At 38.0% G+C, this 72,089-nt stretch overlaps 2 protein-coding genes and 1 long non-coding RNA gene across 8 annotated transcripts; all 3 read right to left on the reverse strand.

The window, feature by feature from the left end:
- Nucleotides 1-33,962: 33,962 nt before the first annotated feature.
- Nucleotides 33,963-34,571, reverse strand: LOC145789862 (uncharacterized). Its single transcript, XR_014328288.1, has 2 exons — nucleotides 34,444-34,571; nucleotides 33,963-34,349 (listed from the first exon to the last, which is right to left on the reverse strand). It is a non-coding gene; the product is annotated as an uncharacterized LOC145789862 (long non-coding RNA).
- A 2,858-nt stretch (nucleotides 34,572-37,429) lies between these two features.
- Nucleotides 37,430-40,351, reverse strand: LOC114261400 (uncharacterized). The gene is made up of 4 exons (XM_028201672.2): nucleotides 39,920-40,351; nucleotides 38,720-38,993; nucleotides 38,424-38,623; nucleotides 37,430-37,792 (listed from the first exon to the last, which is right to left on the reverse strand). The coding sequence occupies exons 1-4, from the start codon at nucleotides 40,279-40,281 to the stop codon at nucleotides 37,468-37,470; spliced, it is 1,161 nt and encodes a 386-aa protein (XP_028057473.2). The 5' UTR covers nucleotides 40,282-40,351; the 3' UTR covers nucleotides 37,430-37,467.
- A 4,056-nt stretch (nucleotides 40,352-44,407) lies between these two features.
- On the reverse strand, nucleotides 44,408-58,119 carry LOC114261401 (zinc transporter). Of its 6 annotated transcripts, none has more exons than XR_014328294.1 (11): nucleotides 57,793-58,091; nucleotides 56,099-56,291; nucleotides 55,905-55,990; nucleotides 54,275-54,359; nucleotides 53,847-53,925; nucleotides 53,560-53,690; nucleotides 53,214-53,300; nucleotides 52,982-53,094; nucleotides 50,111-50,241; nucleotides 48,403-49,274; nucleotides 44,408-45,158 (listed from the first exon to the last, which is right to left on the reverse strand). XR_014328294.1 is itself a non-coding variant. In XM_082867406.1 (11 exons), exons 1-10 carry the CDS (start codon nucleotides 57,849-57,851, stop codon nucleotides 49,162-49,164), a joined length of 1,077 nt encoding a protein of 358 aa, XP_082723532.1. In that variant the 5' UTR covers nucleotides 57,852-58,119; the 3' UTR covers nucleotides 44,408-44,911; nucleotides 49,157-49,161. The 6 variants fall into 6 exon arrangements, 2 of the variants coding, with proteins under 2 accessions (XP_082723532.1, XP_082723533.1); XR_014328296.1 differs by having other exon boundaries at nucleotides 44,408-44,908; nucleotides 49,157-49,274; nucleotides 49,975-50,241; XR_014328295.1 differs by having other exon boundaries at nucleotides 44,408-44,911; nucleotides 49,157-49,274; nucleotides 49,975-50,241.
- Nucleotides 58,120-72,089: the final 13,970 nt, after the last annotated feature.

Consider the following 72,089-nt stretch of genomic DNA (forward strand, 5'->3'; position numbering starts at 1 on the left):
CAAGAGCCTGTTACAGGTGTGGCAAGGTGGGCCACATGGTTAAAGACTGTCCCTCTGCGCCACAAGCTAGTAGTAAAGCTACACCAAGCGTAGCGGCATCAACTGTTACACCAAAACCGAATCCCAAAGCTACCGGGAAAGAGCCTATGAGGCAGGGCCGAGTGTTCGCCCTAGTACCGGGAGACGTCCAGAATACCGAGACCGTTGTATCAGGTATTCTCTCTATTTGTACTTAGAATGCTTATGTACTGATTGATTCAGGGTCTACGCATTCTTATGTATCGCATGCCTTTTCTCAAAAATTGAATAGACCCTTAGAACCCATGAACTATCTGTTAGCTGTATCATCACCCGTTGGGGGATCTATGACTTGTGCATATACGTGTCATGCTTGTGAAATTATTGTTGGAGATGCACATCTGTTTATTGATTTACTGCCATTGAACATTGATCATTTTGATGTGATATTGGGGATGGATTGGTTAACGAAATATCATGCCACCATAGACTGTGTAACGAAACAAGTAGTTTTTCGTCCACCTGGTTTGCTGAATTTGTGTTTAATGAGGTTGGAGTAGTACCTCTCCCATATCTGATTTCATCTGTGAAAGCTGTTAAATTGATTAGGAAGGGATGTAAAGGGTATCTGTGTTCTGTACTGACTGTATCTACTGATGATAATGCTAATGTGAACTGTATTCCTATAGTTAGAGAATTCCCAGATGTTTTTCCAGATAATTTGCCAGGGGATTTGATTGACAGGGAGATTGAATTTACCGTTGATGTGATTCCCGGAACACAGCCAGTTTCTAAAGCTCCTTACCGAATGGCTTCAACTGGACTGAAAGAACTGAAAGTGCAACTGCAAGAACTGTTGGACAAGAAGTTCATCAGACCTAGTACCTCACCGTGGGGCGCACCTGTTTTGTTTGTAAAGAAGAAAGACGGCTCACTGAGACTATGCATTGACTATCGTGAACTGAATAAGGTAACTGTCAAGAATAAATACCCATTACCGCGTATTGATGACCTGTTTGATCAGTTACAGGGTGCTAAAGTATTTTCGAAGATCGATCTCAGATCCGGATACCATCAGTTGAAAGTTAAATCAGATGACATTGATAAAACTGCTTTTAGAACGAGGTATGGACATTACGAATTTTTAGTTATTCCTTTTGGAGTCACGAATGCACCAGCTGCATTTATGGACCTCATGAACAGAATTTTTAAACCGTACCTTGACAATTTTATTGTTGTATTTATTGATGACATATTGATTTACTCCAAGAGTATAGAAGAACATGAACATCATCTGAGACTTGCCCTACAAACCTTAAGAGAACAGAAACTGTATGCTAAACTGTCTAAATGTGAATTTTGGCTTGACCATGTTATGTTTTTGGGGCATGTTATTAGCAAAGATGGAATTTCTGTTGATCCGCAGAAAATTGAAGCTGTAGTGAACTGGCCTAGACCAACAAACGTGACTGAAGTCCGAAGCTTTTTGGGTTTGGCTGGATATTACAGAAGATTTGTCAGAGATTTCTCCAAAATTGCCTTACCGTTGACTCAACTGACTCAGAAGGGGATATCATTTGACTGGACTGACCAAAGAGAATCTGCTTTCTAAGAGTTGAAAACTCGATTAGTGACTGCACTTGTTCTTACCTTACCTTCAGGTACGGATGGTTATACTGTCTTTAGTGATGCTTCTCATAAGGGTTTGGGATGTGTTTTAATGCAGAATGGGAGAGTAATTGCCTATGCTTCCCGACAACTGAGACCACATGAAAAGAACTACCCGACCCATGATCTGGAACTCGCTGCAGTAGTATTTGCACTAAAAATCTGGCGTCACTATCTGTATGGGGTGACATGTGAAGTATATACCGACCACAAGAGTTTAAAATATTTCTTCACACAGAAAGAACTGAACATGAGACAGCGGAGATGGCTAGAACTGATAAAGGACTATGACTTACAGATTTTGTACTATCCGGGAAAAGCCAATACCATTGCCGATGCATTGAGTCGGAAATCAATTGGAAACTTAGCCTGTTTACTCACTGGACAGAAAGAGTTGCTTTGTGACCTTGAAAAATCTGAAATTGAAATTGTTTTGCGAGAACAAGGTGGAACCTTAGCTGCTATTTCTGCTCAACTGGCACTGATTGAAGAGATTAAAGAGAAACAGCAACTGGATGACTTCTTGAAAAAGATCATCGAGGAAAGAGAATCTAAACCGAGACCGGGATTCAAATTTGAGAATAATGTACTGAAATTTCAAGAAAGACTGTGTGTACCAAATGATACTGAACTGAAAAGAAGAGTTCTGCAAGAGGGCCACAACTCAAGATTTTCTATCCATCCGGGGAATACGAAAATGTACCAAGACCTGAAACTGAATTTCTGGTGGCCGGGAATGAAGAAAGAAATCGCAGAATTTGTATCGAAATGTAATAGAGCTTACCCGTGTAATAGAGACTACCTCCGGGATCCTTTCCATGTAATAGAGCCTACCCGTGTAGTGCTGAGTGATAACTACACTTACGAGGAACGGCCTATACAGATTGTAAACAGACGGATCAAGAAACTGAGAAACAAAGAAATCCCGCTAGTAAAAGTTGACTGGCAGAACCATGGTGGTGTGTATGCCACTTGGGAAAGGGAAGAGGACATGGCTAAAAGATATCCTGAACTGTTTCCACTAAATCCTGTTTTCTTCTAGAACGAAGGTAACTCGAGAGCACCATTTGAAGGTAACTCCGTATGAGATGTCGGGTATAGATCCGTCCATTTCACAGCACCATTTGAATGTTGATCCTAGGTGCAAGCCGATCATTCAGAAAAGCCGGCGGTCAGCCGCAGAGCACACTGCCGCCGTCGTTGAGGAGGTTGACAGGCTGCTTGAAGCCGGGGAAATCAGAGAAGTGACCTACCCTACATGGCTCTCTAATATAGTGGTGGTGAAGAAGAAAAATGAGACTTGGCGAGTGTGCGTCGATTTCACGGATCTGAACAAAGCCTGCCCCAAGGATTGTTTTCCCCTACCCAGAATTGACCAACTTATAGATGGGATGGCACGCCATTAGCGTATGAGCTTCCTCGATGCTTATAGAGGCTACCATAAGATCGCCATGCATCCTGAGGACCAAGAAAAAACTACATTCCTCACCCCAAGAGGAACATACTGCTATAAGGTTATGCCTTTTGGGCTGAAGAATGTAGGGGCAACTTACCAAAGACTGGTCACGGCTATGCTCAAGGAGCAACTCGGCCACACTATGGAAGTGTACATTGATGACATGGTGGTCAAGTCCAGAGAAGAGCAAACCTATCTAGCCGATCTAGAAGAGACGTTTGACATCTTATGCAAATACAAAATGAAGCTGAATGCTTCTAAATGTGTGTTTGGGATCGGCTCTAGCAAATTCTTGGGGTATATTGTCAACCACCAAGGAATCGAAGCCAACCCAAGGAAAATCACAGTAATCCTAGAACTCGGCTCCCTTCGATCGGTTAAGGAAGTACAGAAGTTAATGGGGATGGTCGCCGCACTCAACTGGTTCATTAGTCGGTCCACAGATCGCTGTCGACAATTCTTTCATATACTATGGTAGGGCAAGGCTTTTGAATGGACCGCCGAATGTGAAGCCGCTTTCAACGGCCTTAAGACCTACCTCCACTCAGTACCACTCTTGACAACACTTACTACTGGTAACCCGCTCATTTTGTATCTGGCAGTTTCAGACCGGGCCGTCAGCGCCGTACTGATAAAGGAAGAGCCGGGGGAGCAGCGGCCAGTGTATTATGTGAGCAAGGCAATGGTGGACGTCGAAACACACTACCTTTCGCTGGAAAAACTCATCCTAGCCCTAGTCATGGCGGCAAGAAAACTGATGCATTATTTCTAGGGACATAGCATTGGGGTTCCAACAGATTATCCTCTCCGATCAGTACTACAAAGTGCAGAAGCATCAAAACTTGTTTCAAAGTGGGCACTTGAACTCGGCCAATACAACATTTAGTTTCTACCTAAAACCTCAATCAAGGGACAGGTTCTTGCCGACTTCGTTGTCGAATTCACTGGGGGTCTTGCCGATTTCAAGTCCGATGAGATTTGACTGAAGCCGAACTGGAGAATTTATGTTGGGGACATTTGGCAGTTGTACTGTGATTGATCATCTAATCAGCGGGGCAGCGGAGTCGGAGTTGTAATCATGGCTCCCGACGGCGCAACAATTGAGCAGGCCGTCAAGCTCGGTTTCGAAGCATCAAATAACGAGGCCGAATACAAAGCCCTTTTAGCCAGTTTACAGAATGCACATCTTCTGGGTGCGTTTGCTTGTATTTTGCGATTCAAAACTAGTAATCAATCAGCTCAAGGGGGAGTACACGGCAAGAAACGACCGTATGGAAGCTTACATGGAAACGGCCAACTCATTACTGGCAAAATTTGATCAGAACACACATGCAGATGCCCTTGCTTGCCTAGCCTTCGCCATTAATTCAGAAATTAAACGGACCATCGAAGTAGGTTTCATTCCGGAACCGAGTATCGGCCCTTCGGAGAAAGTTCAGGTCAATGTTATAGAATCTGGACCGAGTTGGATGGATCTTATTGCTGCATTTCTGTCTTCCGAACAGCTCCTAGAGGATAAAAAAGAAGCGCAAAGGCTGCGAAACAAAGCCCTGCGATACTACTTGGATCCACAAGGAAGCTTTATAAAAAATCCCTCTCTGGTCCATATTTGGAATGTGTGCACCCTGACAAAGTCGAAGAGTTTCTTGCTGAAATACATGAGGGCATTTGTGGTGCCTATTCTGGCGGGCGCTCTTTGGCCCATAGAGCTATAACACAGGGGTATTATTGGCCGACAATGAGATCTGATGCCGAATGCTATGTGAAGAAATGTGAACAGTGCCAGAAATTCTCCCCGTTAACCCATCTTCCTGCTGAAGAGTTGAGCTCTATCACCAGCCCCTGGCCGTTTGCCCAGTGGGGGCTTGATATCGTAGGACCGTTGCTGAGGGCCCCAGGGAACAAGCGATACTTGATCGTCGCCACAGACTACTTCACAAAATGGGCCAAAGCAAAGGCATTAACGCACATTCGAGATTCTGATGTCAAGTGCTTTATGGGGAGAAATATCATAACGCGATTCGGCATTCCAAGAGCCCTTATCTCAGACAATGGCACCCAGCTTGATTATGGCATCTACCAAGAGCTGTGCAGCAAATATGGTATCAGGCCTTACTTTTCTACGCTGGCTTACCCACAAAGCAATGGTCAAGCCGACGCCTCTAATAAATCCATCTTGGACGGCATCAAGAAGAGGCTGGAGAAAGCTAAAGGCAAATGGGTCGAAGAATTGCCAAGTGTATTATGGGCTCATCGAACTACGCCGAGGCGATCTACTGGAGAAATGCCGTTCACTCTGTGTTTTGGAACCCAGGCGATCATACCCTTAGAGATCGGCCACCTAACCCTGAAATCTCAAGTTTTTGATATGGGCCGAAACAACAAGATGCTGGCACTGGATTTGATTCTAATCGAAGAACGAAGAGACCGTGCACTTGCGTCGATGGCACGGTACCAGCAGCAGCTCGCCAAGTCATATAATCAATGTGTTCAACTGCGCCGGTACACACTAGGAGAGTTGGTCCTGAAGAAGGTACTTCCAGCTGACAAGAAACCGGCTGATAGAAAATTAGGTCCTAACTGGGACGGCCTCTATCAGATTGATTCGATCGCAGGAGTAGGGGCATATCGGCTCAAAGATATGTCAGGGAGGAGTTTTCCACGGCCTTGGAATTCCACACATTTATGCAAATTTTATCATTGACCCGACTTGTGGGGCATGACACTTGTTCTGAACGGTTTGCCATGTACATCTCATTTTCTGTAATACAAAGATCGCTACTTACTCACTTTAAAATTGAGTTCAAGGGTGTTCCAATAAAAGCCTCCGGATTCGAAGCGCCCTTCGTGGATATCACGATTGGCCAAAAAAGCCTTTGGATTCGGAGCCCCATCGGCGCACGATGTCCTTGGGCCGAAAAGCCTCCAGATTCGGAGCGCCCTTCGTGGATATCACGATTGGCCAAAAAAGCCTCCGGATTCGGAGCGCCCTTCGTGGATATCACGATTGGCCAAATAAGTCTCCAGATTTGGAGCCCCATCGGCGCACGACGTCCTTGGGCCGATTAAGCCTCCGAATTCGGAGCGCCCTTCGTGGATATCACGATTGGCCAAATAAGTCTCCGGATTCAGAGCCCCATCGGCGTACGACGTCCTTGGGCTGATTAAGTCTCCGGATTCCGAGCCCCATCGGCGCATGACGTCTTTGGGCCGATTAAGCCTCTGGATTCGGAGCGCCCTTCGTGGATATCACGATTGGCCAAAAAAGCCTCCGGATTCAGAGCCCCATCGGCGCACGACGTCCTTGGGCCGAAAAGCCTCCCGATTCGGAGCCCCATCGACGCACGACATCCTTGGGCCGATTAAGCCTCCGGATTCGGAGCGCCCTTCGTGGATATCACGATTGGCCAAATAAGTCTCTGGATTTGGAGCCCCATCGGCACATGACGTCCTTGGGCCAAAAATCCTCCCAATTCAGAGCCCCATTGGCGCATAACGTCTTTGGGCCGATTAAGCCTCCGGATTCGGAGCGCCCTTCATGGATATCATGATTGGCCAAAAAAGCCTCCGGATTCGAAGCGCCCTTCGTGGATATCACGATTGGCCAAATAAGTCTCCGAATTCGGAGCCCCATCGGCGCACGACGTCCTTGGGCCGAATAAGTCTCTGGAATCGGAGACCCACCGGCCAAATAAGCCGCCGGATTCGGAGCGCCCTTCGTGGATTTTCGGTTTGTGCGTAACATAATGATGCCGATTAAATGCTTAATGTTGAATGCTCTCATTTCGAGCTAGCTAAACCCATTTATACTTCGAAACATATAAACATTTGGAATGATGTTTGTACAATAAAACACGTGCAAACACGTGCGTGCCGAAGAAAAGCCATGAAAGTTACCATAAAACACGTGCAAACACATACAAACATTTTATTCAATCAGGCGATGATTACATAATTTTGAACGCGATCTACGTTTAGGCATTACAATGAGTATTTTTATACGGCGTCGCCCTCATCCTCACTCTACTCAACCTCAAAGGCGGAAAACAGGAAATGCTTTCGTCGGGAGAGTGGCGATGCCGAATCAATGCCCGACACTCGGAGAATTTCCGCGGCTTGAGATGCCTTGATCCAACCATGCTTAAAACCGTGATTTTCTCATCGGCAAACCTCTTCGGTGAGTTTCTCCTTGGTCTTTTGAACTCCGATCTTTCGGCCGTCATGAAAACCTTTTTCATAGGCCGCGTGTAACGCCCTCAAAATTAACCCATTATATATCATTGACATGCATTATTTAAAGAAGACAATTTATTAATTCATTCATCAGAGTATTACTAACTAAAGCATTACATGCAACATTGAATAAAATGCCTTACAGGCTTACATCTTTCCAAGCCAACACTTGGATACAAAAATATGAGTTCTAACTCAAAACAAGAAAAGCCCTAGGCTTGAATGTTTACATGTACTAATAAATAAAGACAATTAACTAAAGGTCGTCTTCTTCACACCAGAAGCCAAACCCTCCCAAGCTAAGTCCTTAGAGGTAGTTTATCGCCTGAACCTGAAAATGATGTTCCCATAAAGGGTGAGCCACAGCCCAGTAGAAATATACTAAACCACATATAAGCAATGAATAAAGCAATAGCATTCAACAGATGGTTAACCAAAATAATCAATTACTTCATTTTACAGTCTCATGACACTATTGCCAAAGATACGTTTTACTTTCCAATTTTATCAACATGGCTCAGAACCTGGCCAAACTTATAACAGTGAATCACATATATCATATTCACATCCTTCCAATATCAACAAACAAATGAGACTCAAGCTCAAATCAAACACTTCATACTTCCAGATTGATACACATTTTAGTGCTGTATCAATAAAACACTTCTATATAAATAAGCACACATAAAAGTGATGCTAATGGAGTCCATCCCCTATCTCCTCCCAAACAAAAATCCGGTTTAGAGGTCCATCCCCTATCTTCCCCTAAACCGTGGAGTACATCCCCTATCTCCTCCCACACACAAAACAATGTATGCAAATGCAACGCTCAATCAATACACGTATTTTCTGTATCAATGCCATAGTCAAAATTAATGACTTAACCAATGTGATTAGTTTCAGTTATTCCTAATTCACATGCAATGTCTACAACAATCACGACTATCCTCCACCGATAGCCCAAAACAGTTATTTCTAAACTGAAAATAACTATGTCAACAATTCAATAGACAAATGATTCCAATTACCCAATTATGCTATTTAACCGATGAATTCCCCAATTCCATGAATTTAACCATCTTTTCCCAATTCCATGAATTACTTATACAAATTAATTCAATAATACAACTGGGGTTTTTCCCAAAATTTACCAAAGTATCCCCAACATATCAAATCACCAAAGCTTAGAACAAAACCTATAAAATGGAGTAGGAAATCCCTACCTCAAAGAAAACAACACAAATGGTGAAGACAAAGATGAGTGCCCAACTACCAAAGTGCTCCAAATCGCCAAATGTTCAGATTAAATGAAAGCCCTCGACTCCCTCTATCTTTTTAATGAAGGATCTAGGGTAGAAACACACCCTAGGTAGATCAAATCTAAGAAAGAAGGTAAGTAGGGAGAGGGAGAAGACGGTTCTAGGGTTTTAAAATAAAAAAGGAGATGAAAAATGATCCTGAAAGTCGGATCTCGGATTTTTATACCAGTCGCCCCGCTCGAGCGTGGAAACCCCCGCTCGAGCGCCACTCACAGACTCCCGCTCGAGCGGCCAAACTCCCGCTCGAGCGGCGAATGCACTCTCCCAGAAGTTTTTGCAGACAGGTCCCCGCTCGAGAGCCCAACTCCCCGCTCGAGCGTCACTCACGACTTCACGCTCGAGCGTCCAATCCCCCGCTCGAGCGGCCAACACTACACAGGACATACTGGATGGGTGTATTCCCCGCTCGAGCGTCCAAACCCCCGCTCGAGCGGACAAGCCAAAATCTGGGCAACTAGACTTGGTTCCTAAGCTCAACCAACCTACTCCAAATCTTCCCAACACAACCCAAGACTCAAAATAAGAAAATAATGAATGACAACAACAATTATACAATGACGGAATCTACGGAACCTAAGTCCGGATACAAAAATCAAATGGGAAAAAACCGGGGTCGCTATACCGCGACCCTCGCAGTCCCAATTGCGAACATACTAGCCGTGCTTCGATCGGCAATAGCATCACTTATCAGCCTTTGAGTCACCTTCTCTTCCACAATCGGATTGGGTTGGCTGGCTGATTGAGACTCGGCAGACCTGATTTTCTTTAGCTCACGCTCGGCCTTCTCCGCATGAGCTTCTAACTTCCGAATGCGTTCATCTCTTTGCTCTATATTGCGCCGAGCGGCGCGGAGACGCATGTCGATTTCATAAGCTGTGTACAGCCCTTTCACCGCCCGGTGAATGCCTTCGTGAAACACTTCGAAGTCTTGCCGACCTATCATCGACTGCTGGACTTCGGGTGAAAAAATCTATCAGGCAAACTCGACTGCCACGTTTGGATCTCGAACGATCAAGTCCGTCTCTGTCATTGGTCTATTCCCCACGAAGACCGCAAAACTCAATGGGCACGGAGTCGCATCAGATTCCCTTCCAGAACTGGGTTGAGGAGCTTTACCCTGAGGCTGCTTATCCCTCCTGGGCGACTTACTTCGATGATGAGGAGATTGGTGTCTCTCCCGATCCCTCGAAGTCCTACTCCCCATGCGTGATGGATCACCACCTTGATTCATGGCTCCTCCTAGCTCAGCTAGCGTCTTCGCTTCGCCTCTGCTGTTGAAGAAAAGTCTTTGTGACATTCGCACTTGTTTAACCTTTCTCAAAGGGCTGGACTGAGTTGCTGACTGAGCATAAAAATAGGACCCTCGTTCGCAAAGTACACGCCCATTTATTCCCTACGCGGGCAGCGCCTCTGAGGCAATCTCATTAATATTGAAATGTCAACAGCTCGGCGCCGACTGGGTCATATGCCCCGATCGCCCCGTCAGCCGCTGTCATTCGGCATTTAAAGTTCATGAACCAGTTGGGGCAAGGGCAGATTCATCATTCTATTCGGCTTGAGTGCCCCAGCCGTTCCACGAATTGATTCATCAGTACAAAATTCATAAGCTCATGTTGTTCGGTGTTTAATGTTAGTGAACCAGCTGGGACAAGGGCAGATTCATCAATCTAGTCAGCTTGAGTGCCCAAGCCATTCCACGAATCGATTCATCAATACAAGATTCATACGTTTAATGTTCTTAAGTACAAGATTCATAACATGTTATTCAGCTTTTAATGTTCGTGAACCAGCTGGGGCAAGGGCAGATTCATCAATCTATTCGGCTTGAGTGCCCCAACCGTTCCACGAATCAATTCATCAGTACAAAATTCATAAGTTCGTGTTATTTGGCACCTCATGAATTCATTTTGTTGATTAAATCAGATCCATAAATTTAATCGGCTTCTATGTTTGCCGTCTCACGTAATCATGACATTTTGTTCTAATTGCTGATTCTTCTAATTACGTACTCATACAACAAACAATACAAGCAGTAACTTGAGTACAATATTAAATTTTTATTCATAAATTGGGCGCTAACAGCGGACATTTTACATATGAAAATCCAAAAATGATGAAAATCTACTAGACAAAAACATACATTGAAATTGAAAATATTTAATAAAACTAGTGTCTCTCAAATCAATCCTCCGGATCAGACTCAAGTGGCTTAATGTCCACTTGCTCGTATGGAATTGGCATGGCCAATGTAACTCCAGCTGCAGCAAGGGCTTTGAGTCACCCATGTTTGAATCCCCGATTCTCGAATTTGGGGACTTCTTCTACGTAGTCCTTAAGGGCGGCGCTCTTTCCAGCCTCGAGTGTCGCAGAAGCCTCAGAGTCGGCTTTTTCCTTGGCCTTCCTCAACTCTTCCAACTCGGCCTCCACCTTAGGAAATGCCTCCTTGGCTAACTTGAGCGATTCCTCGCTCACGTTCGCCCTCTCTTCGGCATCGGATCTAAGCCGGTCAGCAGTCTGAGCCCTCTCCTTCTCAGCTTCGGCTCGAGCACTTTCCATCACAGCTCCCATCGCCTCGAAGTCAGCCTTGCTCCTCTCACCTTTAGCTTCCGACTTCAGGCGGCCAATTCTTTCAATGGCTTCGTGCTGGCGGCGGCCTAGTTCGGCTATCCTTCCAACTGTCTGCAAAACAAGGAGTCAGGATCATCACATACCGAGAAATATTGTATACAAACCAAACCAAACAAGAAGTAAAAAAGATCAAGTCGCATACCAAAAGGGCCGACTGGAAAGCTAATGCTATAGCTACTAAATTTGGCTCTACTCGAAAGGTGGCCTTGTCAGCTGGCAACGAAGTTGAGGCGACCAAGCTCAACGCTACAGCTGGCTCCTTCAAGGCAGATGCGTCAGAGGAGATCAGTGTGCTTTTGATCTTCAGTTGAATAATGAAAGGAACAACCACATCCAATTCCTTTAGACGAGGCCGTTTGTCAGTAGGGCTCTCCTCTGAGCCGGCCTCTCCCTCGGCAGTCCGTTTTTCGCCCCGCTCTTCTTGAATTGGCCTTTCTTCTGGGATTTGCTGTTCGGCCACCTTATCCGACTCGGCCAAAACAATTTCAGCTGTCTCTTTCACCATTGCGGGTTGTGAAGTTTCAATTGGGACAGGCCCAAAATGGCTAGCCTCAGTTTTCCGTCGCGTAGCCATGCGTTCGGCATTTCTCTTTCGTGCCATCTGCGTTAGAGATGGGCGGCTCTCCCTTGCTTTTGTACGTTTGGACGGCCAAAATACTTGAGTGCAGTCTTAATCTCAGCAAGGACTGCGTCGTCAGCCGAAGTTTGAATCTTCTTCAACTTATTACCTGCAAAAACAAAGGATTAGACTTGAAGAGAAAGCCGAGTAAAAGAAAGATCAACAAACATAAGGAGTTAATCGGCCACCTGGTTCACCCCTCTTTCTGGGAACGGGGTCTAAGCGATCTTCGCCCTCGCTGAATTCCTAGTTGTCGTGGACATTGACCATGACATCGTCAACTCGCTTGCCGGAACTGGCAAGCATGGTTACCAAGTGATGGTCGGTGTCCTTGGCCCTGAGAAAGTAGCGCCCGAGCCGACCAAGGGATTTGGCCAGAGCGTAGCAATGTCGAATCGCCGGAACGCCGAGGTTGATCCTAAGGCGCCGGTTCAATTCTACGATTCCCATTATGATTCGAAAGAAATTCACATTGGGTTGAGAAGGAATCAGACCCCAATGGCGGAGGACGGCCCTAAGAAATGGGTGCAAGGGAAAGCGAACCCCACCATTTGCAATGGATAGGAGATGAAAGACGATGGTATTTTGGTCCTCCCTCTCCATATCAAGGGTATTGTCTGTCACTAGAGATATATGGACGTCATCAGGGATAAAGAAATGTCTTTGGAACTCAGAGATATGACCTTCGGAAAGGAGGTCTTTCAAATGCTTAGCCATTCTAGTAAAGATTCGGGTATTCTAAATCAAAAATGAACACGGAAAATAGGGTTACAAAGAGGAGAAGAAAACTTACGAGAGGTAAAGGAGACACGAAGAGACGGGAAGAAGTTGCAGAAGACGCGAGATAGAGGAGGAATTTCGGATGGAAATCCAGGAGGCCCTAATATTCAAAAAGTGTGCATTCGAAGAGACTAGAGTTTCAAATCGTAATAAATGCAAAAGATGGACGAATGAGGCGGGAATGTATAATGATGACCGAAAGGCCTGCGTTCTGACATACACATTGGGATAGGTGAAGCCGTCTAATTTATGTTTCATTTGACTTTTCAATTTCGAAACCAAACACACCAATTAACTACCGTCAATTGGGAGTTTAGGGGGCAATTGTGGGAGCCAAATAAAGGGCAGAGTCAGAAGCGTACGCTTCGAAGGATGGACATTTGTTCGGCTCTAATCTGCACAGTTAGGAGGCCGATTATAATTAACAGGCCGAATAACTATGGGGCCGAATAAACAAAGGGCTTGAGAGCGAAAAGTGGACCAGGCCCCGAGGCCTTGTAAACGAGTATAAATAGAGGAACAACAGTCAAAGAAAGGTACGTGAGAACTATTAAGCTTAACTTAGAATATTAGTAATCTTGAGGGTAGAGACTGACTTGCCGGTCGGAGTGCTAATTCCGGCACCCCCGATCGAAGTGTTTATTCCTTTTCAGGTGACCAGAAGAGGATCAATAGCGTCCCTCAGGATCAGAAAAGTATTTCCAAACCACTTCCTCATAATAAACAAAAGGTATTTTTTTATGATGTTAACCTTGGGTTTTTTTTTATGATGTTGACTTTTTAGATGGGATATTCTGTTCATATATTCTATTTATAATTGTATTCATTTATTCCATTCATATATTCTTTTTCTGCTTATAGATTTTGTAATTTTTCATGCACGGCCTGTATTGGTGTAATGTTTTTGAATTTTGGTGAAGGTGGGGGTATAGTTTGTTGTGACCCCAAGGGGATTTGAATATGAATTAAATAGTGTGGTCCAAGGATTATGATTGTTGTTATGTGGTCCCAATGAGTTTGAGTTTTGTAATGTAATATTGTGAAGTTTTGTTGTTTTCTGCAGTGAGGCAAAAAAAAAAGAGATTTTTGAGATCAACTATAATGGGTACTTCAGTTAGCCTCCTAATATTAGTTATAAACAAGAGAAAGTGGAATATATATCTGATGTTGATCCTGACTGTGACAACCCTCACCTCTGATTAGTGCTAAACTGTGATTGAGTATGATAAGTCATTGATTAAGTTGAAATTCTGAACTGATTGCATGAGTATGTTACTTAATTGCATTCTATCTGTTTGTCATTAAATGATCTGTTCATATTTAAATTGCGAATTGTAAATTGAAGGCCTTATCGGCGACCGAATCAGAAATTGATTAGTATTTTATGCTAATTAGGATTTATGTGATTTTATGGTAGGTTCAATTAAAATTTGATTTGGTATGATTAAATTAGATTAAATAATGTTAAATTACATTAGTTTGAATTTATTACCTTCTTGCCATTGTAGTGGGCCACTTTGTTGAAAACATTGTTAGAGCTTAGCTTTACATCTTTTCTTCATCCATCTTCTTGTCAAAACCGTGAGAGAGAGTGAGTTGGGAGAATTGGGTTCAACGAGAAAATTGGCTTGGAGAGTTAGAAGAAATTGAGGAGTTTAGAAGAATTGAAGGAGGCTTGCAACATTAGGCTACCATACTTGAAATTCAAGACCTAAGGTAGGAAATTCATCTTCTTGATTATGAATTTAATTTGTTTCATGCATAGTTCATGAGAAATTAGTGATTTCAGTCAAGAATTAGCTTAATGTGTTAAATTAAGAGCCCATTCATGCATGCATGCCCATCTCATGGAATGTTGAGGTTGTTTTTATAAAATTCTTACATGCATGTCCATACTTTGGTTGTAGTCCATGAATTCACCATGTCTCTCTATCAAATTGCCATTTTAATCTTGGTTTGATGTGTTGGAATTCAAGGGAGATCTTGCATGTTGCATCGAAGTTTTATTCTTGAAGTTTTCTTGAAATTGGTGTTCAATTGGTTTACCTTTGGGCTTGATTTTACAAATTGATCTTCTCAACATATTGTAGTATGAGTTTCCAAGTGTTTTCCAGAAAATTGGCCCAAAAGGTTGAGTTTTGATGTGTTGAATGCTTGGTTTGAGCCTTGGAGGCAAATCTGGAAATTCCAGATTTTGGCTTCCACGCTCGAGCGACCATCTTTTGTTCAGAGCTCTGCTCGAGCGACAGAATGCTGGCTCGAGCATAGATTGCAAGCTCTTAGGTTTTTGTGCACGCAGATGCACGCTCGAGTGACGAGACCTACGCTTGAGTGAAGAGCTGTGTCTCACGCTCGAGCGAGCATCGAGCGGGGGTTTTCAACATCCAGTACTTTTGCATTTTTACAGATCGCTCGAGCGAAGGAGTTCATGCTCGAGCGACCCCTCTGTTTTGATAAGCTCGCTCGAGCGTAGAAAGCCACGCTCGAGCGAGACCCCTGTTTTCAGCAAATTTTGAAAAGTGTTTTAAAGTACATCTTTGCATCCTCATTCCATCCTAGGCATTCCTAGGCCATGTTTAAGGCATCTTAATGAGGATAATGTTATAGAACCACACCAAGTCAAGTTTAGGGGCTAAGCTATTAATCCCAAGTGTGTAACTTAGTGTGTGTTCATTCTGTAACTGTGTAGGGTTGGCATCTGAGGACGCTCATTAGCTTGTCTATAGCCCAGTGCTCTGTGAGTAACAATGTTGTAAAGATACGTTCAATTATAACTATTTTTGAACGATTGATTATACTGCTTTCTGAAATGGCATCGTTTACTGAATGAATGTTTGTCCTATATGTAAACTGTATACGTGGCATCCTTAGCAACTTACTGTTACTGCTACTGTTACAGAGATCTCTGTCGGTTCCAATGTTGGGACCACTACTGTTTACTGCTTGATGGCCATCAACTGACTGTTCGGTCTGTCAAGACCTACTGTATTGTTTTACTATCGGATGTACCACTTATGACTATTATGGTTTCTAAATGACTGTTATGGCATGAAACATGAGCCACTGATTGAGTAACTGTTTTACTAATACAATTGACTATTTTAATTACTAAAAGGACATTAATTCTTAACCCCTTTACGCATAAGTTATTCACTGGGCTTTAGCTTACTGTTTATATTTATATATAGGTGATCAGGCACCAGACCGAAGCTAGGAGCGTCAAGTTAAGCTCCCGTTTTGTCAAGCCAACCATCGTGCCTCACTTCGAGGTTCCAAGTCTGTTCAAGCTAAGGCTGTCCTTCGGGTGTCTCAGATTCACCCCTTTTTGTGTCTGTTTTGTAATAGTTGAATAAGACTTTCCGACTGTACAATAATGTTGAAGGGACTTGGTCCATAACCAGGATGCTTATGTATATATGTTTTAGTTATGAATGTGGCTCGTGCATATAGTCTTTTTGCATTCAAGTTTTCACAGCTCATTGGACATCTTTTATTTACTATTTTAGTTTCGGCCAGCCCCTCTACTCTGTATTATTGTCACTACCGTTAAGAAGGCCTTTGGTAATCACGGATTACTGGCCGGTTATGATGCTAAACCCATAGGGACAGGTTTGGGTCGTGACAGAGTGGTATCAGAGCGATATCAAAGCACGAGTTATACCACACACACGTGTCCAAATGAGCTATAGGATGTCCTAGAAAAGTAATTAGGGCATTGCATGAGCATGAGAAAGAGTGTGTGGCCATGATATGAATATATGTGCTAATGTGCTAATGTGTTTAAGTCAGCAACTTCCTATGTTTATTATTACCGTATTGCATATAGTGAAATGGACAATACAAGGAATGCCGATGAATCTGAATCATCTGAAGCAAGAATGGCAAGGTTGGAGAGAATGGTGGAACTATTGATTGAAAATCTAAGGCAACAACAGAACCAACAACCCTCACCTCCTCTAGTACAGCCATATCCAAATGTTAATGATGATACAATTACTTTGACACAGAAGTTCAGCAAAATGAAACCACCATCATTCCAAGGAGGCCTTGAACCACTAAAGGCCGAAGCATGGGTTCTAGAAACTGAAAAATTATTTGAAGTGTTTTCGTGTTCTGAAGCACACAAGGTGTTACTGGCTACCTTCACCTTACAAGAAGAGGCTAGACGGTGGTGGATACTCGTCCGTGACACCAACAATGCTATGACTTGGGCTCAATTTAAAGAAGCCTTCTTTGAGAAATACTTTCCTCAGTGTGTCCGAGACCGCAAAGTGACCGAATTTGAGCAATTAAAACAAGGTACCATGTTAGTAGCAGAGTATGAATCAAAATTCACTAAACTCACCAGATATGCACCACGCATGGTGGATACCGATTATAAAAAGGCCAGGAAGTTTGAAGGCGGGCTCCATGTAGAAATACTTGATCGAATTAATGTTCTGAAGTTACTTAAGTATGTGGATGTTCTTGACCGAGTAATAATAGCTGAGTTGAACGTCGAAGCTTTAAAACAGAATAAAACGCCAGTGACTGAGTGGCGCGGTAAGAGATGGGGTTTTAAGTTTAAGAAAGGCCAGAACAGTTCATCGAACAAGAAGCAAAATATAGGGTCAACGAACAGTTCTAATCAGGGAAGCGGTTCCATAGCACCCTGCTCCGAATGTGAAAAAAGGCATAAGGGGGTTTGCTATAAAATTTCTGGTACTTGTTACAGGTGTGGCAAGGTGGGCCACATGGTCAAAGATTGCCCTTCCACTCCCCAAGGCAATAGTAAAGCTGCAGCTAGTACCGCAGCATCAACTGTTATACCGAAACCCAATCCCAAAGCTACTGGAAAAAAACCTTTAAGGCAAGGCCGGGTGTTTGTACTTGTACCGGGAGACGTGCAGAACACCGAGACAGTTGTGTCAGGTATACTCTCAATTTGTGCTCAAAATGCATATATTCTGAATGATTCGAGGTCTACACATTCTTTTGTCTCGCATGTTTTTTCATGAAAAATAAATAGACCACTGGAACCCATGAACTATTTGTTAGTTGTATCTTCACTCGTTGGGGGATCCATGACTTGTGCTTATGTGTATCCTGCATGTGAGATTGTTGTTGGGGATGTACATTTATATATTGATTTACTGCCCTTGAACATTGATCCTTTCGATGTAATTTTGGGAATGGACTGGTTAACAAAATATCATGCTACCATAGACTGTGTAACGAAACAAGTTATTTTTTGTCCACCTAGCTTACCTGAATTTGTGTTTGACGGAGTTGGGGTAGTACCTCCCCCATATCTGATTTCGTTCATGAAAGCATTCAAATTAATCAAAAATGGGTGTAAAGGGCATTTATGTTGCATATTGGCTGTACCTACTAATATTAAAGCTAATATGGACAGTATTCCTATAGTCAAAGAATTCCCAAATGTTTTTCTAGATGATTTTCCAGGGGATTTGATTGATAGGGACATTGAGTTTACTATTGAAGTATTACCGGGTACACATCCAGTTTCCAAAGCTCCGTACAGAATGGCACCTACTGAACTGAAAGAATTAAAAATTCAGCTGCAAGAGTTGCTGGATAAGAAGTTCATTAGGCCCAGTACTTCACCATGCGGCGCGCCAGTTTTATTTGTGAAGAAAAAAGACGGCTCACTGAGAGTCTACATTGATTACCGTGAACTGAACAAGGTAACAGTGAAAAACAAATATCCATTGCCGCGTATTGATGACTTATTTGACCAGTTACAGGGTGCTCAGGTTTTCTCTAAAATTGACCTTAGATCCGAATATCACCAGTTGAAGGTCAAGACAGGGGATATAGAAAAGACTGCCTTTCGAATGAGGTGCGGACATTATGAATTTCTTGTTATGCCTTTCGGAGTTACTAACGCACCTGCTGCATTTATGGACTTTATGAACAGAATTTTCAAACCATTCCTCGACGACTTTGTGGTTGTATTTATAGATGACATTTTGATTTATTCCAAGAGTAAGGAAGAACATGAACGTTATTTGAACATTGCCTTACAGACCTTAAGAGAACAGAGACTGTATGCAAAACTGACAAAGTGTGAATTTTGTCTTGATAATGTGATGTAATTGGGGCATGTAATTAGTAAAGATGGCATCTCAGTTGACCCACAGAAGATTGAAACAGTGGTGAATTGGCCTAGACCAACTAATGTTACTGAAGTTCGAAGTTTCTTAGGTTTAGCCGGGTACTACAGAAGATTTGTGAATGATTTCTCCAAAATTGTTCTACCGTTGACTCAATTGACCCAAAAGGGAATATCATTTGACTGGACCGACCAAAGAGAATCATCTTTCCAAGAGTTAAAGATTCGACTTGTGACTACACCGATTCTTACCCTACCCTCAGGTACGGATGAATTTACTATTTTCAGTGATGCTTCTTATAAGGGTTTGGGATGTGTTTTAATGCAGAATGGTAAAGTTATTGCGTATGCTTCCCGACAATTGAGACCACATGAAAAGAACTACCCCACTCATGACTTAGAACTTGCCGAAATGGTATTTGCATTGAAAATTTGGCGCCACTACCTATATGGGGCAACATGTGAAGTGTACACCGATCACAAGAGTTTAAAATACTTCTTCACACAGAAAGAGTTGAGCATGAGGCATCGGAGATGGTTAGAACTGATAAAAGACTATGACTTGTAAATTTTGTATCATCCGGGGAAAGCTAACACCGTTGCCGATGTACTGAGTCAGAAATCAATAGGGAATTTGGCCTGTTTACTCACTGGACAGAGAGGACTGCTATGGGATATTAAGAAATTTGAGGTTGAGATTGTTTTACGAGAACAAGGTGGAACATTGGCTGCTATTTCTGCTCAACCAGCACTTATTGACGAGATTAAAGAGAAACAACATCGAGATGACTATCTGAAAAAGATCATTGATGAACGGGAATCTAAACCGAGGCCGGACTTCAGATTTGAAAATAATGTGTTGAAATTTCAGGGAAGGTTGTGTGTACCAAGTGATTCTGAACTGAAAAGGCGAATTTTGCAGGAAGGCCATAATTCAAAACTTTCCATATATCCAGGAAATACAAAAATGTACCAAGATTTGAAGCTTCACTTCTGGTGGCCGGGAATGAAGAAAAAGATTGCTGACTTTGTATCGAAATGTCTACATTGCCAACAAGTCAAAGCCGAACATCAACGAACCGCAAGCTTACTTCATCCCTTACCGATACCGGAGTGGAAATGGGAACATATTACTATGGACTTCATTGTCGGATTACCTCGCTCCAGTAAAGGTATGGATTCAATTTGGGTTATTGTTGACCGACTGACCAAATCTGCTGTGACAACCCTCATCTCTGATTAGTGCTAATCTCTGATTAAGCATGATAAGTAATTGATCAGACCGAAATTCTGAACTGATTGCATAAGCATGTTACCTTAATTGCATTTTCTATCTGTTTGCCATTGATTGATCTGTTCACGTTTTACCTTTGAATTGTGTGAAGGTCTTATCGGCGACCGAATCAGAAATTGATTTGTGTTATATGCTAATTAGGATTTATGTGATTTTATGGTAGGTTTAATTAAAATTTGATTTGAGATGATTAAATTAGATTAAATAAAGTTAAATTACATTAGTTGCAATATTTACACAATTGCCACTTAGTGGTTTGATTTAAGACCATTCTTTTTCTACTTCACTCATGTTTGATATGCTATCCATTTTATCTTTGAGACCAAACGTGTGAGAGAGAGAGAATTGGAAAGAAAGAATTGATTCAACAAAGGTTGGCTTGGAACTTAGGAGAAATTGAAGAGAGATTGTGTAATTGAAGCTTCAATACTTGGAATTCAAAACCTAGGTAAGGAATTCATCCTCTCAATTGTGTATTTAAGTTGTTACTTGCATGGCCCATGGTAAATTGGTGATCTAAGTCAAGAATTAAAGTACAGAGTTGAATTTGAGTGTGAATCCATGCATGCATATTCATATCCTTGAATTTTGAAGTTGTTCTTCATGAATTTCCACATGCATTTCCATATTTTGGTTGTAGTCCATGAATTCACCATAGTTTTGAGCTTGATCTTGTATTTGATCAAGTTTTTGAGCTCTAGAGTTCATAAGAGTTCTTGCATGTTATGTTTTTACATAATTCATGAAAGTTTATTTGAAATTTGTGTTTAATTGACTTACCTTTGGGCTTTGATTTTACAAATGATCTTCAAAAACATGTTATACTATGAGTTTCCAAGAGTTTTCCAGAAATTAGCCTAAGGGGATCGAATTTGAAGCTTTTAAAGTTGAATTTCATGCTTGAGGTTCAATCTGGAAATTCCAGATTTTGGACCTACGCTCGAGCGTAGAACTTCACGCTCGAGCGTACACTCTGAGTCATGCACCTTCGCTCGAGCGTGAAATGCATATGCCCAGAAGTTCATGTGTTTTACAGTCCGCTCGAGCGAGAAAGTTCACGCTCAAGCGAGGACCTGAGTCTCACGCTCGAGCGGGGGTCGAGCGTCCGTCGAGCGTGAATTGTATGCATCCAGTACTTTTCATGAAGTTTGCAGTCCGCTCGAGCATAGAAAGCCACGATCGAGCGTGGACCCCTGTTTCAGTAAATTTTGAAAAGTGTTTTAAAGTGCATCCTTGTATCCTCTTTCCATCCTAGGCATTCATAGGCCATGTTTAAGGCATTTTAATGAGGATATTGATGTAGAACCACACCGAGTCAAGATAGGGACTAAGTTGTTAATTCCCGAGTATGTAACTTGGTGTATGTTCGTTCTGTAACTGTGTAGGGTTGGCACCCGAGGATGCCCACTAGCTGTTTATAGCCTATTGCTCTGTGAGTAACAATGCTGTAAAGATATGTTCGATTATGATTATTTTCTGAATGATCAACTGTTCTACTTACTGAAACGTTATTGTTTAATGAATGAATGTTTGTCCTATTTGCAAACTGTATTCGTGGCATCCATAGCAATTTACTGTTACTGTACTGTTACTGCTACTGACACAGAGATCTCTGTCGGTTCCCATGTTTGGAACCACTACTGTTACTATTATGATGGCCATCAATTGACTATTCAGTCTGTTAAGACCTACTGTACTGTTTTGCAATATGATGCACCACATATAACTGCTATGGTTTCTAAGTGACTGATATGACTGTTTAATTACTGAAAGGACATTCATTCTTAACCTCTTTACATAACTGTTATTTACTGAGCTTTAGCTCACTGTTTATATATATATGTAGGTGTCCAGGCACCAGACCAGAGCTAGGAGCGTCGGGTTAGCTCTTGTTTTGTAAAGCCAACCTATGTGCCTCGCCTCGAGGTTCTAAGTTCGTCCAAGCCACGACTGTTTTGGGGTGTTCAGATTCACCCTTTTGTTTCTGTTTTGTAATAGTTGAACAAGACTTGACTGTACAGTGATAGTTAGGGATTTGATCCCTGACATGGATGTTTGTGTATATGTTGCATATATATATGTTTTGGTTGTCAATGTGGCATGTTTATAAAAAGTCTTTTTGCATTCAAACTGTCACAGCTCATTGGACATCTTTTATTTACTGTTTTGGCTTCCGCCAGCCCCTTTACTCTGTATTACTATCATTACTGTTAAGCAGGCCTTCGGTAATCACGGATTACTGGCCGGTTACGGTGCTAAACCCATAGGGGCGGGTTTGGGTCGTGACATCTACTCACTTCCTACCTGTCAAAACAATTTATAATACGGACAAATTGGCTACAATTTATATCGATGAGATTGTTAGATTGCATGGAGTGCCTGTGTCCATTGTTTCTGATAGGGACTCGAAGTTTACATCGAGATTTTGGTAAAGTCTTCAGACAGCATTGGGTACCGAATTGAGGTTGAGTAGTGCATACCATCCTCAGACAGATGGCCAATCAAAAAGAATCATCCAGACTCCAGAAGACTTATTGCGTATGTGTGTTCTTGATTTCCAAGGAAATTGAGAAGGCCATTTACCTTTTGCTGAATTCGCCTACAACAACAGTTTTCACTCGAGCATTGGTATGGCGCCTTTCGAGGCTTTATGTGGTAGAAAATGCTGATCTCCTATGTACTGGGCGAAAGTTGGAGATGGGCCTTTGCTTGGGCCCGAGATTGTACATGAGACCACAGAAAAAGTGAAACTAATTCAACAGAGATTGAAAACCACACAAAGCCGACAGAAAAGGTATGCGGATGTCCGAAAGCGAGACAGGGAATATCAAGTGGGTGATCATGTTTTTGTTAAAGTGACACCAATGAAAGGGCAGACTCGTTTTGGGGCTAAGGGAAAGTTAGCACCAAGATATGTTGGGCCGTATGAAATTATTGAAAAGATTAATCCAATGGCGTATCAAGTAGCGCTTCCTCCTGAAATGGAGCATATGCATAATGTCTTCCACATTTCAATGTTAATGGATTACCTTCGGGATCCCTTCTATGTTATTAAGCCTACCCATGTAGTGCTAAGTGATGAGTACACTTATGAAGAACGGCCTATTCAAATAGTAAATCGACGAATCAAGAGGTTGAGAAATAAAGAAATCCCGTTAGTGAAAGTGGATTGGCAAAACCACGGTGGCGTTTATGCCACTTGGGAAAGGGAAGACGATATGATGAAGACATATCCTGAATTGTTCCCCCTAAATCCAGTGTTCTTCCAAAATGAAGGTAATCTGAGTTTGGAGGACCAAACTCTTTTTAAGGAGGGAAAACTGTGACAACCCTCACCTCTAATTAGTGCTAAACTGTGATTGAGTATGATAAGTAATTGATTATGCTGAAATTCTGAACTTATTGCATGAGTATGTTGCTTAATTGCATTCTATCTGTTTGTCATTAAATGATCTGTTCATGTTTAAATTGCGAATTGTAAATTGAAGGCCTTATCGGCGACCGAATCAGAAATTGATCAGTATTTTATGCTAATTAGGATTTATGTGATTTTATGGTAGGTTCAATTAAAATTTGATTTGGTATGATTAAATTAGATTAAATAATGTTAAATTACATTAGTTTGAGTTTATTACCTTCTTACCATTGTAGTGGGCCACTTTTTTAAAGACATTGTTTAGAGCTTAGCTTTACATCTTTTCTTCATCCATCTTCTTGTCAAAACCGTGAGAGAGAGTGAGTTGGGAGAATTGGGTTCAACAAGAAAATTGGCTTGGAGAGTTAGAAGAAATTAAGGAATTTAGAAGAATTGACGGAGACTTGCAACATTAGGCTACCATACTTGAAATTCAAGACCTAAGGTAGGAAATTCATCCTCTTGATTATGAATTTAAGTTGTTTCTTGCATGGTTCATAAGAAATTAGTGATTTGAGTCAAGAATTAGCTTAATGTGTTAAATTAAGAGCCCATTCATGCATGCGTGCCCATCTCATGGAATTTTGAGGTTGTTTTTATGAAATTCTTACATGCATGTCCATATTTTGGTTGTAGTCCATGAATTCACCATGTCTCTCTATCAAATTGCCATTTTAATCTTGGTTTGATGTGTTGGAATTCAAGGGAGATCTTGCATGTTGCACCTAAGTTTTATTCTTAAAGTTTCCTTGAAATTGGTGTTCAATTGGCTTACCTTTGGGCTTGATTTTACAAATTGATCTTCTAAACATATTGTAGTATGAGTTTCCAAGTGTTTTCCAGAAAATTGGCCCAAAAGGTTGAGTTTTGATGTGTTGAATGCTTGGTTTGAGCCTTGGAGGCAAATCTAAAAATTCCAAATTTTGGCTTGTACGCTCGAGCGAAGGATTCCACGCTCGAGTGACCATCTTTTGTTCAAAGCTTCGCTCGAGCGACAGAATGTTGGCTCAAGCGTAGATTGCAAGCTCTCAGGTTTTTGGGCACGCAGATGCACGCTCGAATGACGAGACCTACACTCGAGCGAAGAGTTGTGTCTCACGCTCGAGGGAGCATCGAGCGGGGATTTTCAACATCCAGTACTTTTGCATTTTTACAGACTGCTCGAGTGAAGGAGTTCACGCTCGGGCGACCCCTCTGTTTTGGTAAGCTCGCTCGAGCGTAGAAAGCCACGCTCGAGCGAGACCCTTGTTTTCAGCAAATTTTAAAAAGTGTTTTAAAGTACATCTTTGCATCCTCATTCCATCCTAGGCATTCCTAAGCCATGTTTAAAGCATCTTAATGAGGATAATGTTATAGAACCACACCAAGTCAAGTTTAGGGGCTAAGCTATTAATCCCAAGTGTGTAACTTAGTGTGTGTTCATTCTGTAACTGTGTAGAGTTGGCATCCGAGGGCGCTCATTAGCTTATCTATAGCCCAGTGCTCTGTGAGTAACAATGTCGTAAAGATACGTTCAATTATAACTATTTCTGAACGATTGATTATACTGCTTTCTGAAATGGCATCGTTTACTGAATGAATGTTTGTCCTATTTGTAAACTGTATACGTGGCATCCTTAGCAACTTACTGTTACTGCTACTGTTACAAAGATCTCTGTCAGTTTCAATGTTGGAACCACTACTATTTACTGCTTGATGGCCATCAATTGACTGTTCAGTCTGTCAAGACTTACTGTATTGTTTTGCTATCGGATGTACCACTTATGACTATTATGGTTTCTAAATGACTGTTATGGCATGAAACATGAGCCACTAATTGAGTAATTGTTTTACTGATACAATTGACTGTTTTAATTACTGAAAGGACATTCATTCTTAATCCCTTTACGCATATGTTATTCACTGGGCTCTAGCTCACTGTTTATATTTATATATAGGTGATCAGGCACCGGACCGAAGCTAGGAGGGTCAAGTTAAGCTCCCGTTTTGTCAAGCCAACCATCGTGCCTCACATCGAGGTTCCAAGTTTGTTCAAGCTAAGGCCGTCCCTGGGGTGTCTTAGATTCACCCCTTTTTGTCTCTGTTTTGTAATAGTTGAATAAGACTTTCCGACTGTACAGTAATGTTGAAGAGACTTGGTCCTTAACCAGGATGTTTTTGTATATATGTTTTAATTATGAATGTGGCTCGTGCATATAGTCTTTTTGCATTCAGGTTTTCACAGCTCATTGGACATCTTTTATTTACTGTTTTGGCTTCCGCCAGCCCCTCTACTCTGTATTATTGTCACTACCGTTAAGCTGGCCTTTGGTAATCACAGATTACTGGCCGGTTACGATGCTAAACCCATAGGGGCAGGTTTGGGTCGTGACACTGACAAACTGTCTTTTATTGAGATTCATACCTTCTTGAGGGAGATGAAAATAGATGGCTATAGTACTTTTGTTTTGTGGTATAGGAAACCTGAAAAAACTTTGGATGATGGATTGACAATAATTGAAAAAGATGTTGATGTATATACCATGATATATGATTATGAGGGTTTACATGTGATTCCATTATTTGTGGAGAATGGTCAGGAACCATTACAAGTGATAAGTCCAAAAGGGAAACATTTGGTACCCCCAAGAGTACCAATTATTGCTAAGCAGGCACTGAATTGGCATGAGATGAAAAATATAAGTGAAGAAGAGATAGATTGTGGAGATGGAGTGCAAGATATAGGTGATGAGGAAATGCATAATGGAGATGGGGATGGAGGAGCAGCAGATGAAGATGTCAGAGATGAGAAAAGGGATAATATAACTTGGGATGAAGAAGATAGTGATGATCCTGATTACATTGATGATGGGAATGATGATAGTGGTTCAGAAGATGAAGACTATGAAAGTGATGAACCTGGCTAGTTAAATGAGGGTTTAGAGGGGCCAAAAGATGATGATATTTTCTCACCAAGAGGGATTGTAAAGAAAAGAAAGAGGCAACCTCCTTCATGTGATCAAGGGGCAGATGAAAGGTGGTATTCTGATCCTGAGGATGAAGATTTACATAGTGTATATAACTCATCAAATGAGGAATGTGAAGATAAATATCTTGAGTTCATTGAGGAAGTAGATATGAAGAAGCCACAACTCAAACTTGGAATGAAGTTTGCCACCCCTCAAATTTTTAGAAAGGCAATAAAAGAATGGAATATCCAACATGGTTATGACATAAAGTACATACGGAATGACAAATCTAGGATTACTGTAGTGTGCAAGCATAGATATGGATGGAGATTCCATGCTTCTCCCATGCAAGGTAAAAAACTTTTCAAATAAAATCATTCCAGCCAAAGCATGCATGTGGAAGGTCATATAATAATCACTTAGTGAACTCAACTTACTTGGCACACAAGTATATGGACAAGTTAAGGGATGACCCTAACATCAAAGTTGGGCCTATGCAAAAGACAATTTGGAGGGAGTTAATGGTTGATGTTAGTAGGCCTCAATTGTATAGGGCTAAAAAGAAAGCAAGAGAAGTTATTGAAGGGGATCAAAGGGTCCAATATGCAAAGGTATATGATTATTGTGAAACAATGAGGCTACATAATCCTAATAGTGTAATGCAAGTAGTGGTGGATAGGCCCGATGAAGACATGCTTAGGCCTAACTTAGAATTACCCCCAGTTTACCAGAGGTTATATGTTGGGTTTGCAACCCTTAGAACAGGATTTGTTGGAGGATACAGACCCATTATAAGATTGGATGGGTGTCATTTGAAAGGAATCTATGGTGGACAATTATTATGTGCACTTGGAAGGGAACTCATGGATGATATTGGTAGTGCTGATGACATGGGATGGGTCTTCATTTCTGATAGACAGAAGGGGTATGGTACCTGTATTTGAGGAGGTAATGCCAAATGTAATAGTGTAGACACCCCATTTTTTACCGCCCTCAAGACTTGGACGTCATCGTTTGAACACTCGATGATCATCTATGCTCGTGTTCGTTTTGAGTTCCTGAAGGTCTCGGCTGCTCGTCTTGCCTTAGAACCTCTCAACTTGTCTGTTTTGTGCTTAGTTGTGGACCAAGGACTTGTGGTTTTGTTTCTGAGGAAAGAGGGTGGCTTGTTGGTCAGCCCTACAACCCATCGGCCAAGCCTTGTGCTTATCGGCCATGTTTTCTTGTCATCGGCCATCAGTGATGGTCGATCGACACTCTTTTTGGCCGATCGGCACTCTTTTTAGACTATCGGCCATATCTTTTGGCCGAGGCCTTTTTATTTGCTTTTGCAGATATTTTTGTGCTAGCTGTGACAGCTGGTGAGCACAGATTTCATCCTCCGTACACGTGTATAGAGGGATTGAAACAAGTCTCAAGCTTGCTCAACAAGCTTGAGATTTGATTTTCTATAAGAAGGGAGGCCCCTCTCCCTTTTCAGAGGTTCTACAAAATTGAGATACAAGATATATCTCTCTCTCTATATATATATTTCCTCTCTCTCTCTATATATATATATATATATTTGCGTTTGTTTGTGCTCAAAAATGCATTTTCATCATACTATTGCACACAAACACAAACTCAAACGCCATTCTTTTATTGCTGAGGCTTTTTGAAGTTGGTTTTAGAGTTTTTTGATTGGTTTTGATCAAAAAAGGCTGCTGGAGTTATTGCTCTAAAGTTGTTCTACAAGGGTGAACTTCTAACCTTTTAATCCCTTATTTTTTATTAAGCTTTTTGCCCTACTTGCATGTTGTTTTAGGCCTAACTTTCTACTGAAAAAAATTCTGATTTTTCATGCTTGTAATATTTGTTTAAGGTCTCTTTTGTGTTAGGAGTGGTCTACCCCCTCTTGTGCCTTGTTTGGCTTTGTTTTGCACCATCACTTTAGGCCCTCGAGATCACTTTCTCTTGGCCTTTTAACCACTGAAATCTAGTGGATTTTTAGTGGTAAAACTTGTGTTTTGAGATCTTAAATATGAGAGGGTCATCCCCTCTCCTTGTGTCTTGTATGCTTGTATAGATGGCTCATCAAAGTGGCATCTTTGTCAAGCTTGTTTTAGCTCCATGTTAGCATGTATTAGGCCTTATTTCAGCATGACATACCACTGTTTTGACTTGGTTTTATCACCCCTTGCATGGTTTATACACTTGTAGTGTAATTCATACAAACTAGCCTTGTGTTCTTCATGAAGTAGCATGTCTTTCTAGCACGTTTTGAGTCCATCTCAGCATGTTTTTGGTGTTGTTTTGCCATGATATACCTCTGTTAAGGTTTGGTTTGATAGCCCCATGCATGCTCCATGCACTTATAGTGCATTTCCGTTCACTAGCCTAATGTGTATCGTGCTTTTGATCATCATTCTAGCATGCTTTTGACTCAACTCTAATAAGATTTTGTTCATATTTTACCATGTTTAAGGTCTGATTTATGTTGTTTTGACCATGCATGCATTGCTTTGTATAGCCATGGTTCAATCTAGCTCACTAGCTTTGTGTATTGAGTCCACTAGCATGTATTGTTTGGGCTACTTTCATGATTTGGTATTATTTTATATGTGATTTCAGTCCATGTTTCATGTTCATGCACTCATATTTGTCACTCTTTCCATGCTTTGGAAGGTTGGTTCTTTATGCCTTAAACATGAGTCATTGTGTATGCCTTCATGCCTAAGCTTGCGAGCTATCATTTCAGTGTGTTTTTGGGGTTATTTTGCCATGATATAACTCTGATTTTTGTGGGTGAAGTCATCTCATGCTTGGTCTTGGTAGGTGTAAAGTAATCCTCCCTATTACCCTCGCATGATCCATGTTTTAGCCTTTCATGCTAGCTTGTTTTGGCTTTACTACGTGCATGTTTTAGCCTTTATTTAGCATGATCTAGGACTGTTTTGGGCTGTATTGGCCATATGCTTCATGGTTTGCATAGTTGTAGTGCAAACGCCTATGCTAGCTTCAAGCTTTGAGTTTCCTAGCATGCTTCATTTATGACATGTCCATGATTTGGCATCACTTACCATGTTATTGCAGAGCATATAGTATTGCCATGTTCCTATTTCTTTTACCCTTTGAGTGCCTCTAAGGGTTATGCATTGTTGCCTAGCTTATGGACCAATATGTGTGCATGCATGTTTTGCCTTTTGGTGCCTTAGTTTTGGTGTTAATGGCCACTGTTTTGGCATGGCTGAGGTCCGTCCATATTCGGTTTAAGTCCATTGAGCATTTTTGTTTTCATGTTGTTTGTATGTTTGTTGCATTACATTGAGTTTACATGCTCGTTGCATTGCCTCATGTTTGCATGCTTATATTGTATTGCATTATGTTTGCATGCCATTAGCATTGATGGGGTGTTCATGTTGCATTGCATTGTGTGTGCATATGTTGCATTGTGTTTGGATAGGGTGTTGGTCCACACACGAGGAACGAGGGACGTTTCGTATTTGAAGTGACGAAACATGCCTCATTTCTCGGTCGTCGACCCTCTTGATCATGCATGATAGAGGTTAAGGCATTTATGTGTTTTTGTGCATTTATTTGCCATTGACTTGTGCATCTTGGCTTCTCGGCCATCATGCATTGAGATGCGTGATTGGTGGCTCGAAAGCCGAGCACTACACTCCTTTGAGCCTTAGACTTGATAAGAAGTGTAGTTGCACACACATTTTCTTGTAAATACACTGCCATGCCTCTGTTAGTGCTTTGTTGCAGCAAAAGAAGAATTTGCAAGAAGTGTTGGCCGATCGACCATCAGATCTGCCAATCGACTACAAAATTGGCCGATGACTATTAAACTTGGCCGATGGCCATTCCTCTTGGCTGACCACCTCTCAGATTGTTCATAAGGTTGATCAGAAGTGTTTTGGAGATTGGCACAATTTTCAGAAGTGTAAAGCAGTGCAAACAGAGGCAATATGAGGCACAGTGGTGGATTTCCGAGAGGACGCGACCGAGCATGCATCATTCATCATTCCGAGGCAGAGCTGTGGCAGCCTATTTAGTTTCTTATTTGGTTTTGTAATTTAATTAATTTGATTGATTAGTTAAAGTTTTGTAATAATTAATTAGCTAAGGTAGTTAATTAGTTGTTTTGTAATAATTAGTTTAATTAACACAGCTAGTTAGCTTATTGTTCGGACCCTCCGTCGGGAGGGCCCAACTGTTGTAATAAGCGTGCAGGTGTGCGATGCATGTCTTCCAACCTCCATTTCTTCCAACCTCCATTTCTTTCTCCCTTTTACTTAACCGCTTACGATGGTTAGTTTTAGGGCATATTTCATTAGCATACTTATGCTTCACATGCGTGCACCCATTTATCTGTATTGCATACACCGAGCTCGACGCATCATACTAACTGCATTGTATTTCAATACATTTACTTAAATACGTGTTCAACAGCATGTTATCAAGTTGCATTCACATGACATCTTAGAATAGTCGAGCCTATCTTAGTTGCATTTTTTGCATGTGTTGCATTAGCCATCTTAACATAGCTAGGATCATGCATGATTACTAACTAGCTTCTTTTTTGGCTCGGAGTACACTGTGAGTGTTTACGCTTTAGCATACTGCATGAGTGTAAGTGATTGCTATGTTTAGCATGCTTACCATGAGGCTAACTGTTTAAGTGATTAACTGCTTGAATGCCTGTGGGTGAAGGCTTCATTGCTTAAATTGGAACAATTCATCAAAATACGAGTTTTAAGCCCACTTGAAGTGGCAAATCATCATGTTTTCTAAAGCCCACTTCAGGGTGGCAAAATCCACAGCTTAGCCTACTTGCGAGTAGCACTTCTAAACCGTTTTCAAACAAACGAACATGAAATATTTTGTTCTAACTTAGGCGATCTAGTCTATACTTGTATGTTGTGCGCATCACATAGTAATTCTAGATTAATAACCAGAATAAGAACACATGTGTTTTCAAAAACAAAATATCATGCTAGTAAAGGCCGATCTTTGATCGGGCGAGCGGGGGTGCTCATTGCATGACCTTCCTCTCTCGTACCCAAGTTCCCAAGCCGAGGCAACTTTGGTGATGACGGACACATGGCCTTAGGCACGAGTCATGATTTCCTAAATTTTCTCAAAATAAAACATTTAGGTGGCGACTCTGTATCTGGTAAAGCAGTCTGTGTTTGACACTTCTTTATTAAAATTGATTTTTCAAAATGATTTGCCGAATTTGGAATTTTTGGTGATTTATCGGTCTCACATTGCACTTTGTAAGATTAGATTCAGAACCGTGACATGAGTCTGAACTGTAGTACCTAAAGAACTAACGATTCGGGCCCTCGCGCTCGAAGCCGAGAGTTCCGGGTGGTCTACAAATAGGTTTTGTATGAGGTATATTTACTCAAATTTCAGAGCAAAGTTCAAAGGGATTGAATTGAAGGACCTATTGTGGAAGGCAATTGCAGCTGGGACTGTGAGGGAATTTGAATTTCACATGAACAAGTTGAAGGATTCAGAAGAGAATGCATACAAGTGGCTAAGGAAGATAGATCCTGCTTTATGAACTAGGTCCCATTTCAGCCCAAGAAGTAGGTGTGATACATTGGTGAACAACATGTGTGAGTCATTCAATAACAACATCTTGGAAGCTAGGGACAAACCTATAGCCAGCATGCTTGAATGGAGTAGAAAGAGGGTAATGCACAGGATTCAAATCAAGAAGGAAGGGATGGAAAAATACACTGGTGAAATTTGTCCCAACATTGTCAAAGATTTGAAAGCACTAAAGGTGCAAGCTAGGAATTGTTTTGCAACCTATTGTGGTGACAGAAAATTTGAAGTAGATTGTGGTGATACCACACATATTGTTGATTTAGAGGAAAGGAAATGCAGTTGTAGGATGGGGATTTGGCTGGAATACCTTGTAAACATGCAGTAAGTTCCATATATGTTAAAAGAGAGAAACAAGAGGACTATGTGCACCCTTGTTAGAGTAAGCAACATTATCTTGTAGCCTATAACTCAATGATTCACCCTGTTCCAAGCCAACATGATTGGGTTGAAACAGGATTTCCAATAGTGGCTCCTCCATTATACAGGAAACAGCCTGGAAGACCACCAAAAATGAGAAAAAAAGGTATAGATGAGCCAAGAAACCCTGTCAGAGTTTCAAGGCAGAATAGGTTCATGGTTTGTGCTAGATGCCTTCAGAAAGGTCACAACCAAAGGTCTTGTAAGGGTCCAGTCCATCCCAAGTCCAAGCTTTTTAAGCAAAAAAAAAGTAACCAGCAGCAACCACCTTCAGCAGCAACAATAACAGCAACAGCAATAGCAACAGCATCTCAAGTAATCTGAACCCCCAATTTCATTTCATTTTGCAATACATTCTACAACAATTTCATTTCATTCTGTAACCTGAACCTCCAATTTCAAATCATTGCAGCCCAGAAGGAAGCTCCCTAGTAGGAGGGCCAACACATCCTTATCTCAAGTAAGATCTGTCCATTGCATACTTGTTACATCATTGCAGCCCAGTTTTTTTGTTGATTTGCATACTTGTTACATCATTGCAGCCCACTAAAGTTGGCCAAACATTTGAAGAATTTCCAAGTATGAAAGGCGACACATCAACATCTCAGGTAAGCTCTCTCTTCTATAGGTGTCATTTGGTTTTTGACATAGTTAACAACATATAATTGCTTACTTGGACCATTATCATTGCAGCCTATTAGAGTTCAATATAGTTCTCCAGAATTTGATAACTCATCATCTCAGGTATACTCAAATTTCATTTGCAAGCTCATATGCTTTTTACATAACTTGTAACATTTGATTGCATACTTGTTAAATCATTATAGCCCAGGATTACTGAAGTTGGCCAAAATTCTCCACATTTCCCAACTTGGATGGGCAACACATCTTCATCTCAGGCAAACTTTCTCTCTCTTCTATGCAACTTTATTTGTTTTTATAGTATTCCACAAAATGTAATTGGATACTTGTGTGTGTTGCAGCCCACTAGTTATGGTAGATAAAGGGGTAAACCAGTTGGAAGTGGTAAGGTTATGTCCAGATCTGCATGGGGAGGTGACTAGGCATCTGTTTTTGTGTTTTGAGCCAGCTTTTGTTGTGTTTTGAGTACTTGTCAACTTGTTAAATCATTAAGTGAGTTGTACCAATTTGTTTTTGAATTTGAAACTGGCTAGTAAACAATAATATCTTAGTTTACTATGTTTTAAGAAGCCAAGCGAGTTGAATTATGGCTTGTATTAAAGTACTGTGAGTTGAATTATACAATTCTGAGTTGATATTTACACATTGTTTGCTTGCTAAAATTGTTTACTTGATGAAATTGTTTATTAATACACATGTTTACTTGCTGAAATTGTTTTGTATGAAGCAAATGAAGCATGTTTCAAATAGGGGAACAATGGAAACCAACATGTTTCTATTCTTTAATGTTCTTGAAAGATGTATTCAACAATTTATTGCATTTCTTTGGTTCATCAGATGCTTACATTTCATGACTCAAAACATTCTTTCATTATAATTGCTTCACAGACCATTGTACACCTTCATTTTTTACCTTCACTATATTTTTCATCTCTCAAACTCTATGGCCCAATAACAACCCATTTTTCTTCCCTCCAGCTAGCTTCACCCAGAAAATTGTTATGATAAAAAAAAAAAAAAAAAACCTATATGCCAAACAGAGCTTTGCAAAACATTTTCTTCCTTCTACGACTTCTTGCTAGTTCCTTCTCCAACCTATTCATCTTTGCAACCATCTTTGGCAACACCTCCCTCCCACGTTGGCACATGGGTGGATCAACCCATTCAAAGTAGCCACAAGTTGCATCAACCTATAACAAAAAAATATGAATTCACAAATTCCTTTTCAAACAAAATTCAATCTTTTTTTTCAAAATAAAAAAACAAAAAATTAGTTTTGCTTACCCCATATCTTGCACAACCATAAAACCTTCTACCCATATTTCCAGATGTCATTGAAGTCTTCACAGGGAATCTCTCTCCACAATAACATAGTCTTAGAGCATTTGTCCTTAACTGTCCACTTTCGGAAGCAAATGAAGAAGTCATTCAACAACAATCTTCAAAATCTTCAATTTTAGAAAAATCTGGGCAACTTTTGAAAAATTTGGGCAAATTTCAGTTTAGGGTTATGTTGTTTGGGTCTTGATTTGTGTATATATACGGCAATAAAGGTGTTTTGGTCATTTGCCATTTGTTTTTGGACGGGAAACACTGTTTCACTCACCATTCCTGCTCATGTAACACACGCACTGTTTAAACAAACAGTTCCGTCGGATATTGCACTATGGTATGAAGTATAGGGAGTTTAAGTGTTACAAATGAAACTGTAGGGGAGCTCCGTATTTTTTAGGCAAACTACAGGGGGTTAAGTTATAATTTACCCAAAAAATATATTTAAATAATAATTTGTAGTTTTTATCAAATAATTTTATTAATTATGTTCTTATTTATATAAAAGATCAATCTTTAGACCTAATATTATATCTCAATAGAAATTGATATATCACTAACAAATCCTATATTTTACAAAATTGATGTAGTCTAATTTATTAATGAAAAGTTAACTAATTTTATATCAATTGTTAATATTTTTCTTTTAAAATTAAACTTCATCCCATGGTTAGGCCACGTTTATTTGTCGGATTAGATTAAATAAGACTATTAGTAAAAAAAATTATTAGTGAAGAAATTGTTAGTGTGAGGATTATTAGTGAAGAAATTAAGTAAAAGTGTATTTATTTTGATGATAGTGTGGGAGATGATTAGTGACAGGATTATTAAATTATTTTTATATAAAATAAATAAATAAATAATTTCTATATTAAAAAATTAAAATAAATATTAAAACAAACCGGTACGCTTGCTAAAAAAAATAAATTTTTTTATATAAAATAGACTTAAGCCCTTCACTATTTTTCTAATTCCACCTAAAATTCACCTAAACTAATCCTCTTAGGGAGGGGGATTACTAAGCCCTCCACACTAGAAATCCCCCCCCCCCCTCCCTCCCTCCAAATCAATAGCAAACAAGGTGTGGGTGGAATTCACAGCTATCTTAATCCCATCCAGTTCCCACCCCACCAAACAAACATAACCTTAGTTAGATACAAAAATTTTGACCAATTAAACTACTCTCAAGCCTCGTGTAGAAACAGGTTATTTTAATAATTTTTTGACTTTTTATGAAAAGATATATAAAAAAATAGAGAGTGATATGATAACTGAGAGTGATTTTTTTGACTTTTTAATTAAAATATATAATTAACAAATGAGATATTAATTAATTATTTATTTATTTTGTAACATATGGTAATGATGATTAAAAAAACATGGGCGGCCGCGGAGGAATTAGAATAGAAAGTTAAAAAATTAAAAAAATCAAAAGTTAAAAATTGAAGAAATTTAAAACACAATATTTTAATTTAAGGTTAAAAAATTAATATATTTTCTCTAGTTTTTTAATATATTTTTTATATAAAAATTAAAAAATACTAAAAATGATAATTTCTGAATGAATCTTCAACATGTCAATTTTTAATTCGACGTTTGACTTTTTTACAAGTTTGCTGGTGACAATCGATTGTTTTGACTATTGTTAAAATTCCGAAAATTTCAGTTTAATTGATTAAAAATACTTACAAAATTATAATATTATAATTCTTTTCAATGTAACAAAACACAATAAGAATTGAACCATAAGGTCACGTTTATTTAACTCTATAAGATAGAAAAGATTAAGAATATAGTGAGATTAAGTAAGAAGATTATTAATATGGTGGTATTAGATTGAAACGGTAGGATAAAGAGTATTTGCTTATATATCATAGGATTAGTAATATTATAAATAGTATTAATATATAAAATTATTATTTTTTAAGTTTTAGTTTTTTTTTAATATTATAAAAAAAAAAATTTACTCTAAAAAATATAATTTTTGTTTAAAAATTATTTAAAATTCTACTAATCCCCTCACTCAATTTCTAATCTGAACCCTCCCATGACTTTATTAGTCTTACAACACGAGAGAGATTACTAGTCTAAGGAAATAATTAATCCCACTCACTCATGTTCCCAACCAAACACTCTTTAGGTCACTCATATTCCCAACCGAATACTCTTTAAGTAAGTCCCATAAACTATTAAGCCAACCTCCCTTCCTAAAGAGCCAAACAAGTATGGCTTAAAACAAGTATGGCTGAAAAGATGTTGAAATTTTTCCCTATCTCTACCAAATAGGAATTTTTCCAATATAATCTAAGAAAAGTCTATCCATTCAATACAATATTTAAATAAAATTAAAATTGAGAAATTATAAGTAAAAAAAAAAAAATCCAAAGTTTTGATCCTAGTAACAAAATATATAATACAGTTTTAATTTGATTAATTTAAATTATAATCTTTTAATTTATTTTTAATCTAAACTATTTGTCTATTTTCGTTAGAAAAATAATAATATTTTCATTATTAAGCTCAATAAAATATATTTATATACACCTGACTTGAGTTAAGTCTCAATCTTAGCTGTTAAACTCAATTAAAAAAAAGGATAAGTTTTTCAATAGGACAAAAATGCAAGCAGAGAGGAACCGAATGTTAGGTCTCAGTCTCATGTGTCATTACCAAAGCCATACCAAAATTTCCAGAAATGCCAAACATGAGGTGTGATAACAACTTATTTATGCATGCGCGCACACAAAAGAGGAAAAAAGAAAAAAAGGATTCGTAGAAAGCTTTACAACAATAACACTGTGTTTGGATTTTGAATTTGTGAAAGATTTTCTCCACAAATGCCTTCATAAATCCAAGATCCAAACACATAATCAGAACTTGTAGATTTTTCATGAAGATTAACGTCCAAGAGAATTATGAGAATTTTGCGAGGCCCGTGTTTTATTTGCAAGTACAATTTTCATTTCTCTTCAAATGTCACATGGCAGGCCATTTGTCTCTGTTTGAGTTTAAACTGTTACAAAATGGATGAACATATAATACCTCCTCCTTGAGTTGTATCCCAAACTTCTGATAGACCATCTCTTTAACCAAATTGATGAGGTCCAACATGTCTTCAGAAGTAGAGCCACCAGAATTAATGAAGAAGTTGGCATGGATGTTTGAAACCATTGCCCCTCCAACTCTGTGACCTTTCAATCCAGCTCTCTCAATCAACTCCGCTGCTGAAACCCCAGAATTGGATGGGTTGCGAAACACTGAGCCAGCGCTTCTCTCTCTCACTGGCTGAGAGATTCTCCTCCTGTAAACAAAATCATAGACCTGTTAGCATTTATCACCTTGAAGTTCTTGTGGTATAAACCACACACACACAATAGAATCCATCACAAACAAGAAAAACATGACATATAGATTTACATGGTTCAACAAGATTGCCTACATCCACGGTACAACTCACACCAATTCCACTATACTGAAAAAAAGAGAACTTCTTATAAGATAAGTTGGTAATCACAAGGCAGAAGCCAAAAACATTCTCCCCCACTTTCCAAATAGTAATCAGTTTTTTTAAATTTATTTAAGCTATTTCTACTCAATAAGCTGCTTAGCAGAAACTACATTAAACAGTTTGACAGAGACTCTGAAAATACAAAAAGCTATAAGCAACTCATATAAGTTACACCAAATAGTCAAAATGCGGGTGCTTGTGTAAACAATAATACATATGCTAGAATTTACATCAACAGATTACCATAATACGCCTTGTAAATTTGTCTTGGGCCACAACCCCCACCCTTGGGTAGGGGGCACTGCCCCTGAAATCCCCCGCCAACTCACTGCGGAGTTGGATTTGTGACTGTGAGGTGAAGTGTACAGAACTAGTTAGGCTCCACAAACCCAACAGAAGCATTATGACCCTCAGATTTCATTACCTTTCCAAGTACTGTTGTTGCCTTCTCCTTGCAGATTCCGAGTGCTTCAGTTGGAATGTAACAGCAACGATGGCTGCCAAGTCTTCCATATCTTGAAATGGTGATGTTCGGTAGCCAAAATTAAGATCCGTTCTATTCAGTATCTGAAATTTGCCTTCAGTTGTTACAATCTCAATGCTGTCGATAACATCAGCAGTTTCCTTGAACATAAAAAACAAGATAAAAATACCCAATCAGCTGTTTCATTCACAAACAGTTTCAGATGTCATTTCTTTTACAGTCAGAACCAGCATCACCTGCCCATTTGCTCCGGCATTCATATAAGCAGCTCCTCCAACAGTTCCAGGAATTCCACCAGCAAACTCGAGACCTGTGAATCCTTCATTTGAACACAATATACCCAAGTGATTAAATCTGAAGCCACTTCCAACTCTAAACATGCCAGGCTCAATCCTCTCCAAGAACCCAATCTGATTCAGAATAACACAACCATCGAAACCCAAATCATCAAAGAGACAATTTGAGCCTTTACCAATTATCATGGATCTCAAAGAATTCTCATGGCAGTACCTGCATCATTTTAAGATTTTCTTTACTGCTATCACTCATTCAGAAGTGGTTGTCATGAAGGGTGAACACCAGTTCCACTGCCTCCGACAAAAAGAGGAGATCTATCCATGACAGAAAGCAAGAAATGGAGCAAAGAAAGTGGCTCCCCAAGTGCAGCCCTAGTCCCAGAGTAATCAAGTACGGCGACTAAAAAACAGTACTCCCTCTTTAGTCTCCATTGGATGGGGGTCTAGGAGGAGTAGACTGGGCAGAGACCTAACATTTATCATAATTTGTACAAAATTGTTGCACTTAATTCGAACCCACAACCTCAAAGTTAATAAACAAAAAATCTTCTCAAACTATTAGAAAGCCTATCCAATGGGTCTACCCAGCACATCTATTTGTGGGTCTTTTTCTACTATGTTTGCAATATTTCTTACATAGTTGAATGTTTAATATTAATGTGTACTAATTGGGCGTTGCTAGTTGAATGTTCAATATGATGTCTCTCTGCTCTCCTGTTATTTGATTTAGCTTAGTATTTTTGCTAACCAAAGCTTGAACCATTCCTAATCACCACCTTAAAATTTTATTTAGTAAAACATAAAAAAAAAAAAAAAAAAAAAAAACTAAGCACCATTCATTTTCATTCATATAATCCTTAAAGCCTAAAATTTTCAGAGACAATAGAAAAGTATAAATAAATAAATAAACAGAATTCTGAAACGGAAACGGTTCCGATTCGTAGCTCGAATTTTCCGTGGCTCGAGTGGCTCAAAATCCCAAAACGACGTCGTTTTAGGATGTTTTTTTATTCTCTTACCGGTAAGATAATATTTTCCGTACCATTCGCGCCATTCGAGGCTCACTTTCTCGAGCTACGGATCATTTTCCATTCTGAAAATATCAAACAACAAAAGGTCAAAAATCAGAACAAGACAAACCTGAGAGCAGAGAGAAGTTGGGTTTGATTGACAACTTGAACAAAATGGTTACAAGGGCCTCCAATGGCCCAAGTGCAGAGATCGCTTAATCGTTTCTGGCTCCGAATGAATTTCAATTCGTTGGAGAGATGGTTCTTCGATTCTTGACTTTTGATGATGTATGTATGATTGGAAAGCAAAAGGCATGGTTTTTTTGTTAGGGATCTGGGCGGGAAGTGAGAGTGATGAGAGGCCTCGTAGGGTTTATAGTTGTTGCTGTTGATGTTGATGTTGATGTTGTTGGAATGTGAAGAACACAAAGCCGACGAAACACATGCTGATGCTGATGCTGATGCTGATGGTGTCTTTAATTTTCCGATCATTTTTTTTCTTTGGATCCGATTTGCGTTTTCTCAGCTGAAGGAATTACGATTTGAAATTTTAATGCTGCGTTTGGTTGGGAATTTGGGGAGAGATTTGGAAAGGGTAAGAAAAAATATGTGTGAAATTATGTGAAATGTAGGTATATTTTTTTCACACTTCACCTACTTTTTTCATTTCTTTTTCCAAATTCCTCCTCAAATCCCTTAACCAAACACAGAAAAATATATTGTACATATTAACAATTTCTCAGCTCAAGTGTCTCGTAAAAAAAATTTAAAAAATATATTGTACATATTAGCAATTTCTTTTTCTTGTTTTTTTTTTTACATATTAATATTATATTATTTACAACAATAATTGAGACTATTTTTTTTTGAATCTCACAATCTCTTTGAATCTCAATTACTCCCTCCGTCCCAAAATATTAGTCCCTTATTTCATTTTTCATTGTCCCAAAATATTAGTCCCTCTTCAAAAATCAAGTACAAAAATAATGTAAATTTCCTATTTTGCCCTTCTTTTAAATTAATAAACAATATAAAAAGTACAATTATGACATTGATATTCCCAAAAAATGTACTATCAAAAGGATAATTTTGGAAAATTAACTTTTTTCAAATACAATAATTGTACTACCAAAAAAAGTTAGATTCCCCAAAAGAGACCATTATTTGGGACGGGGGGAGTATTAATGATGCGAACTCCACACATACATGATTGAGATTCAAAATGTTGTGAAATTCCAAAAAAAAAAAGGAGTCCTAAATATTTTTTTATTGTTTTTACTGTAAATTACATTCTTTTCATATTTTTAACATAATTATAATATTGATAATGCAACTAACAAGAAAGCATAATGGAGAATATATAGGAGTCTCACTATTATATTCGAAGAAGGTAGGAAGGAGATCATTATGAAGACGGACGCAGAACATGTAAACGGGAAATTTTATTTTCACACATTTAATTAATTTAGGACACATATTTAATAAAATATTAATTTAATAATAATTATATCTTAAATATAAATGATTATAATAGACATCCAAAAACATCTATAATATTATATAGAGAAATTCTCTATACATATCTTTTAAGAACAAAAAAATCTTAACATTTATCTTTTGAGTTAAAAAAATTAAATTTTAATTTTTTTCACTATTGTCATTTTACTTATTAAACCCTAATTTTTCTATCTCTGCATTCTTGACATCCCATTTTCTCTATTTTGCTACATACGTGATTAATGTAGCATCCCATTTGCTCTCTGATCTAGTTTCATATAATTTCTTTCATTTCGTATTACAAATTACTTTATCCCTTCATATGTTGTCTCTTTACCACAAATGGATTTTGCTACTGTTGTATAATGTAAAGCATGGATCTGCTGCCATTGTCCAAGGAGGACAAATCAATTACTACTTCAGAAGTTTTTTCAATGGAGGTCTTTCATAGATGTTTCCAATGGAGGAAACGTTTCTTTACTTTTTCACTTTAGACTTTCGTTAAAAGGTTTTCACGGGCTCAAAAATGTAAAAGTTGGATAAATCAAAAGTGTGTGGTGTACAATAATATTTAAGTGAAAGATATAATTATTATTTTTAATGTGTGGATTGAAAAAATTAATCAATAAATAAATTAATAGGTGTGTATATTAAGAAAAAAAAAATGTGCCCTAAACTAATTAAGCGTGTGGAAATAAAATTTCCCTAATTCATCTCTTCAAAGGAGAAACACTATCCAATTTCCTCAGAGAGCCCTCACTTCAAATGCAAAGTTTCTCATGGATAGGTGCAAGTGTCCACTCAACCACATCCGGCACAAAGGAAATTAATGTACCAACAAATTAGTCGATAGGGATGAGTAACGGATATATCAATTCGTCTAAATTAATTGAATCGAATTGATTCGTCGCATTTTGGACGGATGTATGATGAAGAGTGGACGGTTACGGATTGATTTTTTTCAATCCGCCTAGTTTTGGACAGATGGTGGATTTAAGGTTCCTTTAGCCGTAATCAAACCGTTAAACCGCTAGCACACCTAGTAATTTGTAAGATTTTGTATTTTTAATTTGTTTAGATATTCTATTTGTGTTTTTAATTAAAAAAGAATTTAAATATTTCGTTAAATATATTATGTTGAATAAAAGTTTTTAACTTGAATATATTTTTTGAATTGAAAAAAATAAATGTATTATTTATCTATATTTTTTGATTTTTAAATCTAACTCTAAAAATAATAAATAAAAAAGATGATATATGCTGGTTGATTTTTGTTTTCAAAAATAAATATAGATGTAACAATAAAGAAGTATACAATCTCTACTACTGCTATGTTCATGGTTTTGGTAGTTTGAATTGTTTTTATATTTTAAGAACCACATATTATAATATTTGATGTAATACTTTATGTGGATGAGGAATGGTGTAATTGTTATATGTGGATGAGGCATGCAATGATTGTAATATTCTAAAGTTTCAAATTTTCTTTATTTGGATGAGGCATGCAGTGATTGTAATATTTTTTTAAGTCATTGACTATAATACTTTCTTTTTTGAGAAAGTGCATAATTTGAATTATGTTAAAAAATTATAAAATTTTAAACCGCCAAATTGATTCGCATCCATCCGTCCAATCCGCATCCTCTGGATTGACAGATGGATGCTGATTGATTTTCTCCAATCCGCCAATCTAACGAACGGATGACAGATTGAAAATTTTGTGGCCACAATTGACCCACGTCCACCCCTACTAGCCAATATAGATGTGAATCACCAAGAGGCTTTGGTAGCTTTTGAAGACCCCTAGTTATGGAGGGCTGTTTAGAGATGAAGTGGGAATTTGGTTGTGGGTGTACTTTAGCTGCTTAGACAACCGTACAAGTCTGGAAGCTAAACTTTGGAGAATATATCGAGGCCTAACCATTATCATGCAAAAATAGGTGACCAACATTGAAATAGAGACAGACTCCCAGACAACTATGAAACTTATTCGTGATGGAGCTGAAGCGAACTTACCCTATAGAGCTTTCATTGAAGATGCAAACTTCCTCTTAAGGAGATGCCAATGCTCAATCAAAGCCATACCCACGAAGCCAACCAGAGTGCTGATGCTCTGACAAACATGGGAGTCAACCAACAAGAATTTACCATCTTTCTAGATGATCCACCAAGCTCCATACTTCCTTTGTTAATCACTGATATGAGAAGTGCTAGTTCTAATAGGACTTAAACTTTCTCTGGAATGCTTTTGTTTTCCTTGTCTTTAATCTTTCAAATGAATCAAAAAAAAAAAAAAAAAGACCCCCTAGTCAAATAGTAAGTCTGCTTGTTACGAACATGGTGAACATTTCTTGCGAAAGGCATTTTCACCTACTCTTTGTTATTCTTTTTTGTCATAATAATAATAAAAAATTACAATAAATTCTATCAAAATTTTAATTTGCATAACAATTATATTATTTTTTATTAATAATTTGTTAGTCATATGATTAAAAAAATGTTATTCTAAAATATATATTTATTTCAACATTTATTCATCATTGATATTAATTTTGATTGTTTTAATCATACTAAAAAGAAAGCTAGTATAATTATGTAAAAAATATAAAGCTAACAGTATTTTCCCCCAACTTCAAGAAATGTGAGTTTAATTTACCCATATTTATGTCTTGTTTGTTGTAACAAAAAATTGTATGATTTATTAATTTTTATAATATTTACTCCTTTGAAAATGATCACAGCTATTAATTCATGTGATAGTCGTCATTATAAATTTATGTAAAAATTTTTGAGATAATTTAACAATTATAAATGTTTTAAAATAAAAAGACAATAAAATTTTATCTTTTTGGAGGGTAAAAATATTTTTTTTAAATTTAAAAATATATTTTTGATGTTTGTTTTTGTCAATTAGTTTCTATTTTTGCAAACAAATTTCAGAAAAACTAAACCAAACATGGCCTTTCTTATAACCATGTTCAGAAATAACCCATTGGGATAAATAATACCAATCAGGATCAAATAGGGTAAAAGAAAAAGAATTATGCTAAAGTGCATTACAGACTGATCTGCTAAAAATTATCATCCCCCCCAACACATACACACACACACACAAAAAAAATTGGAGACATTCATAGTTGAATAAACTAAATGATCAACAAGTACTTAACAAGATTTAATAAATAAATAAAAATACTAAAGGCTAAATGAATAAATAGAAAAATGTAGTTGTATGCTGTTACTAGAAATTGATTGCAAAACAAAGAGGAAATTGTATTTTAAATGCAATCTTCATCTGTGCAAGTATTTTTCTTCCACCCCCCTCGATTGTTAACTGAACTCACAACAATCAAAAAAAACATGGGCTCTACTTAAAACGGCAACAACCTCAATATTCACAACCCAATCTTCCTATATGCTTCGCTTTCTGTCCCCATATCAAAGTCGAGAGTCAGAAATACGATGGGAACTTCGTTAGGAGTCCAACAATCAAGATTTGAGAGAGGCCGTGCAAGATATGTAAATTCTTTGCAGACAATTATGATTACAACTTACAAGTAGGATCAACCAAATGAAAGGCATCCGCAATAATTTGCTGGCATTGTGGATAAACCTCAAAATGCTTCTGCAGCACAAAATTAGAGTGGTAATCAAAGATCACAGAATGACTACCAAAAAATAACCTAAAAACAAAATTTTGAAAGAAAGGAAAGAGAAAACAAAGTTAAAATCATAATGCGGTCACAAAAATCTATTCATTCTCCAGTTGTTCTGAAGGAAGAAGGTCGAGAGACAATTATTGCTGATAAAGAATAAAAGTGAAACATTAACCAACAGTTGGTATCATTTGAAGTTGTCATAATATCCATCACCTACTATGTTAGAATTTCCCATCTTTACCTTCACCTACTCCACTACACACTCCACTTCACCTACCTCCACTTAACCACACACTCCACTTCACCTAACCCACTATCACCTCCACTACACCTACTACCACATTTTCTTCTATATATAGATTGTATAGGAATTGTAATTAATCAATCTTGTAATACAGAAGATATCAAGATATATCAATAAATCAATAATACAGTATTTTTTTACATGGTATCAGAGCTAGGTTAACAACCTAGTCATTCTGCTTCACCGGCGGGCGGCAGTCTCGCCTTGGCCGCCCGCCGGACCTCAACCTATTCCGCTTGTTTTTTACACATACCTTAACTGACTGTAACATGGTCATATGACCAGACCTTCCCAGACTCATCCTACAAGACCATGATGGTCAAACTCTGTTATGCACCCATCAACCAAGTAGACCGTGCTTGGAGGAAGACAGTGGACAACCTTATGAAGGACAAGACCTGCCAGTTCAAGGTGGTTGTTCAACCAAATGGCGTTGAAGTGGGTGGTACTGGTGTACACCGCCTGGATCATCATCATCGGCTCTCTCGCATGGGCTCTCTCTCGGAGAATGATTTTTTCATCCTCTCCACCATTTGCTACCACTTCCGATTTCAAAGGCAAATCGTGGGTCGAACCTTACTTCAACGCGAAACCCTCGACCCAGTCTTCAACAAAAGCGCATCCTCAATCCCCTCCACCTCAACCACCTTCCTCCTCACATTTTCATCCACAGGCACATCGTCCGAACCAATCGCAACCTTACTCTGATCCTCAGACCCCACATTCGCATCGAAGCTCTCGTAATCCTCCCACTCATCAATCGAACGCTTATCAAAAGCTCTTCGAATAACGCCTTTGACGTGATCAAAGTAATAGCCAGAAACCCTAGGCTGATCGGCTTCTTCGTCCTCAGAATCGATGGCACCGAGAATCTCTTCCTCGGCGGAAGCCCTAGACTTATCGGAGCAGTCGTCCTGGCCATCGTCGATCTCGTCGATGCGATCCTCGGAGACCTTGGTGGTGGAATAGGAGAGATCGGGATCGGTGTCGTCGAGCAAGGGATCAGCAACGATCTCGTTGGAAGAGTAGAGACGAGAGTGGGGAAGAGAGTCTCGATCGGATCCGAGGCGGCTGTGGAGGAGAGAGACGGAGGGGAGGAGAAGGAGGGCGGCGGTCAGGGCACAAATCAAACTAATCTCTCTCTCTCTGCAGTTTGGGTGTTGAACAATGTAAAGAGGAGACACAAACATAGCACACACTGTCACTCTCTCTCTCTCTCTAATAATCACCCCACATGCCTCAAGATATTTCACGTGGGTACTCCACCTCCATAGACACATCAAATATTTTATTCACACCCAAAATCATCATTTTCCACCGCCCCACTTTTTAAACATATTATTATTATTATTATTATTATTTTAAATATATTATTATTATTTCTTTCTTAAAAATAAAAAAAAAAAATAAAAAAAAAAAAACAATTGCCACCAATTTACAAATTTGCACAATACACTCATTTTATTCATATCGGGATCAACCCCGATCCACATTTCACACACAAAAAAAAAAAAAAAAAAAAAAAAAACAACAACAACAACAAAAATCCACAACAACAGCTTTGTTTTCTTTTCTGCAGACGGCCACCCACCGCCCTACTCTGCCGCCGGTCTCTTCTTTTTGCCTCCATCCTGGGCGGCCTTTGATGGTGCTGCCTTCGTGTTTTCCATACCGCCGAGCACGTTCACTCCCCCATACTCCTCCACTGCAGCATATGGTGGACCTCCAAATCGGAACATCACGGTGGCCTTCCGCTTCAGCTCCTTGTTTTCTGCCCTTAGCACGCTTATCTCTGCTCGCACATCCTTATACATGCGTTGGAGCAGAGACAGCTGGGAGTTTAAATGCTGCACTTCATTTGTCCTACTCTGCAGCCGGTTCGACAAATTTGTGACCGCCGTCATGCTTTCCACACATGCCTTCAAAGTATACTGATTAGCCTCAATATCAGTTTGCATCGCCATTTTTTGCTCCACCGACCGCATCGGAAAGTTCAATGGAGCAAAACCAGAGGTGTTTGGTTGCGGTTCACTGGCCACCGCACCAGTTATTTCTCTTGTGGGCTCGTTCAGTTCTGGAAAGAGCGTGAGCAGGTTCTGGGTAACTGGACGGGAAGAAGAGGCCATGTTTTTGAGTTGCTAAGTGTTTCAGAGAAGGGTTGGTTTCTGGGTGTTTCAAGATTTGCAGAGACAAGCTCTCCGAGCGTTCAGAGGTTTCAGACTCGTATGCACAGCCTTCGCCTCAACCTTGTTTTAAATAGCCAGGGCCAGGCACGCGCATCGCGCGCCTCTTGCCGCCCGACAAACTGGCACGCCTTTTCATGGCACATCTTTTGATGAATTGGGCACGCCTTTTTATGGCACGCTTTTTGACAAATTGGGCACACCTTTTGAGGGTGCAACTTTTATGGGTCCGACAAGACTCTGTAAACTGTCCCGACATAGATTCCGGTTAGTTTCTACAAGGGTCCGACAAGACTCTGTAAACTGTCCCGACATTGATTCCGGTTAGTTTCTACAAGGGTCCAGCAAGACTCCGTAAACTGTCACAACATTGTCTTCTACAACGGTCCGACATGACCCCATAAACTGTCTTCTACAACGGTACGACATGACCCCATAAACTGTCTTCTACAAACGGTCCGACATGACCCCATAAACTGTCTTCTACAACGGTCCGACATGACCCCATAAACTGTCTTCTACAACGGTCCGACATGACCCCATAAACTGTCTTCTACATCGGTCTGACACCACCATACAGTGTCCTCTACAACGTTATGACACCCCATACAGTGTCTTCACCAACGGTCTGACACGACCATACAGTGTCTCCTATCCTTTTTTATTTTTATGTATTTTCTTGTTATGTTACTCTCTCCAAACTCAAGTTGGTTAGTTTCTCTCCTCCTTGAGTTTGCGGGGGGCTGTTAGAATTTCCCATCTTTACCTTCACCTACTCCACTACACACTCCACTTCACCTACCTCCACTTAACCACACACTCCACTTCACCTAACCCACTATCACCTCCACTACACCTACTACCACATTTTCTTCTATATATAGATTGTATAGGAATTGTAATTAATCAATCTTGTAATACAGAAGATATCAAGATATATCAATAAATCAATAATACAGTATTTTTTTACATACTATCATACTGAATCTCTTTAATATTTAATGGGTACTTTGTGAACAGACTTTAGAGCCAGCTTCACTTGCTTCATTTTAACTATTATCAGATAAAACTTGCAATCTGCCACCTCATGGAGTACCTGCAGACCATTTTAATTTCTAAAGTTGGAAGGCTTTTGACTTGAGTTTATCCAATATCTTTTCAGGATATTCATATTTGCCAGCTGAGCTCACCCTCTCTTCCTCTACTTCCCCCTCAAAAATCTGGCCTTTATTTTCTTTTTTGGAAGTCATTATTTCCCCATACTGACAGCACCACTTGTTCGAAGGTAGAACTAATTTCATTCAATTATTCATCTGCTCGTCATTTCTTGAGATCAGTAATCGTGTATTTAGTTATTTTCAGTTTAAAGCAAAATCTGTTGTGACCACAAACATGTTGGAATGATGAAATTTGATTCCACAATTAACGTGTCTGGCAATCTCTCTCCCATGTTGAAAAACATAAATGACGGTTCCAGATCTAGCATTCCACTGTGAAAATCTTTTTATTTGATAGGCCTCCACTGTGAGCATCTCATTTATTATGCTAGAGCAATCACCAATATTTTGTTAGTTATTTAATCTAATGCACGTGTCACAAACTCCTCAGATTCCGTACCACACCAAATTCATGTTTGGTTTCATATAAAAAAGACATATACACTATTAAAGAGCACATTAGAGGGCAGCATTCAGGGGATAAAAAGCTTCCAAGAATTTACTCACATATTTCAAGTTGGTAGTGAAGCCATCTGAATTTGGTCTTCAAATATCCCATTCGATGGATCTGAGTTCTGCAAAGAATCCTTGCTAACACGTTCCAAAGAAGTTGCTTCATAAATCCCTACAAGATTCATTCAAATTTACCAATAAGCCAGCTTAACCACAAAAAAAAAAATCAATAGTTGCACCTGCAGAATCTTACATTCACCAATGACAGATTAAAGCATTCATATACCAATATTACAGACCCAAAAAAAAACATTTGTGAAGAGCAAATCGGAAGCATATCAATCTTAAACTGCAGACATTAAAAGAATCTTGATCTGATATGTTTCAAAGATTTACGAGTGAAAGCTTGAAGAGATTGCCTGCTGGAAAAAGGATTGTTGCTGCAGTAAATTCATGTCATCATTTTTGTCAAAGCATTTTCCAAATAAATAGTTACATTACTCTACTAGGTTTTTATCCAAGCTCAATAGGTGGGATGCAGCCATGTTCTTGATCTGAATTTACAGTCACACTCATAGCTACAGATACTATTTTTGCTTTAAAGCTCAACAAAAGTGGGGTAAGGTTGTCAGACCAAATATAATACTTATACGTCTAGTAGTGGTAGAGATGATGGAAAGCGGGTTGAGTCCGTATTGCCGCAGAGCAACAGCCGTATCCGGATCTGATCTATCTTTATGTGGTTATACATAAATTATAATCCAACATTCAAGTATTTGATATACTTTCACGCCTTTGCATTAGCATACGGTCAACTATTTCTCACAATAAGCAACCATTTCTCAATTCTCATGGGTCCTCTAACTATTCACCTTGCAAGTGCATTTAGTATGTATCATCACCTCCTAGCAATTATAGCCAGAGGGCGGCTGCAAATTTTTTCTGCCAGCTCTGGAAAGCTTAATACTGTAGTCACCAAAATTACGAAGACGATGTTTTTGTACATACCAAAGCCCAAAATTGTGGAGCAGATAAGAAAGCCCAGCAGAGAAAAATCCATTTTGTACACAATCTCCATGACAATGATGCATCCTCCAGCAACCATTAAATGCTTTGGAGAAGAGAAAACCATATGCAGTCTGCAGATACATTAAAACCACAACAATCATTTTATGGGCCCATAATGTTGATTCCATGATGATGATAACTTTTTTTCAATCAAAGCACAATAATTGAAAATAAACCCCCCGCGGCGGGGGGGGGGGGGGGGGGGGGGGGGGGGGGGGGGAGAGATTCATAAGCTTGATAAACCTAGTTGACAAAATATCTGAACATATCCAATAAAACTAATGCAAACAAACAGAATATGACCATTTTGAAACAGGGTGCAATCTAAATTAGTATTCTGCACTGATGTAATGAAACTTCTCATGATGCCATCATATAAATGGCTCCATATTACATCACCATGAAGAAGCATGCAAAATATGTTTTTAAATTTGTCATATTTTTATTATTTTGTGGAGAGAATCAGAGCCATTTTAAGAGTTTATTACTCCTTCCATCCCAATTTGTTGGTCCTTTCCATTGTGGGATGTCCCAAAATGTAGTCTGCATACAATATTTTTTACGACTTTCCAAAAATTATAATTATAAAGAGTCTGAAAGCATTTAAAAGTAGCAATACAGGGATAGTTTTGGAAACTAACACCTCTTTAATTGAATGTAAAATAATTAATCCCTTATCTCGACACGGACTATACAAGAAACAAAACAATGAAAACAATAAGCTCGAGAAACCTAGTTGACAACACTTCTGAACATATTCAATAAAGCTAATGTGAACAAACTAACAGAATATGACCATTTTGTAACAGGGTGCAATCTAAATTAGTATTCTGCACTGCTGTAATGAAACTTCTCATGATGCCATCATATAAAGGGCTCCATATTACATCACCATGAAGCAAGCATGCAAAATATGTTTTTAAATTTGTCATATTTTCACTTTATTATTTTGTGGAGAGAATCAGAGCCATTGTAAGAGTTTATTACTCCCTCCATCCCAATTTGTTGGTCCTTTCCATTGTGGGATGTCCCAAAATGTAGTCTGCATACAATATTTTTTATGACTTTCCAAAAATTATACTTTATAAAGAGTCTGAAAGCATTTAAAAGTAGCAATACAGGGATAGTTTTGGAAACTAACACCTCTTTAATTGAATGTAAAATAATTAAATGCTTGTTCCCTTACGCTGTGTTTGGTTGGAGGATTTAGAAAGGGAAAAAGAAAAGGTAGGCGAAATGAGAATAAAATATACCTACATTTCACATAGTTTCACACATCTTTTCCCTTTCCATTTCCAAATCCCTCCCTAAACCCCCAACCAAACACAGCATTAAAGTGTTTGGAACTTAAGAGTTGGAATCGGTTGAATCTTGGATATGGGAAAGGATTTATGGAGGGAAAAGAAAAGAAACTTAAAGTATGCTAAAAAGAGATTACTACTAATATGATTTAGAGATTGAACACAAATAGTCCGCAGTTAGAATGCATACAATCATTTCATTTAAACAAAAACATATCAGTGAGATCATAATGTGTTTTAGCTACACTTTTCATCTCATCAACTAAACCCAACTGATGGGATATGTTAAAAAGAGATTACTACTAATATGATTTAGAGACTTGAACATGAATGAATAGTTTGCAGTTGGTGCATACAATCATTTCATTTAAACAAAAACATATAAGTGAGATCATAATGTGTTTCAGCTACACTTCTCATCAATTAAACCCAACTGATGGAATTGGAAATAATTTGGAAATCATGAATTTACAAGCTGCACCTATTTATCATATTTGGATGAGAACATTGACTTCAGCAGAGAAAGATGAAAATTTGTAGTATATCAATGAACTCAAGCAAAAGCTAATATATGTACATTACACAAAAGTAAGAAAAATCTGTTGGAAATTTTGTTCACACACTATGTAAGTCTACAAGGAAAATAAGCAATAGATGAAAGGCATATAAGAAATATAAAAAAAAAAAGGATGTAGAGTTGATTTTAGCAGCCAACAAAAGTACAAATTATAAAACCAAAGTTGCACATTTCAGACAGGGAGAGCAATAGAACGTAAATTTATAGGTTGAAAACCAAGTAGCAAACTGGAATAAGAATAAATTTCTGGCAGATCAACCAGTGTGCTTACAAAATGCCAAAAATATACAAGTAGTATATCCTTTTTTTTAAAACAGAATCTTAATATTTTGACACAATGACATCAACCAAAAAAATAGAGACGGTATGCTGGGTATTAGCTATGTCGTTGGGTGTGATTATGTGTCTATGTCGGATTCATTTAATTCTCACAACCAAGGACACTGGGATATGGATATATTTCATGTTTCTTAAATACTTCTTTCATTTATTTAGAATTAAAGAGCCCTTTTTATACATAGAATGGGAATATTAGGCACAGTTTCACAATAACCTCTACCACCTAAACTTAATTTTTAGGTGTATGTCCAACTAGAAATTTGGCAAGTAAAATCACTGTAAAAATAAAACATCAACACCAAGTAAATCAGCCAAAATAATTAGTGATGTCACCATTGGTTCTATAATTAAATAAACTATACACATCCAAATGAGTGGAACATAATCGAAAGATTGAGATCATTCAACCACGTTGAATAGCTTAGGAAGTGAAATGTCAAACATGATAGATATCATGCATTAAAATCTGCATAAGCATGCACAGCCATGCATGTTCCTAGAATCCTAGCCCAAATATCAATTTGAGAACCATTAACCAAACATTAGCAAATCGAGAAGGCTAGAGGAGCATTTAATTAATTAACTTCAGCATACCTCTCCTCTGCTATACTGTCGACATAGAATATCATGATAATTCCAAAGACTATCGTGCTCAAAAAAGCCCATGCAGAAAATGGCACCTCTATGCTGCTATGAGAAGTTGATCCCTGAAGTGCTCAAAGGGGGGTGGGGGACGAGAGAGAGAGGGAGAGAATTATCAGGATTCCAGTAATTCTAGACAAAGTTAGAAAATGCCAAAAGTAGGAAGTCTTAGAGCTCAACATACTATAATCATGTCCCACATGGCCACAGGAAAGAGAAAACAAGTTGCAGCAGCAATAGTTATGGCATTAAGTCGCCTCTTAAGTTGATTCTGAAATTGAAGAATGCATACAATCAGATATTGCAATGGACAATAAGTAGCCATCGCCACAAGTACTAGTTGATTAGAATTAGTTAGTTTTTGGGCGTTTGTGGGTTGATTCTTTTTGTATTCTTTGCATCGCCTCGATGCTTCTTCAATAAAGTTTGTTTATTTATCCAAAAAAAAAAAAGAAAAGGCACTAGTTGATTAGAATTTATGCTCACAATACAATCCAGAATTTAATTGTACATAGAATGGATGTCAATACCTTGAGTGAAACACGCCTTGCAATTACCCTTCTTAACGCAGATAAGATTCCAACAACGATGGGAACCACCATTTCCTTCATGCCCAGAACTTGTTCTGTCTGAACCTCAGTATCAGGATTATCACTAGATGGTATTTTTCTGGTTAAGTTCATCATCAGAAAAGAAATAATATGCTGATCGTTTAGAATAAGAAATAAGGGAAAAGAGAGCGGAAAAAAATAATAACAAATGGAAGTACTGATCCAACATTAGCTAAAAAAGTATAGTTCAATCTACAAGAGGATATAGAACGGGGAATGTGTGGCCATGGCCCACCCTTGAGATAACAAGTACAAAGAGCCTAACATTGCAATGAGTCCACCGACCTAATTAAAGATGAAGAAACACCCAATTGAGTAGGAAAAAATACAAAAGACAAAATAAAATAAAATAAAAACAGTTCAATTCAAATATCTCCACCAACACCAAGGAGCCAATGTATTAGATCTTATTCTGTCAATTCCCACATAAATATCGTTAAAGTTAGAGGTTGACCACTCATTTTCAGCTCCACCAATTACATATGTGAGGGGCAAGGGGGCTTCAAGAAAATAATACACTTGCATCTTTGTTAAGCAATGAACGGAAATAAATAAATAAAATGAAGCACATAGAATGACTACTTCTGAAGGGGCATCACCATGCTAATGACGAGAAAACATGTAATAAGTGTACCTTTTTCCAGACACGGCCCCTTCTTCCATACAATACTGCAGATAATACTCCAAGGACGGCACCGGAATATTCTGCCATTATAGCCCTGAAATTTTTAATAAGAAATTGAAATCAACACAGCAAAAGTAGAAAGAAAACACATTGTATCCAAAGTAAATAAAAAAAGGCACTATGGCAATAGCCTCCATTGTAACAGACATGAAGAAGGTGAATGACCAAACACCATGTCCATGATGAGAGATGCTGTAAAGGGAATCTATGAGAACAAGACATATATCATAACCACTGTAACCCTAGAATTCAATATCTATAGCAATGCTATGCTTACTCTTTGGTTTGACCATTTACATTTACCATTTGATGTGGCATACTTCATCATTGATACAATAGGTAACCACATGCCTAACACTAATATTTAAGGCTTATGGAATGTGCCACATCAAATGATAAAAGCATTTGGTCAACATAGCATTTTTATTGGAAAAATGTTCTGAGGGGCAAGTGCCCATGTGCAAAAGGAAAGAAGAGACAACAGAATACTACACCACTACAACACTTTCAAAACCCAAAATCATGTAACGTTATTTAGATGAATCATCTGATGGAGGAGACTAATTCGTTCTGCTCCCCCCACTTGCACCACCTCAAGCACAAAGGTATGGCCTCCCATACCTTTCTCATCTTCTTCAAATGGCAACCTCCTACCCAAGTCTCGTATAATTGAAGATTGATGTTGCCATTACCCAATGAACACCAAAAATGGAGAAGAATAAATTCTAAAACTCCCTTGCAACCCACCATCTCTTCTGCCTTGGAACACCAATTCAAAGCATCTTACCCTTTTTTCCTAAATTATCAATAGTGAGAATGGAGTCCACAAAGAAAGCCACCTTGGTTGCAACCCCCACCTTCCAAATGTTTTTCAAGAAAAAGACCTACATGCTGCTCCTTTGCTAATAGCGTGAAAAGATTTAAACGAGAATCTTCCACCATTAGCTTTCCACAACCTATATCTCTACCCTACAAAGAACACAAAAATGCATCCACAGCATCTAGCTCCCAATCCTGCACAACATGAATGAAAAACGAAAAACGGCGCCATGCTATCCTCGATTCCATGATCTTGACATACATAACATACATTTGTATAAGATATATATCAATGTCCTTTCATCCTTTTCTAAAACAAAATCCTCATTTTATCATAATTCCATTCCATGTAAATGACCGAGTACGTTATAATCTTAATGTTCAAGCAATGCATAAAACATGTCTGGATGTGTCAAAGGAATGTCGTGTCTATATTGTTTTCTAAATGAAAAAAGCTCCCTTCTAGAAGTGATTGTGCTGCTTCGTTTTTAGCCATTTCATTCTCCTATAGTGCTATTATTTATTTTCCATCATTTTTGTAGATTTTCAAGATTTTACTGACATTGTGCCATATTCATAAACTAGAATTACCAGGTTTCACCAAAGCAAGTTTCAAATCAGTTCTCAAATATCTGAAATATACCAGTCCCATGCTTTACTTGCACTTGGTAACATGAAAAAGAAAAGAGAGAAACAGTATTGAGCACTTAATACATCCAGAGTCCTAGTTGTAATCTTTCTTGTAAGTATAAGAAAGTACCTGACAGGGCCACATGATTTGACACCCTTTCCCCACAAAATGAAGTATAAAGCTGTTATTCCACCATTTATTATAGAAGGTACTACCTGAAAAGCAAATAGAGTAACAAAAGAAATATGTGATCACGTCAAGTAGTGAATTTCATTTTGCAATATATCATTAATTCATCATATAAAAGTATATTTTCATTATACCTGTGTATTAGAAAGTGGTCTGCCCTTCCACGGCTTTTGCAAAACTAAAAATATGATGGATGATGGAATCAGACAACTGAAGATAAAAAGTACAACTGAAGCTCCTGTCTGAGACAAGTAGTGGTACATGGAGTAAACCGACCATATTCTCATAAAGTTGCCAATAATGTGGATTATCTGCAATGGCGTGTGCCTACAAGGAAACAAGGCTTTCACTGAAAACAACTGAGGCTACCAAGAAAACCCGGGTATAAAATATGTGAAAAGGGATGCAAGAGAACAAAAATTTTATGATTTAGCATATTTGACAAATCTCGATGGTCATGTGACATGTCATTCCAACAATGTTTTCCAATAGACTAATTATCAGCAAAGGGAGGTAAGATTTCTATACGGATAGGACGTTTTGCATATTTAAAATGGAAAAAAGGCAAGAATAAAAGTCTAAATGTACTAGGGGTTGATCATCAAAGCAAGAGCAATAAGGATGAAGGAATTTGAGTGCTGATGTAGCTAATAACCACTTTTGTAGTAGATTCATTAGGATTGTCACCTTTCTAATAACCACATATATAATATGAGTGTATAATCTAATTGGTCATAATGATAAGATAATCAACTGAAAACCAAACATCTAAAGGCAGCAGTTGATTTGCCCACTAATCAACTTCAAGGCTTTTGTTGTTAGGGATATAAAGTATTCATACAAGAGGATCAAGATTTATATTGAGTTTCAAAATCCCATGGTCCATGAAACAACATAATACCACCCATTTCTCTTATTTGCCCAGACTCTTGACATGGTCTGTCCTTTTATTTCTCTTGAACCAAAACCACAATACACTATTAGAATACATACAATACATAACTTTGTATATCTCCTTACTATACAAAACCCTAATAAAATAATTAAGAACACGGAATTTCTAAAAACTCAAGATATCTCACATTCAGGTAGCTAACAACAAACTATTGCCAATTTGATAAATGCCCGGGATGGAAGGCAACAAACTGTTGAAATTTATCTCTGCCAATTTGATAATTTAACTTAGCAATGTACTTACAAATTCAATCAGAGTTCAAATCACTTTGTCAACTCCCTATACAGCATAGGACGAATCAATAAAACAACAATACGCTAATCACTGCATGGAAGAAAACAAGGAGTCCTTCCTTCCCAAACTGAATCTTGAAAATCTCATTGGTCAACTACAGATAAAACACAAACCCTTACTTTAACTGAATCTGCTTCAATTAATTGGATTTTTTTTGTTTTCTTGGTAAACAAACAAGGGTTTAGGCTTAGCTATTGCCTTGTGGTAACACCGAACAACATTTTCCTCAATTTGGAATCTGATAAACTGTTGAAATTTGTGATAATTGAACTTAGCAAGGTATCTTAAAAAGTCAATAAGAATTCGCATCACTTTGTCAACTCCCTATACAGCTTAGTACGAATCAATAAAACAACAATGCACTCTAATACCATAATTATTACCAAATTAATCGCCACATGAAAGAAAACAATAAGTCCTTCCTTCCTTCTCAAATTGAACCTCGAATTTTTCATCAGAGAAATCACAAACCCTTACTTAACAAAATCTGCTACAATTAATTGGCCTTTTTTTTTTCTCGTGTGTATGTGTGTTTTCTCGGGAAACAAACAGAACGTAAAAGGATATTGGTAAACATACCTGAACGTAGCCGGATTGGAAGAGCCTCGGTCTTCTGAAATCTGCTTTGGGGACATCATCGTTATCGATCTATACAGCTTAGTACGAAGAAATGCAGCTTCAAGAAGAAGCTATTTTACATGTTGTTTGTATATATATATATATATGTGTGTGTGTGCATATGATCAGCAAAGTCATAGAGAGAAATTCATTGCTTCCTCTGCTTCTGGAATTCACAAGCGATGTCGTCGAATCTCGCAACTCGCAAGCAAAACAAAGAGGAACTCTTTTTTTGTTTGCGCGAGTGGTATTTGTTTTGTTGAGGTCATTTGACTGATGGGCTTCTATGGCCCGGACTTTGAGCTCAGTCCATTAACTAAATAAACGCACTCCACCTATCTTATTATATAAAGACAAGAAAGTTCTAAATTATCCTATTAATTTTTTTAATTTTAAATAATTAAAAAGCACCATTAAATCCTCATTTTGAAAATGTTAAACGATTTAGTTCTTTATATTTTTTTAAGGGCAAATTACATATACACCCTCGAGGTTTGATTAAATTACAGATACCCCCCTGAGGTTTCGGAAATTACATCCCGTCCCCTGAGGTTTGTATTTTCATAACAATTTACCCCCTGAGGTTTATATTTCATAACAAATTACCCCCTAATTTCTTATGCAAATATAGCATTCAGGGGGGAATTCGTAATTTCTCAAACCTCAGGGGGTATTTGTAATTTAGCCAAACCTCGAGGGGTGTATATGTAATTTGCCCTTTTTTTAAAGACAAAAATATTAAAGACTTTGCCGCCCATGTTTTTATGAGGTACGTGTATAAAATTAAGGGTAAATAGGGGTTTTTGTTGGTATTTAATTTACGAAAGTGTCCAACATTGAAATGCATTGTTCCGATGTTGTCCCTCTACTGTGGGAAAATGTGGAGGGTTGTTTCCGGGTTGTCGATTGTGATTCCGACGTTGCAGCAATTCTGTTCGCATGATTCCTATGATTTTGTTGGTGTTTGGTTTTGTAATGTTGATGTAAATTCGAAATTTCTCATTTGTTTGCCGCTGAAAGCCCTAGGTAGCTCAAACCCTCATTTGTAGAAATACGTTGGAACGTCATCAAGTTGGGTCTCAGTAACGTTTTGTCCATCAGTTGGCGTTGAATCAGGCAGGAAGATATTGTCGGCGCCGGCGATTGTCGTGTGAACACATGGTGTATTCTCGCACACATCAACCCAAACATTAATCCCGATCGTCGATTGTTGATAATGTGTGTGAGAATACATTGGGTTGATGTTGTGTTATGTGTTATACATTGGTGTGTTAATGGCAGGACTTCTATATCGGGATTAATGTTTGCGGCTGTTGTGCCCTTTATTATGATGTAGTTGTGCTGTAATGTGGATTTTGTGTCTTTGAGTGAGTCATTGTCGTGGTTCTGTTGTTTTTGTGATGGTCGATTTGTGTGTTTGCTTGCGTGGGTGAAGGACCACTAGTTTTGGGTGATGCGTTCATGACTGGTAAAAAATGAGAGGATGGGCATTGGAAATAATTTTTTGTTGTTTCTTTGTGGGCTGTGGTCCCCTGTTTTTGTAGGGTATATGAATAAGTTAATAGTTGAAGTGGCGTTGTTAAAATTTCAATGTTCATGTTAAGTTGTGAAGTCCTTAAATTTCAGTGAGGTTTGTACCGATGATTTTATTGTGTAGATGTAATTCATTGGCTAACAGAGGTCGTATGCATGTGTGTATTTTTTGGAAACGTTAGTCAAACAACGTTTTGATTACAAATGTATGAATGTGGTAGTTGCATACGTAGTGTTAAATTGTGCACAACATTGTCGTAGACATGTTGAGGCAAGCGGTTAAATAGTGACTGAAGGATTAAGTAGTGGAAGTTTGCAATAGGATAGTAGTGTTAGTGTACATTGTTATTATAGTACTGTTCTGTTGTGTTTCATTGTTTTTACACACCCAAAACAACTTAATCAATAAGAACACCAACTGGGAAACAAGCTATGCTTCGACATGAGTCCACGACATTCACGGAATTCCCTCCTAAGAAATAGTAATGTTACAGTATATCCCCAAACCCACGCACCAGAACAACATTAAAAACAAATCATAATGTGGGCAAAAAGGTAAACCTCATATACAATAAATCAAAAAAATATATTATACTAAAAATAAAAAGAACTAAATGGTTTAATAAAAAACACTCAGGACTAGCTAGTGAAACATTTACCAAAGTGGGATTTATGAGTAATTTTTTCAAAAATCTCTATTGGGCAGCTTTTAATTAAAATTTTAATTAGTTTATGATTTATTTGATAATCTCACATCATCAAAAGAATGAAAAAGTGAGTTGTTTCATTTATATAAAGTAAATCTTATACTTGCAGTATTGTGTATTATTCAATTTAACACAGTTTAAATTTTAAAATAAAAACTCTAATTAGTCTATGCTATAATTTATTTCATAATCTCACACCGAGAGAATAAGAAAAAAATGAGTTATTTCACTTATATAAAGTGAACATTATAATCTCATATCTATCTATTTATATATTATATAAGCAAATGAGGATTTTAACCACATGGTTGTGTGAGCTCCAAATTCTCAATATGAATTTTTAGAATTTTTATATTTTTAAATAATTAAAAAACTTTCTATTGGTTAACCCAACTAAAAAAAAAATCTAATTAATATAGAAAATTATGTCAATTAAAAACATAAAAAAACAAAAATGATCTATGCTTAAAAAAAGATCTATTAGTCAGTTCATCTATTAAAATAAAAAATAAAAAACTTTAAATATCTGTACTTTTGAATTTCAAAATTCAAAAACATATATCTCACTTAATATGAGAAGTATTGATTTTTTTCAATATTTCCTTCCTAAAAATTATAAAGGACATAAATCTTTAGAAACCCTAAACAACCTAAAAATCTAATGTAAGCAAACTCCATATTCAATCTCTTTCCCCGAGGCCAACCAACTCTCAACAAATCTATGTGTAAAAATGTTAGTCTCTTTCTTATTGCTAATTTGAAGTAATGGAAAATTGAGAAGTAACATTGAGTTATGAATATGTAATTATTTTGAACCATGTAAATCTATCTATCTATCTATCTATCTATCTATATCTATATACAAATGTAATGTAGTTTCTAAAGCTTCCAAACTCTTAAACCTGGCCTCTCGTTTAAAGTTTAGACTATCTCTCCTATTTGGTAGTCTTAGAAATTTTCTTTTTCATTTTTCCTAATTTCTAATAAAAAGCCATTTTTTATATGTAAAAACAGTAAAATCTGAAATAAAAAAGATATGGATATGATATAGAACTCAAAATATGATCAACCCTAATTTAAGATATTTCAAATCTAAATATTAAAAAATAAATGACATATTCCACTCTCAATTCTTCGAAAATATGACCAAATCTAATTATTAAAAAATAAACGGAATATTTTACTATAAATTATTATATTATTAGAGTTTTATTTGATTTGCTTCTTTTTTTTTTCCCCACATTCATCTAATTTTTATATATCTTTAAATTTGAAATTGAATTATTTTCTTCTTCCAAATCTAATTATTAAAAAATAAACAAAATATTTTACTCTCAATTCTTCTATTATCAGAATTTTATTGATTTGCTTTCTGCCCCCCCCCCTCATTTATCTTATTTTTAAAAAAACTCCTCCCTCCCTCTTCCTTTCTTAGAAGATTTTATTTTATTTTCTCCTTTCATAATTCTTAGAGTTTATCTTCAAATTTAAACTATTGAGTCTCTATTCGATTGAAAGTTATATATTATCTTTTTGCGATCATGTTGATCAAGTATTGCTACTTTTTTATCGTGATTTTTGGATTTGTAATATTTTTATGTTTTTGATGTATGCTATAAATATATCATTTCCCATTCAATTGATTTGCATGCGTGTTTGTTTGTATTACTAATTTTGTATGTGTATATATGCTATACTAAAGAAATGTTTTTTTTTTACCTCCTGGATTGGACATAAAGGAAAAGGGTATAGCAAATTAGAGACAAGAAGCCTGAGAAACTTATATGAAATCGTAGTAGAAGAGGTATACCTCAATAGTATAATGGTTAGAAATGAAATGCAGAAACAACCAATAGTTTTTTTTCTCATTATGATGTGGACGAAGCATTTTTATTTATTTATTGAATGTTTAGTATAATTTATATTTCATATGATAATTTTTTGAATGAATATTACTATCTCTTCATTATGTTTCTTTTCATTTATGGTGTATTTTTATTATTGAAATACCTTGAATACACTTGCACAAAGACACTTTTTTTTTTTGTATTTATAAGGAAAATTATAGATTTTATTTGCATTAGGAATTTAAATAGTGTTCATATACATTCAATTTTTGGCCGATTGCAAATGTTCATATAAATTCTCTTTTGGTTGTAGCATTGTTCTTATTAGTCTGTTTTTTTTTTTTTTTAAACATGTCTTATTTTCAGATATGGTAGGAAATGTTTTTAAACGGTACTACTGTGGATGCTACTATGATTGCTCCAATCAAAATCTAATCCCTCATGTTTTATTTTGTTTTACAAAATTCAAAATATAATATGTACATACTTGGTTGGAAAATCGAAATTATGTTTTGAAATGAAAACTCTACCATACTAGACATGATTTCAATTCTTTTGTTTTTCTTATAGTTTTTTATTTTAAGATTAAAAAATTTAATTATTTTCATTACTTCTTTAATTTCTTAGATTGTAAGAATCTATTAAATTTTAACACTATATTTTGTTATGATTTTAATGGATAAATAATTCAATAAAGAATAAAATTTAAGATTTAAATGTATATTTTGATAGATATTTGTAGTGTCCCACCAATAAGGCAATGCAAATTTGCCACTATATTGACAATATATGTTAGTTTTATTTTTATTTTATGTTATGAAAAATAAAATCAATCATTTTAAACATACTACAACTAAATTTATTTTGGGTGGAGTAAGAGAAAATTAATTAATTTTATGTATAGTATAAAATCATAATAGGTATTGTGCATTAAACTCATAGTTTTTTTTTTTTAATTTATAATTTTACACAACTTTTAAATTTTCAAATAATACTTTGTTTGGTTTGGAGTTTTCGAAAACAATTTTATGAGTTTTCAATTTTATTTTTATATTTCTAGTGATTTTTTTAAAATATTTTTAAAAAGTTTATTTTTATTTTTTAGATCGACTTAATTATGACACACTTTAAAGATATAACATTTGTACAAAAATCTTTAAAAAAATCATTGAATGCAACAAAATACGAAAATATATTAAATTTTCTTATTTTTCTTATTTTTTGTATTTGGTGAATTTTTAATTTTTTTTTTTACAAATATTATACTTTTTAAGTGTATATAGATTAGGTGTATCTAAAAAAAATATGTAAAAAAATAAAAAATCAATTTTTTAAAAATGAGTTAAATCAAAAGTTGTATTTATGAGAAACAAAAATGATAATAATAAAAAATGAGTATAAATATATATGAAAAAAATACATATTTTACCTCGTGCATAGCACGGGGTGAACACTAGTATATATGCATACACATGTATTTAGCTATCTTTGTTGTTCTCATATGTACAATTTTAATCTAATAAAGCTCATCAACAAATTTTATCATTGTGATCTTATAGATAAATAATAATTAAAAAAAACAATAATCATAAAAGCACTACAAAAAATCCTAAAATTAAAAGGCTTTTTTTGTTCATTTTATTTATTTATTAGTATTTGTATATACAACGCATACAAAATTATTCATTATTTTATACAAGTTGAATTTGAGTTTATTTGATAATTTATGCTAGCTCAACTAATTTACATGATTAACCATAATTTTAATGGCCAAATAATGGGATGAGAGTTGTCACGACCCAAACCCGGCCCTATGGGTTTAGTACCGTAACCGGCCAGTAATCCGAGATTACCGAAGGCCTACAGAACAGTAATACAGTAAAACAGAGTACAGGGCCTGGCGGAAGCCAATACAGTAAAGAAATAATGCCCAATGAGCTGTGACAGTCTGTATGCCAAAAAGATTCTTCATACATTCATACGTAAACAGTACAGAACAGTATGCACAATATTTACAATCATTCAAACTAGGGACTCAACCCTACAAACAGTACAGAAAACATTCAGTCTATACAGAACAGTTAGACAGTACATAAGGGGAATTCCTAAAACACCCCTAAGCCTTAGCAGATAGGCTCGGAACCTCGCAGTGAGGCACATTGTAGACACCCCATTTTTGACCAACCTTAAGACTCAGACGTCACCGATTGAGCGCTTGGTGATGTTGCACAATGCGCTCGTTCAGAAGTTTCAGAGCCGCGGCCGTGAGCCCTGCCTCCGGACTTCCGAACCCTCTTTTATACTTTGCCTCTGTTTCTTTTCCTGAGGGGAGGGAGAAGTCCAGTAGACCATCTCTCAGTGGCCGTGGGCTACATTTTGTGGCCATAGGCCATTTTGCCCATTTCGGAGTCCAGTTTCCGGTTTTTCGGGACCGTTGGCCGTGTGCCTCGGTTCGGGACCGCCTAACCATCTCCGTTTGTTCTGATTTTTGGCATACTTCCTTTATACTCCCTTTTGAGGGACACTGGGGGCTGAGAAACCCACTTCGTGGCCGAATGCCACTTTCGGTGCTTAACAGCCCATTTTCGGGACCTCGAACTGCGCGTTTTGGCCCCCGAACATTCGTTTTGCAACGGTTTTCGTTCATTTTTGGCAGGTACCGCTGTTTTATCACCGGGGAGGTCACTGAAGGGTGAGAGGCCAGTAATTGTTGCAGCAACCAGTTATACATCCTCCGACGCCCTCCGGCGCCCGTTTTTCACACTTCCGGGCTAATGTTGAACACCTTGGGCCCATTTTCTCGAACTTTGAACCACATATTTGTGATGTACACACATGGAAGGACCCTAAAAAATGGTGGCCGGCCATTAATGTTACTTGACCCTTTTGACCCCCTCTTTCCGGGCTAATGTTGAACCCCTTGGACCATTTTTCTTGAACTTTGAACCACATATTTGTGATGTACACACATGGGAGGACCCTAAAAATTGGTGGCCGGCCAGTAATTCCACCTGACCCTTTTGAACCCCTCTTTCCGGGCTAATGTTGAACCCCTTGGACCCACTTTCTTGGACTTTTAACCACAGGGTTGTGTTGTACACAGATAGGAGGACACCATCAGCTGGTGGCCGGCCACTAAATCAGATTGACCCTTTTGACCCCTAGCCGGCCGGCTAGGGGGTGTGGCCGGCCGGCCACCTGCAGCAAAAGTAACTGGCCGGCCGAGTTCCTTGCATTGTGCACTTTACAGCTGTGGAGCTTTATCCCCTAGAAAATATCTTTATCCGGGGGATATTTTGTGGGGGAAAGTTGCTCTCCTTTTCCCCCACCTTTACACCCCCTTTTTGGCCCTTATAACTAGCTGGTGGCTTCACTTGTAGGGGTTAGGAAAATTGTTCTTCAAGCTTCCATACACAAATCTCTTTCTATACCTCTCCTTTCCTTGAAAATTCCTAAGTCCCTAAGCACCATTTCTTCTACACCACCAAGCTCTACCATCACCACTTCATTTCCAGCAACAAGGAAGGCTTCTCAAAGGCTAAAGGAGCTGCAAATTGATCCAAGAAGCAACAAAAGCTTTGATCTTCAAGGGTGAGTAACACTTCTCCTCTTTGACCCTTTTTCTTGATCTATTTGTAAGCCCCACATGCTTTTTGTTTCAAGCTCCGGCCCTAACTGAAAGGGGCCCTCTTTTGAGCTCATCTTCACTTTTCATTAAGGGCTCAACCCTGTTTGAGCCCTCCATGATGCACTTGCTTCATTGATCCTCTTATATGTCATAGTCTTGCATGCTATTTTTGGCCCATGAGTAATCTGTTTTTGAGCATGTTGTAAACTGATATTAGGCTTATTTTGAGCCCCTCTTCAACATTGAAGAAGGGCTCAACACCATTTGGGACCTCCATGTTGTACTTACCTTTATACTCCCCTTTTGGTCCCATTTTTGCATGCAATGGAAGCCTACCATGCTTTTGTTTTTGGCCATTTTACAGTTCTGAAAAAGTTCTTATTTTAGTCCATTCTTCATGTTTCATTTAGGTCCTTTCATGGTTTGGGACCTCCATATGCCACTTCATGTTATATCTCTCTTTTATTCCCCATTCTTGCATGTTTAGTTAGCCTATCATGCTTTTGTTTTTGGCCATTTTACAGTTCTGTAAATAGTCCTATTTTGGCCCATTCTACATGTTTTATTAAGGGTCTTTGGCTGTTTGGTGAATATTTTGCATACTTCATGTTATAGCCATTTTTGAGCCTCATTTTGCATTGCATTTTTTAGCATGTTTGTATATTGATTCGAAGCTTTCCATATACTGTAAATATTCATATTTTTGGTCCCTCTTCAATGCTGTAGAAGGAAATTTTTCGATTTGGGTTTTGCTTATATCACTTGCTTCATTACCCCTCTCTTGGCCCCTATTCTTGCATGCTATTTTTGCCATACCTATGCTTGCTGTTTGGCCATGTTTATAACTGTGAAAGTGCCTTTTTTGGGACTGCCTAGCTTCTGTCTTTGCATTACATGTCCGTATTGTGCATGTTTGGCATAGTTATAGGCCATTTCGGGTGCCTAAATTCGCATTTCGGGACAATTCCATGCATTTGGTGTCATTTCGCCTCATCTCGGGCTGCTTTCCCCCACTTTTCAGTGCTAAAATCCCATTACCATGTTTGCATATCATTTCCCATGTCATTAGTTCGCATTTTTGCATTGCCTCGGTTTGCGCGCCCCTGTGCACGCATTTCGAGGCACTTCATTTTTATCCGCCGGCATCCTATGTGAGTGTGGCTGAGGCTCACTCATGTTGGTATAAGCCCATATCATTTCCCATGTCATTAGTTCACATTTTTGCATTGCCTCGGTTTGCACGTCCGTGTGCACGCATTTCGAGGCACTTCATTTTTATCCGCCAGCATCCTATGTGAGTGTGGCTGAGGCTCACTCATGTTGGTATAAGCCCATATCATGTTTTCATGTCATTAGTTCGCATTTTTGCATTGTCTCGGTTTGCGCGCCGTGTGCACGCATTTCGAGGCACTTCATTTTTATCCGCCGGCATCCTATGTGAGTGTGGCTGAGGCTCACTCATGTTGGTATAAGCCCATATCATGTTTTCATGTCATTAGTTCGCATTTTTGCATTGCCTCGGTTTGCGCGTCCGTGTGCACGCATTTTGAGGCACTTCATTTTTATCCGCCGGTATCCTATGTGAGTGTGGCTGAGGCTCACTCATGTTGGTATAAGCCCATATCATGTTTTCATGTCATTAGTTCGCATTTTTGCATTGCCTCGGTTTACGTGCCCGTGTGCACGCATTTCGAGGCACTTCATTTTTATCCGCCGGCATCCTATGTGAGTGTGGCTGAGGCTCACTCATGTTGGTATAAGCCCATATCATGTTTTCATGTCATTAGTTCGCATTTTTACATTACCTCGGTTTGTGTGCCCGTGTGCACGCATTTCGAGGCACTTCATTTTTATCCGCCGGCATCCTATGTGAGTGTGGCTGAGGCTCACTCATGTTGGTATAAGCCCATATCATGTTTTCATGTCATTAGTTCGCATTTTTGCATTGCCTCGGTTTGCGCGCCCGTGTGCACGCATTTCGAGGCACTTTATTTTTATCCGCCGGCATCCTATGTGAGTGTGGCTGAGGCTCACTCATGTTGGTATAAGCCCATATCATGTTTTCATGTCATTTACATCGCATTCCGTCATTGCCTCGGTTTGCGTGCCTGTGTGCACGCATTTCGAAGCACTTCATTTTCATCATTCGGCATCCTATGTGAGTGTGGCTGAGGCTCACTCATGTTAGTATAAGTCCATGTTGCATTTTCCATGCCATTTTAGTCACTTGTATTGCATATACCATCGCCTCGGTTTGCGTGTCTGTGTGCACGTATTTCGAGGCATCTCATTTTTATAGCATAGTGCATACTAGGTTGTATCTTAGATTGCATTCTGTCATTTTCTCGGTTTGCGTGTCCGTGTGCACGCATTTCGAGGCATCTCATTTTTATAGCATAGTGCATACTAGGTTGTATCTTAGATTGCATTCTGTCATTTTCTCGGTTTGCCTGTCCGTGTGCACGCATTTCGAGACGTCTCATTTTCATAGCATAGTGCATACTAGGTTGTATCTTAGATTACATTCTGTCATTTTCTCGATTTGCGTGCCCGTGTGCACGCATTTCGAGGCATTTCATTTTCATAGCATTGTGCATGCTAGGTTGTATCTTAGTTGCATTCATGCATGTCATGCATATTGCATTGTGTTCGGAATAGGAGTTAGCCCGGGCACGGGAAACGAGGTGCATTTCGTACTCCGAGTGACGGAATGTGTCTCAATTCCCCAGTCACCGACACTCCGGATTATCCATGATGGAGTTAGGTTTTAGCTGTAGTTTCATGTGCATTCATTCTATATTGAGTTGTGCATTTCGACTCCTCGGCCATCATGCCTCGGTATGCGTGATTGGTGGCACGAGGATCGAGACATGCATATATCTGTGCAAATACATTGCTATGCCCCTTTCCTGCTCTCTGTTGCAGCAAAACGAAGAATCAACAACTTTTTTGGGGCTTGGCACGCATTTCAAGAACAGGTGTAAACAGAGGCTAATTGGGGCATTCCGGTGAATTTCCGCGCAAGGCAACCCGGACATGCATCATCCATCAGAAGCAAGGCAGGCCCTGGCTTGCACGCCAGTTTTTACTTGCTTTCTTAGTTAATTCATTAATTAATTAGGATTCTGTAACATTTGGGCTGTAATATTCTTTCATTCGGGACTGTAATATTCGGACTGTATATTTATTCGGACCCTCTGCGCGAGGGCACAACTGTAATAAGTGTGCGTGTGTGTGTTGTATGTCTTCCAACCCCACGTCTTTCTCCCTTTTATTTATCCGCTTATGATGGTTAGATTAGGGCATATTTCAATTAGCATACAGTATGACAGCATGTTTGCATCATTCATCCGTTTTGCATGCACCGGGCTCGGCGCATCATACTAACTGCATTGTATTTTCAATTTCAAAGTTGAATACATGATAATTGTAACATTTCATATGCCATCTTAGAATAGCCGAGCCTGCTATAGTTGCATCTTTGCATGTGTTGCATTAGGCATTTCTGTATAATTAGGATCATGCATGATTTCTAATGAAGTTTCTATTTTGGCTTGGAGTCACTGCTGGAAAATCTGATTTTAGCGGCGTTTTTAAAACGCCGCTATAGGTACAAAAAACGTCGTTAATTCTTTTTGTGACGTTTAATACCAAACGCCGATGCTGCGGCCGTCGCCATAGCTTTCTGACGTTTAAAAAACGTCGTTATATGACTATAGCGGCGTTTTTAAAAACGCCGCAAAATGTCCCACTGAAGATACTATGACATCACTATAATTTTAACGACATTTTTAAAACGCCGCAATATCTTTTTAAAAAACTTACCGTTAGCTTTTAGAGTTTAGGTGGCGTTTTCTGAAACGCCGTGATATCCCCTTTTTTAATTTTTTTTTTAATTTTAAATTTAATATGAACAAGGACCTATTGATGTAGTAATAAATAAGAAGGCAACCTAAATAATAATATACATATAGACGGTTTTAGAAACACACAAACGAAGATATTTAAACTCAAAGCATTAATCTTCACATGTTTACAAACTCCAAAGGCCTTGTTACATAAAGATTTAAAAAACAAAAAACAAAAAGTTGGATCAAGAGGGTCTCATCAGAGAGTAAAATCCATTTTTCTGGTGTAGCCAATTTTCAGGTCAGGTAGTTATCTGCTGTGGGAATCCTGATGATGCTGCAGCAGTTGCAAACAGTTGCTGAGGATTGATGAACGGCCTTTGCTGATTGTTGCTCATTGACAGGGAGAGGTGATTGCCTCCAGTGGTGGCTCCAATTTGACCTCCATTGTTGTTGCTGCTGCTGCTAGGATACTGAACCTACAACCACACGATTAAAACAATTTATTAGCCGGTCTAATTAATTAACCCAGTTATACCCAACACATGAAATGGGTTTCAATACAGACTTGATAGTTTGATGAGGGTGAAAACATGTGAAGCATTGAGTTTTCACTCTCATTGATGAATTGCCCAGGCCTTAGTGAACTCGGAGATTGAATGTGCGTTTGGCTCAGAAGTTGCACTGTCTCAGTCTCATTGTTGTGCAGATTTCTCCATAAAGCAAAGGCATGGAAGAGCCTTTTAGAAGAAATTATAACAAATGTGTTACGTACAAGTTCTAAACGTACTTTATTTTATCTCTTTTCATGCTGCAACTTATATTAGTACCTATTACGTCCCACAAAACATTCTATTCAATTTATAGACTTCGCTCTGAGACCAGAACAACAATTATATCCTGCTTAAAATCTATTATATCTTCACTTCTCTCCAATCTTATACAAAACAAGGATCTGATAGGAAATCTATATTGGTATCACAATCAATAGTGCATTGAGCCATTAAATATTAAAAGCAGAAGTACTGAATAATAAATGTTAAAACAAATAAAGCTCCAAAAACAAACAAACAAACAAAAAATAAAAAATTTAAAAAGAGTTGTAAACAAGGTGATATCGCTTTACCGGTACTCCATCATACAAATATTATAAATATTATAAATATTAATAATTAAAATTATAGACTTTTTCATGAAATTGTAATAATCTTTAAAAGTCACCACTGAAAGGTAATTTGCCCTTCTTTTAACTCCCTTTCAATTGAAATTTAAATAATAAAATCTTATTTTCTTGTAATTTTTTGGAAAAACTTTCTACTAGCCAAAATGCATGTTCAAAAGTTATTTTTCCTTTCATTGACTCTACTTTCATTTTCTTTCACATTCTCATATGTATATTTTTAGTTCTAACCAAACAAAGCCTTAAGCATTGAACCATTGTCATGAAGAAGGGCTGACACAGAAATTCATGGTCAAAGTAGAAAATAGAATAAGTTTACAGTTAATAATTTATACCAACAGGAAGAAGCCAATGTGTAATGTCACAAGCAAAGATAAATGAATTTCAGTATAATGGTTCAAATAAATAAAACCACTTTCCTCTTTGTCATTTGACGCACTACTATTAGACCTTGAATCAACATCAAGCCAATCCTCAAGAAGCATAGAATCTACTATGGTAAACAACAGAAAAGGGAGACACAAATCATACCTGAGAAGAAAACCAACACACTCAGTGCAATAGTAACTCGTGCCATTCTTCAGATTTTCTGATTTTAAAACATACCTGAGAAGAAAACCAAACAGATCAAAAAATGACCATATAAAGATTAAAAGAGAAACAAGATATAGAATTAAAGCATCAGGAAAAAGAAATTCAGAAAATGACTAGAAATGCCTCCTTTCCATTTCATCAGTAAATTCTTATTGAATGAATCTGTGAGACCTAACTCAAGAACAACAATGCAGCAAAATAGGTAAAATTGGTGTTCTCCTAAAAGAGAGTCGCTAGTACAACCAAATTAACAATGATATGTCAAAAAGATAGAACAAAATAGTTTAAGTAAAAGATATTCATTAACTCAACCATGAAGAAAATAGACAAATAAATTAATGAAGCTAATTCTATTCTGAACTTGACATAGTTACCAACCAATTACATGATATTTCATACTCAATGGAGATCAGTGGTCCTTGCTTTTAAAACACACACATAAATTTAAGCTAATTCTATTCTGAACTTGATTTTCTTCTTCACTTTCTAAAGCTATAATCCAAATATTCCCACTTAAAAGCAACTGATAGGCTGTGGTAAAGAAGAAAAGATCGAGATTCATAAACGCGTAAAGATATTATACAAAACTATTTAACTGGCCTAATATGAAGAAATTGAAAACAGCTAAATTATGGAGTAGAGGTGGAAGAATTATAATTGTCTACCAAGTTGCAGTACCTAAATTTTTTATGATTATGTATACACAATATGATACATGGCTTTATGTAACATTTATACACATTCATACTCAATGCTAAGAAGGTTTTCTGTAACTGAGATTGCCTTCCACTTCCACTTAATGATACTACACTTAATGATCGAAACCACTCAGGAAACCACCTACAAATCCAGCACCATTGCAGTTTCCACACAACATATCCTTTTTCCCCCTGCAAGACAAGTAGTTTAGTTTGCAGAATA

The sequence above is a fragment of the Camellia sinensis genome, chromosome 4, assembly GCF_055761805.1.
Source record: "Camellia sinensis isolate YWXY chromosome 4, ASM5576180v1, whole genome shotgun sequence".
NCBI lineage: Eukaryota > Viridiplantae > Streptophyta > Magnoliopsida > Ericales > Theaceae > Camellia > Camellia sinensis.

Bases quoted from the DNA above. Each gene is read 5' to 3' on its own strand.
- LOC114261401 (XM_082867406.1), bottom strand. From the start codon at position 57,851: ATGATGTCCCCAAAGCAGATTTCAGAAGACCGAGGCTCTTCCAATCCG. The intron at 55,991-56,098 runs GTATAATGAAAA...TTTGCTTTTCAG, and splicing joins GACCACTTTCTAATACACAG to GTAGTACCTTCTATAATAAA. The intron at 54,360-55,904 runs GTACTTTCTTAT...TAAAAATTTCAG, and splicing joins AAATCATGTGGCCCTGTCAG to GGCTATAATGGCAGAATATT.
- LOC114261400 (XM_028201672.2), bottom strand. From the start codon at position 40,281: ATGATCGGAAAATTAAAGACACCATCAGCATCAGCATCAGCATCAGCA. The intron at 38,994-39,919 runs GTTTGTCTTGTT...AAAATGATGCAG, and splicing joins CAACTTCTCTCTGCTCTCAG to GTACTGCCATGAGAATTCTT. The intron at 38,624-38,719 runs GTGATGCTGGTT...TTTATGTTCAAG, and splicing joins ATGCCGGAGCAAATGGGCAG to GAAACTGCTGATGTTATCGA.